Raw genomic sequence first — 64,662 nt, 5'->3', positions numbered from 1 at the left:
ATTCATGCATCGCAAAGTACCCCAAAAGCAAGAAGAAATAGTTTTAGAAAGATGTAGCAGCCGGGTTATTTCAAAAAATAAGGTTGATGTGTTCGAACAAATGGAAATATAATTAATTCTAATTTCATATGTGGATGTACAACTGTGCTTGCGTGTTTGTTACCAGTTTATGCGGTTTCACCGTTTCACTCACGTGCGACTCGCATTTACACGTTTCACAAAGAGACGAAAATATCCTACTGCACATTCTAAGAGTGAAGCGCGAATCGTTTAATCGTGTGACCAATCAAACACTACCTAATATTAAAACGTGCATCGTGCAGCCAATCAAAAGTTCAGGGGGCGTTTTCCAAATCTTACCTGACAATAAGAAAAACTGCAACTGGAAGACATTGTTCATTCATAAAATTAGACTGTTCTACGGATACTTTCAACTGAAAATAATTCGAATAATTTCATAGACATAAGTTTCAATCACCACATACGACAATTTTGTTTTCCTTTCTACAGATCATCTCTGTGAAAATGTTTAATATTCGATACTTTTTAGTCATCATCTCCAGTAATCGCCATTACTCTTGAAGGGTAGATATTCGCGACTTAATTTGTGAAATATTTAGATCATGTTACGCTTGATTTTGTTAAACAATATGCACAGTATGATAAACAAAAATATAAAATATGTATCTCTCATAATTAATTATTTGCTCATTCATACCTATTTTAAATAGAAGCGCGCAGCAGATCTAATTACAATCAAATTGGGTGGTGACTTTTCTTTAATATGTTTACACCATTTTTTTTGTAAATGAAAGTGCTATCTTCAGTTCTTGAAAATATAAAATTTTCATGTTGGTTTTACTAGTTCCGCGGTAGGTACTGTACTTCCTTTTACTTTTTCACTGTATATATTCCATTTTTCGTCATGCCAAGCCTCCTAATTGTTAAACCACTGCTATCAGGGGCGTAGATGTTAGGGAAACTGTTTTACAGAACTTCAGAAGTGACAAACTTCAATCAAATTTGAAGGGTAAGAGGGTAGAGGTGTATGATTAAAACATAATTCGACAGAAATGATAAAGACTTAATGAAAGGTCTATAAATAGTTCCATTTATTTACTTAGATATATTTCTTTCTTAATATGGGCAATATCCCGACACGCGTCAAACACACAAGACCAAAATAGTTGAAGCAACTTCCTATGAAATTTTCATCGTTGCCAACGCTTTACATGATATACGTTTAAACGCCGAGTATGTCACGAATTGGCAATAAATTCAAATAGAACTTACATGTATCGAAAGGGGATTCCTCATTGATTTATGTACAAATTAGCAAATAATATCCAAAAGTACGGATTTTCTGGTACTTTTAACCTATGTATGTACTGTAAACGATTAACGTTTACCGTGGACAGTACGCCAATATGCGCAAGCAATAAAACCAATAACATTACACGACCGTGTACAATGATTTATCCTCCATTATTTTGGTCCTTAAAATTTTTAACGTTTAGATTGCCCCGTCACAAATGTAAAAAAGTCTGAACGTCAAATTATTTTGACTAACTGGAATATGTAATTTTTACCACGCGATCTCCGGTCGTCACTGTTGTTTATTTACTCAAGCAGTAAAACAAATTCAACAATTCTTGACCAAGAGTACTGGAGAAATTCTCCTGGTTCTGCATCCAAATACACTAAACATTTTGTAGCAATTTAGATAGAAAAGCAAGAGGTCGAACCTGACCGTACTATTACCACTTGATACCGCGTCAGTTCCATACTGATACTTTATAACTTTCTACGGCACCATAACGATCATTACTTTAATTACAGTGCATTGCAATCAAATATTCACCCGAAATCCTTCCCATTTTCTTTTTCTATCAAATGAATTATACATGCATCTGTATCAGAAATAGGTCTACAACTGTTTGAAAATTTTAGAAAATATTTAAGCCTGGTGTGTAATACGATTACAATTTTACAATCAAGTGAAGTGTTGTGTCTGACACCCCCACCCTACCATGCGTTTAACTAATGTCTGAACGCTGTAATTATGGTAATTTGGTAAGAATTTTACTGAATTGATATTATAACTTTTAAACTTGATAAATTGGTTAAACGCACTAAAACAAACATTCTTGTTGAAGTTTCCCTTTAAACACTTATTGAATGACTTTGTCGGACCTCGGGCAGTATTGTTCACTATTTAACGGCAAGCGATCCACAAAATGTCTAATCGCATGAGGTCGGAAACAAATTTTCACTAAAATGTTTCCTTAAATTACGACTTCATTACAGGAAATATACTATTTGACTTAGAATAATCAATAGCTGGCTTACGGAAGGTCAGTGGTTCTTACCCAGGCAATAATGTACTAATTGTGAGACTCTCATTCTGATTAGGTAGATCACAAACAACGCGTAACGTTGCGCTTTGCCATTTCAAATCCACACGATGCCCATGCGTAAAATGCTACAATCTAGCCATATTGTTACATACTGATGCACTTGCGGCTCGCCCTGCACCAGGTTCGTGCCTAAAAGGACATAATACTTATAGCAGTGCTGCTACAAGTGCAGTTGAGTGCTCTTTGGCTGGAGCGGAGGCGTACGTGTTCGGTAAAGCCATGGCTGAAGTGGCGCAAGGGCTAGGCTGGTACTTTAACCTCATGTTAAAACTAATGCGAGAGTTCCGATGGGACTTAAAGGGGCTAAACTGATTTATTCTTTTCGCACGGACACCGTACGAGTGCCATGCGAGTATCATACGACAAACGAGCATCGTACGAGGTACGGTCAGGCTCTTTGCGAGCTCCGCACGACTTGTGATGTCCGTACGGATATCTTACAATTGCATCCGCTCAGTATCTTACGGGGCCCGTAGGTACTGTGTTTAGACGCTACGAATGTATAGAGATCGCAAGGATTCTAAAATTGGTAGACTCGTGCGATTTTTTAAAACCGTAAGGAAATCGTAAGGTTTTTTGACCGAGACATAAATTGCATATTACTATCTACTTTCTTAGTTCAAACTCAACATGGCATAGCTATTTGGACCTTTCATTTGCTTTTAAGCAAACTGCCATTTTTTCAAATATGATATTTTAACATTAATAGTTGAAGCAAATTAATTTTCTTGAATATATACACTCTTGTTTAAATAAATCTTTAAAAAATAGAAATAAAACCACCTTTAATTTAATTGTTTGTTAAAACATCGGACAGCCTGGTTCGCACAATTCATCTTTTAAAAGTTAGCCTATTACCAAAATGTCACCAATATGTTTAATTTAAATGCATGAATTTATCTTCTTGTGACCTAGAGTTAATTCGTTGTAGCGATCTAAGGTGAACAGTTTCATAGAATATGAAATTCATTGCACTGCCAAATGATTTCATATAAATAAATTCATAATATACACGCACATCGTGTGACAAAGAGGAAGTTTTTTTTCCCAGCATGCCTCGGGTGTGTACTAATAAACCTATGATTCTGATTGGCTGAAACATGGAATATTATAAGATTATGAAGACCGTTATTTAAGGAGGCGAGTAAATTCAACTGGCCAGCACAAGTATGTACTAGCAGTAAGCGGTGACTTCTCTTTGAATGAAGATATGTTGCATTCAATTGTCAATAACAAGTGTGTTCTCCTCGAGCTAAAACCACCTCCTGGCATCTGTTCGTAAAGCTGTTAATTAGCTTCCTGATGTCTGCCCGTGGAAGAATTTGTCGGTCGGCATGACTGCAAGCTCCTCGGGCGCTTGTTGCTCAGCAGCATGTCCAAGGCATGTTCCATTTGGTTGAGGTCTGGTAACCCCAACGGCTTGTCCATGTGCTCAGTGGTTGATCTTCTTCTAAAGTAAGTCATATTCCTGGCTCGATGCGTCCATGTATTATCATCCACCAGGAAGAAGCCAGGAGAGATGGTTCCGGCACGGGCGCACAATGGGCTCTAGTATCTCGTCTCTATAACGTAGGCCGTTCAGTGCTCTATTCGTGATGGTGTAGAGGTCCGTAAGCATGTCCGTACAGGCCAGAACTGATTCCCTCTATACCTATCGTATTCTACCACATAAAATACAAGGATTATAATTTGTTTATCAATGGAATTTCTGCATGAGTAACAGCAATATATAGACCACCACCAACAAAACAAAATGGTTTAAAGACTGGTGTGGTTCTAGACGATGAATGGTCTATCTGGGTGGATATGGTACAGTTGATAAAGACATCATCATTGTGGGAGACATGCATTTCAATCTCGGAATTCCATTAAACCGAGATACTGTCAGATATACCATTATACTTCGGTCATGTGGTATGCATCAACATGTGTATGAACCTATCAATGCCCGTGGTCATACATTAGATGTTGATTTAACCATGGACAACAGCAGAATAATATGAAATGTCGAAGTCATCCATCCAGGTCTTTTGACTTGTCACAAGACAATTATGCAGTATACTTCAGCGCCTGTGCCACAAAACAAGCTCCGGTGCAGAAGACGGTATCTTCTCGGAAATAACGCTCAATTGACGTTATTTTGTTCAAATAAGACATCTCAGCGTCGCTTGCACTACATACCTTTCCAGAAGCCTCAGATGTAGATCAGTTAGGGAGAGCGCATTCAAATTGATTATCCTCAGCAATGGACAATGCTCCCCTTCACATGTTACAAAACTATTGTTCTTTGACCTAGCTGTCCATGGTTTACAGACGAATTTCATGAGGCTGAACACTTAAAATGTAAGCTTGAGCGGAAACAGCGTAAATCTTAACTAACAATCGAACATCAACATCAAAGGGATCAAATAAACTCTCAATGCAGACCCGAACCGACTACTTCTCTGATAAGGTAAAGGTTTGACCAAGATAACCAAAAATCTACTGGGACAAGTCAGAATGCTGCCCGTCCCTTCATGTTATCCAAAAAGGAACGTGCGTAGAAAGTTAGTGACTTTTTCATCGAGAAAAAATTAAAACATGTGGTATGATTTCGCATAGCCAAACTGATTGTGATTCAGCAGATTTGAATTGCTCATCGGGACATCAGAAAATCAGGAAGTAGTAAACTGTCTTGCTGATTTGGATCTGAAACTACACAAGAGGTAAAACAAATCACACAAAAATCTCCAAACAAATGCTGTGTCTTTGATGGCTTTTGAGGAGATGTTTTGATGAGCTCTCGTCGTTGATAACAAACATCATAAATACATCAATGGAATTGGGTTATGTACCAAACGTGTTTAAAAGCGGGAGGATAAGACTTCTGCTTAAGAAACCAGATCTTGAACCAACTATTCTAAAAACACTATAGGCCTGAATCTAATCCCCTTTTCATTTAAAAAATCTTAGAAAAGGTAGTAGATGCGCCTCTGGAGCGGCACTTGAGTGAAAATCAGCTACATGGGGGACTTCTGCCGCGTACTGAAAGTTTTATTCAAATAAATCGTCTTTGATAAAGGTACAGAATGACAACCTACATCTCTCGACAAATTTCTATAACAGTCCTCGTGCTACTTGATCTGTATGCAGCTTTCGACACGATTGACCACCAAACACTGTTACACGCGCTTAATTATCATTTTGGAGTCACATACAAAGCACTTGCATGGATATCATTATATCTTAGTGACCCCTATCAATCTGTGCGTTGATGCTGAGAGTGTTGCGAATCAAATGTGTTGGGAATCTTGATGCAGTATATGCCAACATTGTGGATATAGTATCAAGTTAACTCTGTGTGCCGGGCTGGATATGAACATTTCTCATTAGACCTATCTTACCAGTGATGCCACAAGAGCCTTATCAACAATCGTAATACCGCATGGTTAGACTACTGTAATGCCTTGTTAAATGGTATTGCAAACAGCACACTTAACAAGTTGCAAGATTTCCAGAACACTGCAGCTAGCGTTATCGCTAAAACGTCCCGTCGCAGTCATATAAAACCGGTTCAGAAGGAGCTCCTTTGGTTGCCAGCGAAATACAGGGTGCAGAACATGGTTCTGACCCACACCTTTAAGGCTTTACAAAATCAGTCACCTGTCTTTACAAGGGATATGATAGAAGCGTACAGACCTGTCAACAGCTTAAGATCACACATTTAAGGCTTTCGATGAGAGGTGTTGCACATTCTTTTCTTCCAAAGGATCTTTTTTACAGATGTTATTTACAAAATAAGTCTCCTTCGTTTATAAGGGATATGACAGAAGTGTATAAACCGGTCAGCAACGTAAGATCACAATAAAAACTGTGAAAAGATCCTTTGGAAGAAGAGAATGCAACAAAGAATAATAATAGCAGACTCGGTTTGATTGAGTCTGTTTATGAAAGGTAATTAAATGTGCAACACCTCTCACGCCCCCTAGCACCGGCTTAAGCGGAACTCTATTACACGTAATGTTGAATGGAAGTCACGCTGTCACTGTAACACCGTAGCAATCGTAGCTTTTCGCTCACTGCTTCCACATTTTATTGACCATGAACGCTGCTTTGACAAATTTGACAGCAATTTGCTGTGTCAAAAATTGCTCACAGAACATATACATAGAAGATGGTTAAGGCTCTAAAAGCCATGTAAACACAGTTGAGGTCCCATGCTTGTTTTAATAAAGTATACTATACCCCTTTTGAAACACAGGATGGATTGAAATAGGGAAATCCGTCATATCCTCTGCTATTCATGTTACTCATTAATGATTTTATCTGTGGCACAAATGCTGACTTGTTTGAAGGTTTTACTTTAAACGATTTAAAGCTGTTTCTTTTGTTTTATGCTAACGATCAAGTTCCATTTGCGAACTCCCCTCACACGTTGCAATTGGTATTGAATCGTATTGAAAGTTTTTGCAATGTTTGGGGCTTGAGAATTAATCATTATAAAATCGATTCAAAAACCAAACGTTATGATATGTAAAAAAAGGATAGACATACAAATCATGTTTGTCATTTGTATAGCTCAGCTATTAAATTGTAAATAATTTTAAATTCTTAGGTATAAACATTTCCAAGAAATGGAAATTGGTATCACAGCCAGAAAAAAATATTGCTCAGCATGCATGTAATTTGCACAGACTGACGTTAGAATGGCTTTAATGCAGAAACAGGCAATATATTTTAAATATTATCATTTGCATTTATGCATTTTGTAATATTATGGAAGTGGGAGACAGTTAAAAAGGAATTGTTCAAAGAGTATGTTCATATATTCCAAAAGGTGTACAAAGCTATTAATAAACTTGCATCATGTTTATTTTGTTATCGTGTAAAGTGCGGCGTCATTTAAATATGACTATTAATTACACGATCATGATTTTATAACGTCATTTATTTCCAGACATCTATCAGCGCATTTGTTAAAGGAGAATAAAAAAGTCGAAATAAAAAACTTAAGCTTTAACTTCTTGGGAGGTTGAAAACCAGCTCGTTCTCACTGCTTTGACCAAGCCTTTAATCAAAGTTCAGCGTAATATGAGCACACATTTCACCCTCAATGAAAATACAATTTAAAAAGTTATTTTCATCTTGGTAAAACACCCCAATGCGCTTTTGCTATAGTCACCTCGGTTGCCTATTGGTCTTCTGTCAGCTGTCAGCACTTACCTTGCTCATGCCTAAGTTTGGACTTTACAAATCCTTTAATGATAAGCAACTGTAGGTTTGTTCCTCAAATTTGTTCTGCCCTCTCCAATCTTTGAAATTGTCCTTTCAAAGACTGAACGGGATATGCTTTAAAAATGTTCTGCAGCCTTTTTTTATCCTCTAAATGTAGAATATTTATTATAGATCTCTATTCTTCAAGCTTAGAGTTAGTAGCAGAACTAAGACCTACCTTGTTTTAATGGTCAAAACCACTGGCGCCAGACCAGAAAGAAAATGCCTCTGTACATGTTATACCCTACCCCTAGGTATTCTATAAGAACCATGGTCATGAAGGGGAAAATATACTAACCCGTTTCAATCGTACATTTCTCAACTTAAACGCGCAGTTCGGTGAATGGGTATCTAGTATATTGAACAAGCGATAACTTATCTTCCATCGTGCACCAGTCACATTGTCTCAATATTTCATAATGCTGAGATTATCAACATATTTCATGCTTTCGTCAACGTTACAGAAAAAACTTGCGTGACCTTCCCTAATGAACATCCGGTCTACAGGTCACGGCAGTGTGCACATGTTTGGCGAAATGTAAACAAACAAAAGCAGAATGAAAAAAATTACAATTTAACACTAAAACTCGAAATGATGAATGAAATTCATATTGTATATGATCTTTAATTTGAAATCGTACATTGGTCTGCATCTGTTCTGTTTATTTTATTCATTTTGCACATTTATGCTGCATTTTCACATTTTAGCGAACACGTGTAGTAAAATGACGATTGACATACATTTTCACAACAGCCAATCAGAATGGTTTTGTAATGTGGAACGGAACTTCACCAGGGAAGTTCAAGCAAGTTTTTTGTGTAACTTTGAAATAACTATAAACTACGCGTTGTTTTTATAAGATAAGATGTATCGAAGAAATATGACCGGTACACAATGGAAGATAAATTACCACTTGTTTGATATCCATAGTACACATTTACCGAACAGTGTGTTTTAGGTATGAAATGCGCGATTGAAACGGGTTAGTATATTTTCCCGTTCATGACCATGGTTCTTATAGAATACCTAGGGGTAGGGTATAACATGTACAGAGGCATTTTTTTTCTGTTTTGGTGCCAGTGGACAAAACGTCATGTATAAGCACTTCTCTTTAAAAATAAAGTAACTGATTCAAAGTCGATAAAATGTAGCTTTTGTACATGTGCAGCTGCACTTGCTGAAGGTCCGGATATATTCCAACCAACCCTCGTGATTTTATTTACATAAAGCTATGTGTTATTTTATTTGTTATTTCAGTAGGTTAGAAGTTTCCATGAATACCGCCTTATGAATACACCCGAGGTTGTCTCTAAATTTTATTTCGATACTTGTAACATGTGTAAATGTTGTGTACTGCTCAACCCGGTGCTAGAAGGCGTGGATGAAGCCAGCACTTTCCCTATCGTCCATGAACAAACATTTATGTCGTGTTGGGGTTGTTTGTGCCGTATGGCGGCCGTAAAGAAAGATAAACGGTCATGATAGATTTTCCCGAAGCACAAAACACCAAAAAGACACCAATAGAGACATGCATGGCAAAGTAAGCCCACAACAAAAAGAAGCTGTAATGATGAAAAACGTTGTAGACGGGTTGCTTCAAATATCCATCAAAAAGTACATTTTAATTATATGCAAAATACAGAAAAGGCAGTAGGGTGGGGTGGGGTGTAGGGGTAGATTAAAGAGTCGGGTGTTCGGGGAGTAGAGCAGGGATGAATATTCTACAGGAAAGCCACGTTCTTTAAACGAAGTAAACCACAGCAGCGCAAACACGAAGGTACAAACGACAAACACAACAAATAGACAAGTAAGAAAATAACAACAATGTGGGTACCGCCCAAGACACACACGCACGCACAAACGCAGACACACACACCACACTCATACGCAGGAAAATCAATAGTCGGGAACCGTCTTAGGATGCCGGCGGCCAAAATTATGATAGACACAATAACTGGCTCATAGTAAAAGAAGGAGAGGGGTGCAAATGCAAGTGGAAGGCTTAGGAGGGGACGATAGGGGAAGTGAACAGAAAGAAGAAAGAAACGCTTGCAACAAACAGGACAGCATACACATACAAAATACGAGACGGAAAGACAACTAGTTGAAAATAGGGGCACCGTCGTGGAATGTTCAGTTACCTAAATAAAGGAAAGTGGGGGTTTAATCGCGTTTAGGGCATGCAAACCTATTTTCAACAAGAAAGACGAGACAGTGTAATTAAAACACTCCCCACAGAAAGGTTCTAACATTAGTGACAACATACCAGATCATCTTAAGTTAAACATAAAAAGGGTCTATAAAAGATATAATTACACCAATGTACTCCATGACTTGTTTGAACTCAGAGCACCAAGAGCCCAAATTTTAAGGGCATGACTAAGCTGTAAGACAAATTCTTCTCCATTCGTCTGTTTTTTTTTCTTTTTGCAGGATTTATTAAAAAACATCAACAGATCTTACACATTGTTAGTCATCCACCATAAAATAGGAAAAATAGGAAAGCATAGCGACTAACTGTCAACTAAAGGGTCAATCACCAAACATGCACTGTGCTTAACGATTGTATTCTCTTTTATTAATTATTTAACACAGTTTACAAATATTTGAAAAAGATAAACATTATGCTTAATTAATATACAATAATGTATTCACTTAGAGCCATACTTGGGTCCCGTGCGATTGGAAAAAAAAAAACGATTAATGGCGACATATACCAATCTGTTTCGTAATGTTTGAAGTTCATTCTAAGCCATGCCGCCAGTGTGAATTCTGCCACTGCACCGTGTTATTACATCATCAAAATGCCGGCTGCCTGCCATTTTATGAAAATTAAATATATCATAATCTTCGAATGATTAAAAGAGTTTTTTTTTGCTGTAAGCGAAGTTTGCTGTAGTTTACAACAGACAGATACATAATTATTTTGCATAATTCTATTTTGAATTAAAGGAACGTAATTTATACATATATGGACAATTATCGCATATTACAGGTATTTATGGAATTATAAAATTACCATGTTTGTGCGTATAAAAGGTAGTATGTAAGGTTTAAATACTACATACTAATTAATGTCTAAGTAAACACAGTATGAATATATTACCTACTAAAACTCTGGATGTTTGTTTGAAACAGATGGTTGTTACTTTACAGAGATTTAATTGTAACTGCAGTATACACAGTTTGTTAATCTATTAAGCCAAGGTTAATATGTTTAATACGGACTTTTTAGATTTATGTCAATATGCAATGATAAAATGTTATTGTAAAAGGTGAGCACAGTACATTTTTAAAGTGAGGTGAAATAAAGGAAAAGCTTTGTTGAAGTAATTTCTATGCTGCATTGTAATTATATGTAGATCAAAAATAGAAACCTGTTGATAATTACCTAATAGTATTAATCTTACCTAATTGAAAACAGTAATAATAGATTAGACAATCTTATAGCCAAAAGCACAATTACACCGCAGGGACTTGTACTCACGACACAAAAACATATTTATTGATGTACTGTAATATAATTCTACATGAATCTTTCTGAATGAGTGAACTCTTTTCTTTCTAGTGATCTCTTGTCTTGCTATTTAACACAGCTGGACATGACTATAGAATAAAAGAGTATAACTATATCTAATTTATCTTTCACATTCATAAGTTACCTTCTACTTTTCGTTGCTGTTGTTGTGGCATTCATATATCTTCGCTATTGACCCATTCAAATTGATAAATGGTTGCCAAACCCTTTAACAATGATATATCACTCTTCCGCAAAATATACACAACATTAAGTAAAGACTGCCATGATGTCTGTGGAGCATTTACAATAATTTCAGAAAAGTTTAAGCCACTGTATGAAACACATTTGCTTTTAACCTTTTCCCGACAATGTTAAACATGTGTGTTTTTGGTGCGTGGCATTCCCTGTTTGATATTTGTCTTTGTTTTTGAGTCGGCTAAAGGCTGAAAGCCTTTTGACGAGTCCTTGCTATCCAACGATTCTCTAAATGGACCAAATAACACAGTGAAGGGATGTAGTTCCATTAGATTTCTCAAACTTCAAACAGTTCACTGCATGAACGAAGTTAAGTTGTGTCAATTCCCTTTGCTATGACCAATATACGATGTAATCTGTCATATTTATGACTTGTAATTGTGCAATTCTCGAATGTAACTCATTAAGCATAAATGTGCATTTTAAGAATTGCGCAGGCTTACAAAGCTTGGGTAACATCCAGCGAAAGACAAAAAATAGTTCCAGCAGGGCTCCAGATAAGATGCGTATTAGCGTAAATTACGTATAGAAATAATGCAAATACGCATGTCTAATAATTTCTAAGCGTATAAAAACGTATCTAAAATTACAGAAACGCACACAATGCTTTTTTAAAAACAAAATCTGAATCGTCTGGATGCGTTAGGTAACATAGCCGATCAGCCTTAATTCCCCCACATTGAACGTAAACACGCATCGTATGATTTCTATAAACTGTGTGTGGGTTGAATTTTGCAGTCAGTAAACGGATAAATTATCGGAAGAAGAAGCTCTTACTGGTTTGTTTAGTTACTACTGATATTAAAAATGATTTTAATTCTTATTTTTCGAGAAATAAACAAATCGGCGAAACATTAAATTGTATTTTCTTGTAGTTTTTGAGATCGAAAGTAGATCGTCTATGTTTGGCGAAACGAAACAATTTTTTTTATGAAAAGATTTAAATAAGAGGTAATTTAACCGTAAACTTCAATGTCAGATACTGCCAATTGCTGCTAAATGTCTTCGTATCATCACAATTTGTAAAATATATTGTTCAAACTGGAGAAAAGTGTAATCGTATCCGGATATAATATTTTGGGTAAATATCGAGCTGTGTTATGAAATTTTAAGAAAAAAACTAAAAACAAACTGAAACTGGTAGACTATACTGTCAGTACATCAATCATTAGCCGACGCAGGCCATTCAGGCCTTTGATTTTCGTTAGTATCTTCTCTGTATTGTTTTAAATATTATTGTTTTATACCTGTAAATATGTATTAAAATATCTGATCACAACAGGACTAAGCTCCAGTAGCACAACTTTGCACGATATGGAAACTATATACGGGTATGATATATTAAACATACGGTGGTAAAATGTGCCCTGGCAGTTGTGCAACAGTTTTCTACCATTCGGGAATGCATTTCATATGATGATCGGGATTTCTCTGACATAGACTGACTTTGCATCTTGGAATAGGGATTGTGACAGAGCCGCGTCAGTAGGGACATAATCGCGTTAAAATCAGATACGAAACGATTATTGTTGTTACAGCAATAGAGTCAAATATGGCTGAAAAATGAACAAATGCCCTTAGTACTAACTAGAAGTGCTAAAATGATTCTTTAAGAAAACAAGAGAACCGCATTGCGGAACAATATTTTCCCTTAGGTATGATACGTGACCCCTAAGTATGACCTTGACCTTGAAGCCAGCCATCTGAAACCTGCGCTCTGCATGTCGTCTCGATGTGGTGATGTCTTTAAAATCCTTCAAGCAGTTCAAGAGTTACAGAGCGGACACGAAACAAGAGTCATATTTTTGAACATTTCTCTCGAAATCCTTCAAGGGTTTCAAGTGTTACAAAGCAGACACGGAATTACTTACGAACGGACGGACAGACAGACACCGGGGTCATATTATACGGGCGCAGATGAAGCTTGTTTGTTTTCTGTCAAGACAGGCAGTCGTAATATTGTTAGTTGTTGAAAGAGGCCGATGCCTTTTGGTGATAACTTAAAACGGCAATCAAAAAGACTTACACTATTTTAAATACGTTTAAATTCCGCATTTAACACAAAATATGCCATGCTATTGTCAATGAAACAAGTACATTTCAATTCAGTTTTGGAATGGTAAGGTTAACATAAAAGATTTATCTTCCACAGCTAAATTTCTAAAGGAAGGAAAAAAAGCTATTCATCCTTAGTACTTACAGGACCAGGAACAGTTACTGCTGATAATCAGGATCTTATTTGGCTGTCCATACCTACTTCATTGCATGTTATTAACGTTGGTTGAGTCTGGGTCCTTCTGTGGAAAGCAAGAATGAGAATTTGAACATGTCAACGACCGTCAAGTTCCTAACTCGTCAGAGAATCTTATGTGCTCGACACTTACATGTACGCATACTGCAACATTTTGTGGTTATAAGTAATAACATTTCGTCACCTAAACGCAAGAAGTGAATAACTGCATTGAATTTAAGAAGACCTTATTCACTTTTTGCGCTAAAGTGACGATTTAGAGGTTGGAGCCGACGTATGATACATTTAGCATAATGAAGTATAAAACTTAAATACTTCTTACACGCGCTATATTTTAATGTTGACTGCTCATAGCCTATTAGAATCAGATAGCTTATAATGATAATATGGGACAACCGTTCTCTAATTAGGTTGTCTATATTCCTAGAAACTGGTCGCCATATGTTCTTTGCTGTTGTGATTTCAAGAAAGACACTTTTGATAGCAAGATTTTTGTCGTAAAAGTTATCACAATGCCAGACGATGGCAAATGCTTCGTCACTTATTCGTGATACCCATCATGAAAAGTTCCCTGTTCAAACACTAGGATAACATGACTGACATATTCCAAAATGAAGGTAATAATCCAGACTACTGAGTATGGAACGTTTATTGTTTAAAGACTCCATTATTGTTCAATAAAGTTTTGAGATCCTATGGAAACTATTAATCCTTACTTTTGAAAAGATTCTATCAAAATAAAACATATCTATCAGGAAATAAATGTTAGAAGAAAGGTGGGACCTCTAATAACTGCATTTGATTTAGTGCGAATGTTTAAAGTCACTGTGGAGTTCAACGCCATACGAATGGTGGGTCAACAAATTGATACAGTTTCATGTGTAGCAGAGAAATAAAGCACACATGTGCAGCTGCCGCACTATTGGGATATGATGATACTCATACATTTTGATAGTATAGCATATACCAAACGAATATATTCAACAAGAAAATAATCTGTTGAAACAATGTGGGTGGGGTAAGATATAATTTTATAATTTCACATTATTTAATTGTTTATGTACTTCAATATTGTTATTACATTGAAAACAAATATTTAACGATGGAAGACCAGATATAATTAGATGAAGTTTTGGAGTATAATATAAATAAATGAATGAATTACGCAAAGTTTCATTTTCAAATTTGGCCGCCATTTTGATGACGTCATATCGGTCCAGTCGCGGAAATCGGCATTCAGACATGGTCTAACAGTTTGGTATATGTTGCCACTAATCATTTTATCCAAACGCACGAGATCCCCGTTTCAAATACACAATAAACTACTTATCCATAGCATACCGGGTATGTAAGACCAGGTTATAAAGGTGTTTTAAGGTTTTTGTTATAATTCTTTAAAAGTACGGATGATCTGCATTGTAATTAGATGTAGACCCTGTTGTAAACATAACAATCCTCTAATATTGAGCAAGCTCTTGCAAAACGAATAAGTTGCGAAATATTGACAACGAATGTTGTCGTTCGAAGGACATCTCCGTCAAGGTGGAGGAAGCTGACAATTTAAAAATTGAACTCCTCTCTTTTATCCTTCATTTTTGTTTATAGATTATTGTTCATATTTGCTAAATTAAAGTTTATTACGTTTCTGTATTTACGTTAGTAGGTGTTGCACTTTTATTACCTCTCATGAACAGACTCAATCAAACCGAGTCTGCTATTACTCTTCTTGGTTGCATTCTTTGCTTCCAAAGGATCTTTTTACAGATTTTATTGTTATACTGTAAATCTTTTGGATAAATCATTTCTGAAAAATATAGGTTGTCCATATCTACTTATCATCAAGGTACTTCGAGGTTCCATTTAAATCATATTTTCAAATTATGTCTCAGTTGATATACTGAGCATAAAATCTCGTTCATAACAGTATAAGAAAAAGTCAGAAATGGACGGGGCGCAGTAAGTCCCTATCGGAATGCCAATTACTTGTCTATAAAGTTTATGCCAAATTTGACAAACCCTGAAAGCTTTGCAAATCTCATCACAACTATGTAGGGTGTATCTTTTAAATCTGATGTAAGAACAATGTTCTAGTTTAATAACATGTGCACTAACTGTTTTACTTTGTATTGGGAGCAAAATGTTTATTGCTGCTTTGTTTGGAGCAAATGTTATATATTTTTATTTCCTTATTATGCTCCCATATTTCTGCATTGTTGTAATATTGTTCCCGCCATAACTACGTGATTTCGATAAAAATCTTCATGTGGGCCACATAATAGATTGTGATTATCATGTAATTTATGCTATTCATGGTATTTTATCATATGAAAATACTCCAACTATTGCCAAGGTTTTTCCGCCTTTGACGTTTACGTATTATAATAGCAAAACGCTTTTCCATTGAAGCCGGTTATTTTTGGATATTCTGTTGATGTAATTCATCTGGATTATCTAATAATTAGTTATTACAAATTAAATGTAGAAAAAGGTTCAATCATATTGGGTTTTGATTATAAAGCTAGAACTCTAAATATATTCAAATGCGGCAGATTTATAGGGAAAATTAAATTTCAAAAATATAAATTTCTCTGCAAACAACATGTCAGATAATTTACGTTTTTCTTTGAAATGTTTTCTCAATTAAAGCTTCCAGTTTTCCGTTTATGCGATTATGAGGTAAATTAATGAAAAGAGTAGAAAAATCGTAAGTATTTATAATCGAAAATTTGAAGTGATACTTTTTTGATGACATCTCTAGAATTATTGATGAACCAAAAGATAATAGGTAAGGGTAGATTTCTCAGAAGCACAGAGCACCAGAAACACAGCCCCAGAGCCACGCATTTACATAGTAGGCCCACAACAAAAAGAAGCTGTAATGGAAAAATATTTCAGACGGGTTACTTCAAACATCCAACAAGTACATATTAATTTAAGCTAAATATTGATAGAGGGGAAAAAGTGGTAAGGGGCGAAATAGGGTGGGGGTGGGGGGAGGAATCCGAAGGGGAAAGTTGAACAAGGACGAATATACAAGGGAATGCCATGTTTTATTTAAAAACAATCGCACTACAACGTAAACCACAATAGCGCAGACACATGTACCAAAGGTAAACACACAACTACGATCAACTGAATAACATAGAAAAACGAACAAGCAACACATAAGAAAACAGTAGGGCACCGTTATAGACTCACACGCATACAAACGCACCCACACAAGTAGGATAAAACAATCAGGTACCGTCTTGGGATAAAACATAACATATTTAAGGGAATTCCTATAGTTTTTTATGCGCATCTTTCAGCGCAGCCGACACTTTCTATGGAAAACTGAAATGAAGTCAACATTTGTTGAAACATGTGACAGACAACCTTAAATATGACGAATTTTGAATAAAATAACATTTTTGGTAAGTTTTATCAGTAATCAAATGTTGATACTGGTTTATGTTGTATTAACAAGTATCATGCCTGCCAGGTATCTTTCAATGTTTGTGGTTGTGTTTTCACATCGCATTTTAGTACAAAGACAGTGTTGTTTATATAATGTAAGACAATTGACTTAGTACTGATAAGACAATATCACCTTTCAGATTATTTAGTACTCAATTATAGAAAGAATTTAGAATACTTAAAACATTTTTTCACTTCTAGCAGATATACATGTAATCAATTTGGTCAGGTTTGTGCCATTTTTTGTCCGAACAGGTGTTGTATTCAAGCGGTCTTAACATAAAATTTAGCCTAGTGACCCATACATTTTTATCCATTTTTTGCTCAAAATACAATTATTCATACACAAGAAAAACAGGAAAAAATTCTATGAAACAGTTTTTTCAAAATTAAAAAAAAAAAATCTTCACTATGGGTATTCTTCATAGAAAAAAGTTCACAAAAATGAATAGGAAACAAGACTTTTTTTTCATTTGTACCCATTATTGTAAGAATATAGTATTACAAAAATGTCTATGATATCTAATAAGTATATGATAAAATCTGTAAAAAGAATCAACCTTATTGTACTGTCTTGATGTAAATTCTGGTTAGTATTTATAAAAAAGCAGAAAATTATGAAAATGTTAATAAATCGCTGGCAGTTTCAGCAACAGTGGGTGTGTTCAAAACAACTTTTCACAAAAACAAGCCTTGTGACCCATTGTTTTTATTTGTTCATTGTTTTCAGCACAAATTTTCATATCATATATGTGCATTTGAAAAAATTCTATGAAAAGAAAAAACTGTAGGAATTCTCTTTAACCCCCGAGTTCTCATATACATTGGAGCAACACTCTGACACGTGGTCTTAAAATTATTGAATTTTGACGAGAAGTTAAAAGAAGAGAAACATTATCGACATTAAAATATATACATTGACAATATTAATCTCTTCTTGTGGCGATAAATGATAAATATTTTCGTATGTTTCAATTCATGTTGTAATCTTTCGGTGTAATAAAAGCGTCATATGATAAAACTACTTTTTGAAGCTTTGTCTGCAGAATTAAAACAAAAGCATTGTGTATCCTAGATATAGCTTTCTTTAAATTTTGAAATGTTCGGATCTGTATTTTTTCTCTCCGAAACGATTGTTAGTCATTTCAGAAAGACATGTTTCAAAGTTTATAGACGAAGGAATTCCATATTTTAGTCCTTCAGAGAAAATGTTTTTGATTTTTTATCATCAAAAATCTTGAAGGTACCCGTTATGATGTGACCGGCCGGTTGGTAACAGTATTTAGATTCTTTACATTTACAACAGTCTGGAACATTAAGCTCTATGTATAAATCCGAGACAATTTTATTGTAATTACATGTTACTTTTCTAACTGGTTTATTATATTTGTAACAGATTATAGAACTTTCAAAATTCTTATAAGATTTCGGAATAGAGTTAAAAATTGATTGGTCTCTAAAATACTAGGTAAATCAATCAACTAGATTCCTTTAATAAGGAAAGATAATTTTAGAAAGTTGCCTTGATGATCGGATTTAAACTCAATATGAGGCCTAAGAAAATGTTGCGTATTACTTTCATTAAGAGACTCAGCTTTATAAAATGGTCGTGTACGAATAACAATATCTTTAGCTTTTTTATCAATTTTCCCGAACGCAGAAACAGGTATTGAGGTTAAACATGATACCATAGCATGTCTACTAGAATGTTATAGTGTCATATTGAAATCAGCGATAGTCAATCTTTTGTAAAGTTTACGTTTGATATTTCTATTTTCCTGAACACCATGAGAACGAATTTTGCGTCTTGTTAGGGAATTAAATAGAGAGAATAGAGAAAGAATATATCAATTCTGAAATCTTTAAAAATTGTCTAAATTTTATTTCGGTAGTTGCAACATGTGTAAATATTGAGTTCTGCTCAATTCTGGGCTAATGGATGTAGACAGAATCTTGCTTTGCCACTACCGTCAATGAAAAGGATCAATCAAACCTCGCCTGCAACATTTTCATTTATGTCGTGTTGTGCGATAGTTAGCTGCACGCTACATTTAAACTAATTTTTATAATCTAAAAAGGGAATCATTTGTAGGAAATTCATCCAAATATTTGTGTTATCGTACTTGGTAATGTCACTAGTTTTGATTAGTAAGAAGCTTTTTGGGAACTTCAAGTTTGAATTCAATAGCTTCAGCGATTTGGCTTTGCACATAAAACATTAACCAATGTGTGACGCCAGCAACACACCGACTGACTCGTGTTTGATATCTTAATAAACTCATTACTCTATACAATCAATTGTCTTTTGAGTAGGAAGTAACGCTTAAACTTTAGACAGAAAGAGTAGTGCAAAAGTAGTACTGTTTACTTGTTTACTTTTCAGTCTCGTTTTCTATAACTGACACCTTTAACCAATCCATTCTGTTTTAGAGAAAAACGCAGAAAGTATCTAAGTTCAATAGTTACTCCGTTTGCTAGAAAATCACTCATCTTTCATACAATTCATATGTGCACTAACACATTTCGGTTAACGGTTCATATTTAATTTTGTTAAAATTACAATGATTTAAGCAATTTCAGTACAGTTTTTAGATGGAAATAGGTAAAACATAAATAACAATGTAGAAATAAACATGTCCAACTGAACTGTTTATGCATAAACTAGCATTTTCTCAGCAAAATGAATTATTTATTTTCCCGTATGGCTCAATAGGTAGAGCGCAGATCTACGGATGGATTGGTTTTGAGCTTGATCCAAGGGCGATGCAAATTTTTGCCGTAGCGATTTTATAAATGTCATTTTTTCAGAATTAGCTGTGTCCTTCACCTCAGGCTCATGTGGAGGTGTTGGTAGTCACTGGTGGAAAACTTGTTAGTGATACAGATCCAAGGAACATGTTAGGTTAAATGCGCAACGTGTTTTCCCTGATATACTGTTGAAAAACGGAATTAAACCTAGAACAAACACGCAACTAAACAAATAAAACATTTTTAGGGAAAATAACAGTTATCGTGTAGACAGTACGTAAAAAAGTCACATCTTGTGTACCCGACTTATTTAAGACTGTCCATACTTTATCAATTGATAAAGTTATTGGAACATATTTATTATTTCGATTTTAGCAACGCAAATAATTTGCAATTTATAGTACTACATTTTTAGCGTAATACGCCATTCGGCTCATATTCTGTAACATGGTTACAAAGTGTTGCATAGCCAACGTTGAGATATATTTTTGTCAGAATTTTGAGAAGTCTTTATAACCTAATTATCTTACAGCTTGCAAACTATTTATGAACAGAATCATCAAATTTTGTTATTTAACCCACTGCTATGAGCTTAACGTTTGTGTGATTTCACTTCATTATAACGTCTTACTATATGTAATACATTTATTTAACGAGGGCTTAGTAATTATACCTTAGATTTACCTTAATTTTATGTTTTGCTTTATTTATCTGTTATTTTTGCACTAATGTTAGAGCCTTTCTCAGCGGAGATTTTATTTACATTGTGTTGTCTAACTTGTTGAAGATAGGGTAAGTGCGAGGTTGGCATGCCCTAAACGCGTTTAAACCCCCAGTTTCCTTTATATAGGTTACTGACCGTTCTAAGGCGGTGCCCCTATTTTCAACTGATTGTTTTGTCTGTCTTGTATTGTCTGTTGCGTGTATTTTCTTGTTTGTTGTAAGCGTTTTTTCCTCCTCCTCATTCCCCCAATTGCCCCTCCTTTTCCTTGCATTTACGCTACTTTTGCATCCCCTCCCCCTTTACTTTGAGTAAGTTTTCGTGGCTCCCCTTTGTTTTGGCAGCCGGAATCCTAAGACGGTACACGATTGTTTTTTTTTCTACTTGTGTGGGTGCGTTTGTGGGCTTGTGAATCTATGGCGATGCCATACCGTTTCCTTATGTGTTGCTTGTTCGTTTTTCTATGTTATTCAGTTAGTCGTGATTGTGTGTTTATCTTTAGTACACGAGTGTCTGCGCTATCGAGGTGTACGTTGAAGTGTGACTATTATTAAGGAACGTGGCATTCCCTTTGTATATTCGTTCTTGTTCAACTTTCCCCTTCGGGTTTCCCCCCGCGGCCCAATTTTGCCCCTTACCATTTACTTCTCCTCCATCTATTTTTAGCATAAATTAATATGTACTTGTTGGATGTTTGAAGCAACCCGTCTGAAATAGTTTTCCATTACAGCTTCTTTTTGTTGTGGGCCTACTATGCAAATGCATGGCTCTGTGGCTGTGTTTTTGGTGCTCTGTGCTTCCGAGATATCTACCCTTACCTCTTTTCTTTTTTAGTGCAAAACTATTGTAATTGTATATAAATAAAAAACAAGATACAAAGGTTTTGCACTAAGCCCCCGTTATGTCGTCAGCGCTGCATCATAACTGAGCCAATTTGCCGCACATAAGTCAGCACGACTTTTTATTATATATTATCATAATTATGTTATTGAAATGTTGTTTACAACCGTATTGCCCCGGAAAAAATTGTATGCAATTGAACAGAAGAAGAATCGTTTACGTTATAATCGTAAAGATTAAAATGTATCCGCCAATCATATGGTATCGAAGATTCATATATAGGTAATCTGACCAAAGTACTTGATCTTCTAAACGAAGATCTGAGAATGACCAATTCACATGCGTCTTCTGCATATTTTGGATTTCCAATATTGCTATTTTTCTTTTCGCAAATCTATTTTTATTTGAACCAGTCAGAACTGGGCTCGAACCCGGGACCCCCTCCCCCCCACCTTCCCGCTTACAGAGTAAGTGCCCTACCGATTGAGCTGACAGGCCGTCTGACATTTTCGTAATAAGAATTGTAATTATCAAAAATCCAGGCTAAATACAGTTTTGCGAGATGTTGGAAGGTAAGCTCTGATTGGCTAGCGAAAGGGTTGTCAGAACGAGGCTATCAATAGCTCGTCTTCAGTTCCTAAGCGTACGTAGGAGATGTACTTTAGTCAGATTGCATATATAGGTTGTTAGCTATCTTTGGGCGCGTTTGGCATACATACTCGAGCTAACCCGAGTCACCCTGTGTATTACTCGAGTATAACTCGTGTAACCCGGGCGATGGTAGTTGTGTCACTCGAATTCTACCCACCTCCTGAAGCTGGGAAAGCCGGGTGATCGTATCCGAATGCATTAACACTTTAAACATGGCGTCGTTGGTAACTGGTAAAGTTTTGGGTACAATTACTAACAAGGCTTTATTCCAATAACCGTAGATGATATTGAACTGAAACTTCAAACAAGTCTTTCAACTCATCAGACCTACCAAAATAACCAAGTTAGATATCTCTTGATCGAATCTAATGTAAATTATGGGTCTCATTTATAGACAGATTGCTTTGAAACCTAATTTTACTCTAACTAACCGCAGATTTTCAAGTCCCATTACTCTGATATGTATTTTGACAAAAGTATGTCCCTTTTGGAATTAGAAAATGCAGTTTAAAGTTTTAAATACAAGTTAGTATATCCAAACTAATGCAGATATTTGGTTAAAACTTCACACATTTCTTCGGGTTTGTAAAATAAGGTCATATCAACATTTCAACATATCACAAGCCTCATAACTGTTACTTGAGTCAGACCCCTTTTTGGGGTTAAAGTATTGCATGCAAGTTATATTTTACGAAACAAATGCAGATTGAAATTTCACACATGTTGGAAAGGACATAGCACCAATTTTCATAACTCTTACTTGAACTTCGGCCAGGTTATGCTCCACTGTTTAAACTAAGAAACAGCTGGTTAAAGTTTTGCATGCATGTTACTATCTCAGAAACTATTGCAGATATTGGATTGAAACTTCCATACATGTGTTGTAAAGGAAGGCCAAAGCATCAATTCACATAACCTAAATTTTGGACAAGATATAATGTTGAAATGTAAAATCTTTTACAAAGAATTAAGAACTATCACCTGCTGTTTTCGCATAATAAACAGTTATCAAAAATTTAAAACAATGTCGCGAAATCTCTGAAATACAGTGTCTTAAGACATTTTTTTGAATGTATCAAGTGATTTGCTTTTGCGTAGTTCTAACGGCAGTTCATTCTAAAGTTTTGGACCAATAGTACAGAAAACTTCTATCATTGAATGTTTTGCACTTGTTGTATGAAACAACGTAACGACATTCAGAATTTTCAGATTCAAACCTTTTCTAATAGGAGTATACTCTGTAAGCAATTCTGTTAAATGCAGAGGTGTTCTACCAGTGTGACAGCTATACATTAAAGAAAGTATCTTGAACCAAATTCTTGCTTTCACCGGCAACCAATGTAAGTGGTACAATGCTTGTTTAGAACTGTCAAATTTCCTCCTGTTAAGGACAAGTTTGATGCACTGTACTGCCAGTCCAAAGGTCACGGGTTTGATCCGTTTAGCGAAGAAATTCCTTCCATGGCCATTTGCAGTCTTCCTAAGTTCATGTGAATGTAGATTTGTCAGTTCCTTAAGAAAGTGTACATTAAGATTGCTAAGCTTGCCATGGAGTGTGAACATTTGGTACCATTAGTGACTGTCAGTTATATATGCCAATAAGATTGTTGGAAATGGTGCTGAACCCAAGTGAACAGCTTCAAAAACTGGTACTTGATCTTTTAAAGTCTGACTAGCATTATGCACATTCATGGCTGTACTACGCACGAAGCATGGTAAATTCAGTTATGTCACTTTAAAAAAAGACATTTTCTTAAAAAAAAATCATTAGCAAGGGGGAATAGAGACGGCAGAGTTGAGCTTATTCATTTTTCTAACATGTTTCTTCGATGGACATGGCTAAATGATAGATCAACGTCCCTGGTTAAAGGCTGCGGATTCGATTACCTATTAGGATGTACAAAAGTAGTTGAAAATGGTAAATATGTATCAGCAATTGTCTTGCTTCAGAAATGAATTACAGCATAAATTAACCTAAAAAATAGAATTTCTAGTCTTTTAAACATTATGGGCTTAACATTTTTTCCAAGTGTTACTTGATCCCAGAATCTTAAAAGTCGATTGATAATAATCCAGGTTGATTTTTCACTCTGACAGAAGTCAGTACCAGTTAATCTCTAACAACGATACCAGACTGTCTATACTCATCATGGTCATCAAACATATCTATATTAGGTTCTTCTCAAATATATTTTATTTCAATGTCATGGAAAATGCAAACATTATTTAAGATACACGCAGCAACAATGCAATCAACTAACAGCACTATACCGCATACATAAAACATATACACGTAAACCACTAATTCGACACAATTTCTGATACGAAGGATACGAGTGATACTGTCTCGTCTGATTAGCTGTTTATTTTAGAAAATGAAGTCATTATGTGTAAAATGTAGCAACCATTCTTTATTATTGCTACAGCTCAGAAGCTTTTGAACTACTGTTAGCATATAGGTAACGTTCTCCATCATTTTCCGTTACTCGATAAAGCGTTCGGACTACAATTGTTAGTCGTGTCACTCAGGTGAACTCGGGTGATCTAGTCAGAGGTACACGGATTTGTATGCCGAATGCGCCCTTTATAAAGCCATTAATGCGAGTCGTGTTAGAATATCCGATCACAGACATCTAAAACCTCACACTGGCATATTGTTATTAAGTTATAATCACTGTTCTCGACTTTAATAAGACATACATTCCATTTTGGCCAAGTTTCATGTGGAACCTATACAAAGTATAGCTTTTATAGTGTTTTACATGTTTATCTATGATTTGAACTTTTTAGTAGCAAAATTTTCTTTTATGTTGTAGCCACTTGTCATAAAGATCGAGTCAAATTTGCGAGCCTTTTGTTTTATTTGAAAAGTGTTACCGCGACATATTTAGAGTCTGTCAGTCAAGATAAATTAATTGATCTTTGCGTGCGTGAGAAAGTAAACATGGCTTAACATTTTTCTTTGTTTGACTAGCAAGAAAATCGAGTCCATTTTTATAATAAAGTTTTGTATTTATTTATATTTCAATATGTATATTTGAAAGACCACATTAACAAATACATTTGTCAAGAATTGAGAGGTCTTTATTTTCACACGATTAACGTAAACGGATTACTTTTGCACCCAATAGTTTTAACGCCTTCTATAATTGATTGCTTTTGTCATTTATTTCTCATTATATGAAGTTACAACACAAAGAAAAATAAAGGCGATTACCGTTTACTTCATAGGTACTCGCATACTTGCCTTTCCAAATAAATTTGATGCAATGAAATACCTTTGTATACTGTTATTTGTGTAATTTTGATGACAATGTATTCTGTGATATGTTTGGAAATACATTGTCAGATTTCTCTGTAATTTGAATGTTATTCTCTTTCTTCAACATTTACTTAATTATAATACTATAAAACAAGATACATGAAATAGTATCGGAACTTGTAAAAGAAGTATGTTACATTTTGATTCCTACTTTATTTAAGTGTTCACTCTATATTTTGATACAAATATTTATAGTCATTTTACCATTTAATTATGTTTTTCATTTTGGCAAGACTTCCATTCCTTTATAAACAAACCTGACTAAGATATAATTGTCATTTCCTGAAATGAAATGTTGCTATGGAAGCAGCGAAATCATTTGTTTTCATTTCAATAGCTTAGTTCTCACACAGTTTGTCATATAAAATTAATATGTTAGGACTAAAGCGACAGTTCTCAGTATATATATATATTGCAAAAGAAAAAAGGAAAATCTATAATAACTAGTTAATAATGGCTACATCTCTCTCTCTCTCTCTCTCTGACTCTCTCTCTCTCTCTCTCTATATATATATATATATATAAACTGTTTGTCTATAATAATCATATGATACGAGTAACATGATAATTATGATTATGCATGAATTTATTAATTTTACAGAACCATTTTAGATGGAAATGAATCCAATTTTCGTTGCGACATGAAGAAAATCGGGATCGATCCCTCTACGCTAGAATGCGAGATACAAATAAAAAATGTGTCCTTCTGGCACGTGCACTGAGCTTCGAATATTTTGGAAGAAGACGTCTTTCCCTAGTCTACATAACTTGTCGTCCCAAACAAAAACAAACATGTCGCAAATTATGACGAAAGTGGGTTGGGATATGGTGCCTGCTTTTTAATTTTGTCTTTTGGAAGTGTTCGTGAAATGCAGGCTCCATAACCACAGATCCCCTCTTTAAATTCCAGTTTTTGTAGCCATTACTTTATCTGAAGATCATAAGCCACATTTCATGGCATTGCACTCTGTGCATCATTGAAGGTTCCATGTGCACCGCCGTATGAATAAATCTGTGGATGTCTCTAAATAACATTCTGGAACTTGTAACATGTGTAAATGTTGAGTTCAGCTCAACCCGGGACTGGAGGGCGTGGACGGTAACTTCCACTTCCATTGCCGTCCTTGAACAGGCTCAATGAAACCGACCCTGCAACTTGTTTGTTTATGTCGTTTACGACCAGTGGTGTTCCTCTTTTTTGCTTTTATTCCATATCAAAAAGAGGGTATTCTAGTTTCTTTTTTTCAGTTTGCATCTGTTATATTTTATGATTTCATACTGGCTTTGTAATTTGGCCGAGGACTGTATTTTTGAGTTAGGTCGCTAGGTAAAACAAATATGAAACCATCTTATTAATGGCAATTTTATTTATTAACTTTATGATATTCATTTTAAACATGTTTTCAATTATGTAATTGCGATGCGAACTTCAAAAGAGAACCAACATAAATTTTCAGTTTTGTGATTGTCTGTCTGAATTTTGATATCGTCTTAATTCATTGTCGTGATTACTTAAAAAGACAAATCTGTCTGGAAAGTATTATGATGAATAACATTATTGCCAAATAAGTAAAAGTTCCAAAATATGAAACAAAATTCAAGTATTAATTCGGAATTATACAAAAGTCCAGCCGATGTCACTGATCTGATGTAAACCGCCGTCTTCCGATATTTTATCATTTTGAGATGATCGTAAATTTACGTGTGTTAGAGGGAATTCAATCACTTATCTCTTGTATCAGTAATGAAATGATATCAGTAAGGTAGTTCGACTGTCAACTTAACTAAAGAAAGTCAATTCAAAATTGGAACATGATTGGCTCAACCAAAGTTGTAACGGTTTTGGCCAAGTTTATTAAACAACCAAATAAAAAACTGTATGATATTTTACACACATCCTATATTTGCTAGTATGAAGCAAAGTATTCCCGAATTATCCCTCGTGTGGCGAAGCCAATTACCCTGGTATTGCGGGAAATATTATCTAATCAATCAATTGTAGTTAATATTTTGAGCTGAACAGGCGACAACGTTTGTTGGTGGAATATATCATTAGATTTTCAGTTTGTATATGTTCTTGGCGTATTTTCATCTATTTGTTAAAATGACATCGCGCCCTATCATTGGTGTATTAGATTTTCCAAGTTTGAAAAAGAAAATACATATAACCAAATACCACGACTATGATAGTAGAAACATCTTTTTTGCAGCCATGGTTCATCTACTTATCTTTTCAAGCTGTGCACTCACCTTTACAAGTCCCAGAGGCATATGTTCAGCTGAACCACCACATAATTGACGCAAGAAGACGGCTATATGCAGGTAAATAGCTGCCAGAGACCAATATTATATATTCATGTATTTTTCGAACTTGCTGAAAACGATGGTAAATATAGTTATGTGAAAACCAAGCACTAGGACATTATTGCAAGTACATCAACTCGAAGATATCACAGTTTTGTTTTTTTAATATGGTGAGTTTTAAATGCGTTGAGCTGCCCAAATGAGTAGCCTTTTCTTGCGATCTTTTTCCGGAATTCAAGGCATATAGCAGTCAGTTGACCATCGTTTCGTATACTAATATACTCGCCTATGTTTTATATGCTGCCATTTTTTTCATTAGCTACTAAACAGGATGGTACTATGCTGACTATAACAAAGCATATACGGATAAAAGCATGTCCTGTTATTATGTATTCTTAACATTGCTCCAAGAGCTTAAATGAAATTGCCAAATATATATTAAATGTGATGTTATTGTTTTATCAAATATGTACGATAGTGATTCAAAGGAGAATAAAAAACGTTTAGATTTGTGTCAAAAGCCATGTATTGTTTATAACTCCAAAGCTGAATTTTCAATTTGTAGTCTCTCATGTAATTTGGTCATGTATCACTAAAATTCTTGTCACCTATGTGTAAAACGCTTAAAACGTTTTAATTACAGCGTATTAACGGCGCAGTTGTTTTCAGAGATAACACATGTCATGTAGAAATTAATCGAAAGACATCAAGGGTCAAGAGAGAAAACGAACATTCAATGATTCGATTTCCATCCGATACGCGGTCTGTCTTAGACTTTTGGCACAAGTACTTATATTAAAAAATTACCATTTATCAATTCTACTAAATTTTGAAAGATAGCTTTATGACTCCGAATGCCTCCATGAATTCATATTTAGACATTTAATGTTTTGATGAACATCCAGATAGCTTACAAATAAAAAACAAGGCACCAAGTTAAATACAATTTTTTTTAAAATACATAGAATCATTACCAGCTTAAAGTTTAGTAGTTACGCTTGTCATGTATATACAAAATATATTTGTTCAAGTGAAATAGTCATATTAGGTTTTTTGATAAAAGATGAAAGGTAAGGTAGATTTCCCGAAAGCATAGAGCTCTGTAAACACAGCTATAGAATCATGCATTGAATAGTAGGCCTACCTCAAAACGAAACTGTAATGGAAAAGAAATGTAGACGGTTTGCTTCAAAATCCAGCGACAAGTACCTTTTTTTTGCAACGCCCAAGACACACACGCGTACAAAAACAATGCAATCAAGCAGGAAAAACAACACACGGTTGGCACGACCAAATGAGATCATTGGCCGAAAATATAGTGTGGACGATAACTCACCTAAAGGAAAAGGTGAGGAGGCGCAATTGCAATGGGGCAAATAGGATATGGGGAGGGAAGAGGAAAGAAACGTCGAAAACAAATAAGACAGCATAAGCAAAAGAATAAAAAGAGACAAAAAAAGTTGAAAATAGGGCTACAGCATTAGAACGGTCAATAGCGTATATAAAAGAAACTAAGGGGTTAAACGCGTTTAGGGTTTAGACAAGATTCAAGATAAATTACACTCCCGTTTCTTGTAGAACTTAGATGAAAAGCATGGAGTCTTACAATATACATATGTTAGTTATCGTACCATCAAAAAGGAAAGCGTAGCGACAAACTATAGAGGGGTCAATTACCAAGCATTCACTTTGCTTCTTGATTTTCACATTGTATCCTCTTTTGATAAACCTTTTACACATTTTACAAATATATTATAAAAAAGCATTATGTTTAATTTTCCGAATTCTAAACTGCGTCCCCATAGAATGCATAATATAAGAGTTCGTTTGAAACTTAGATATAGCTTTTTTCAATGTCGATGTGAGACCTTGGGTTAATGAGATTATAAACAAGAATTCGATTCATACAATTTCACGCAAGTTTTCATGAATTTTAAAATACTATATTTTCCATTCAGTATGAGCGTTTTGGTCTGAATGAATTTTCTTTTCAACACCATTCTCTAGGCTGATTTTTTTTTTTCAGAGAGACAAATTAGGTTTCGTTATTTAGTTAGGATTTGCTACGTTTTATCAGAAGAATTTTCATTACAATTTTCCAAAGTATAAAAAACAGACTTAACAACCTCGCCCTTGTGAGAGGAGGCGTGCATTAAATCGACTCCTGGCCATCATTTGCTTGAACGTTTCTTATGGTAAAACTTGCTTCACTTTGTTCAGTACAGAGTTCTTGTAGAATCGTCCAGTGACTCTGTGACCAGATGGAAAAGGCACTTGAATTACTAGCCCACTAGAATTGAAGAAAATTGTGTACAACATCGTTTTCAAACTTATGGTTTCCTTGGCAATACAGGGGCGTTCTTGAACTTTTTGCTTCCATTGCTTATTACCAGCCCTTCTCTGTGACTCAAACATGTGCACCAAGGTTTCTTGTTAGCAACATAGAAAACACCGACTATTATAGCATTTGTATTTTTTCAAAAGTTCCCTGGCACATTTAAGGCGCTGTTTCTTTCGCTCCTCAGTGAGCAACTGAGATACCCACCTAGCGCAAACCTTTCTTAGGCCCAAACGCTTTCTCAGAATTGTTTGCACGCTGTCTTCAGATATTCAAGTACAAGTGGCTATATCTTTCATCCGACAATCGCGCATCCTGTTCGAAAGCACCTTTTTACAGCAGCGATGTTGCCTCGGTAACAGAGGTTTTAGGCTTACCAGAACGGGTATCATCTTCGACAGATAAATATCCAGCTTTTAAAGCTTTATCTCACCTAAACACTGTGCCGATTGAAATTGCCTGAGGCCCACCTCTAAATATACCACACAATTCATAAAATTTCTGCTTTGAATCTATATCAAGCCTAATACGGCATTTGATATAGCTACGAATTTCAGTATTTTCGTCCATTTTAAAATGTGACAAGTAAATTGTTCAGTGTATATGATCGCATGTATTTCAATTTAAAATAACTCATTTGAAAAGCAATTTGCACGAAATTGTTAGCTATTGGACACACCATTCAAGTACAAAGAAGAGTTTTATAGATACCTGGAATATAACTAAAGAAGCCCATTAGTGACATATCTTTTTGTAGGACCGTTACAATAACGTCAGTTTCATGACTAATTTTGCTCAACTAAGAAACAGGTAACGAGGTTAACGTAGCATGTCTATCAGAATGTTTCAGTATCATATTGCAATCAGCGACAGTCATTCCTTTGCGACGTTTACGTTTGATATTTCCTGTCTACCGAACACCACCGGAACGAGTTTTGCGTCTTCTTGGGGAACAGAGAGAAAATATCAATTCTAGAATTTTTAAACTACATATGTATTACCTTTTTGATAAATGTGTTCATTTAAACCTTACTGAAAGGATATTTGTAAAAGTTTAATTCATTTAAGTTCTGAGAAGGTCTAAGTTAAACCTTGAAACCAGAAGTCAAGTTAACTTCATATTTTAATTGCTCAACAGATTGAACAGAACTTCCGGTTTTACAAAAATGATCATCCTATAGGAGGAATTTCAAGAAATGTTTGAGTTTTTTTACCCTACTTGGTTGCATTCTATGCTTAAAGCGTATTTTGAAGTTTTTCATAATTTACTCACAGGTACTTATGCAGAATTTTGATTTCTTATTGTGAAGTATAACCCTATTTTCATTCCACATATAACCGAGTTTTATTCCCTGCACACAAAAACGTACATTTAGTTACATTAATCGCTTTTGTTCAAAATTTCCTCTTATTATTTAGGTTTAAGAACTTCATTTAATCAACATAATGCCTTTAGTGGATCTCCACAGAAGAAAAGGTTAAGGTCGCAGGATGATTTGTCGTTCACCTCAGTCTTAATTTAGTAAACTAAATTATTGTTGATATGCCTACGTAACCTAAAAGTTTTATTACACAAGTATATTTTACTGTACCATCTATTAAAATGTCATTTAAAAAACACATTGATCTATCACCGGATACATTGAATACAAAAATATCATAACCACATATTTGCTAAGAATTTAAACCATCGCTTATCATATCTAAGCTTAAAGGTCCATAACTAAAACCCGAACGAGTATTATATGAAAACCAGAGTTTGTAGCTGAGACTTCCTATTTACTGAAAATATGGCCCACTGCATCGTTTCTGACCAAATAGTCATGAATATGTTCAAGAATAACTAACAAATAAACAAAAAATGTTGCCTATGTCAAACCGAAAGTATGCTTTCCGACTGCTTACGAACCCGTCGAGCATCTTCGGACTTTTTCGGAAGAATCCTCCGAAACGAGGCTATAATTTATAAATAGATGCAAAATATATCATATGCCCAAACGATAACGTGATTTTTACAAACTTAGCACATGGAATTCAACAATTTTGTAACTCACAAAAACTTCATGAAAATCATTCTTATAATACAGGTAATATACAGCTATACTACAAGTTTTCATAAGGACAATTCAGTAAAAGTTTTTACAACTTCGTCTGTAAACTTTTTCAGTTAATCTGTTTTCAGTATAATTTTAAGAATATAAATGAGTAACTGTCTTACACTGCAGAAACAAAGTATGATTGAAATTTACCTAAATACACTTATTTATGTACACATGGCTACATTAATTTAATAAGATTTTAGACATTAAACACATTGTCTTGGCCTAATATATGTCACTGTCAATTTTAAATTTAAATTTTGTACATCTCATATTTTTCGTGCAAGTCGTGCATAATTACCATCATGGAAATACAGTTATTTTGTTGCGCGTCTTAAATGGATATTCGTTTGAAACAATTTTAAAATCACGTGATCCTGAAGAATTTCCGACCGATTACGGAAAAGCGATAAACACGAAAGTAGGACAAAATGACCCCCCATGTCAGTCTAAGAAAATACAGAAACAATCATTTGTTTCTCTGTACATGTGTTGATTTCAATGGAATATTGCACGGCTATCGTAATGTTTAGTACTATATTTCAAAATGTGTAGTCTTTTTTTAAGATTTATGTCTATTCATTTGTCTTTATTTTGCACCTTTAATAATATTCGATATTGTTTGGAAGAAATAGCGTACTCTAAAAATTATGAAACATAACTTTATTATGTGAAAATTAAACACGCATGAAGTGTAATATCTAAAAGATCTCCGTCCAATTGAACTAGTTTCATCTAATAGAAATTGTTTTTAATTTGTAAGTAGCAACGGCACGATTTAATTTATCATATGTTTACTTGAAATTGCAGAATTATCACAGATTGTTTTTTTGGCTAATGATAGTATATGTGTTGCTTCACGATATGCACTTCCTGCTATTTCACATTGTGTAATAGAACCGTCTAAATAAACCGTCTAATACTAAAGGATCTTGATCAAATGTCAAAAGCAGGCTAACTTTATCTATTAAAGGTCTTCATTGAAGATATTGAATTTCAACTAAATCGTAGGTCAGTCAAGTAAATTATATTTCATTAGTAGACGTTTAACAGCAAGACAATATCCAAGGGATGATCAATCAGCCCAATCGTCACATAAACGGTTTTCATACAACTACTATTTTCAAAGATGTGTTCTTGATACGTTTATAAGAATAAATTCCGGACATAACGAACCAAGTATATTAGTGACGATAAGTTAGTTGGGACAGGAGTTCTAGATTTCAAAAAGGATGTATAGTCAAATATACAACTTTTTTGGTTTTTGTTGATTTAACGTCGCACCGTTACAGTTATAGTTAATATAGCGACTGTCAAGCTTTGATTTGCATTATATCATGGAAGAACTATCGACCTTCCGTAAACAAGCTTGGCGGCTTCCTCATAACAAGAAACAAATTAACATGCACTACCTATATTTCAAGGTGATGCGTTCAATAATACGAGCGATAGTATAGCAAAAATCAGATGTGCTGAGGTCGGCTTACGCCTCGCAACGTTATTAACGTCACTTACCGCAAATATCAAATGCCATTTAAACTCTTTTTCGAAGTAATTCCAGTTGTGGGCAATACACTTCTGGTACTGTTTTACTCATTTAGGAAATATTTTAACAAACCATTCTTACTTTAAAGATCTACAAAATATCTGTATTAAATGCATTCAATGTGCGACTGATGTCACTGTCACTTCCAAATATAAGATTTCACCTGTGGAAAATAAGAAGGATTCAGCGGCGCCAAATCTTGAGAATTTGCTGGGTTTTCAACTCGTTGATATATCAAAACCGCGTATTCAAGTCCTGTATCCGATGCGTAATGAGAAGGAACATTATCATTGTGATAAACCACATTTCTGGATGCTTCTTCTTTATTGCATGTATCAGGACACGCCTCACTACCTACATTAAAAATAACCAATATTATTAATTTCTAACAATTACATGCACATTCAATATATTCTCTGACTGTGATTGGGGATTAATTTTATTTTTATAGCACAAATCATTATTATTATCATCATCATTGATTATTACTTTTATGATTTTCATAATTATTACTAATAGATTACCTTCGAATAATACACGGAAACGATTGTTTTCCCATTCGGCACACCTCAAAACAACACCAATTCTATCTATGAACACCATGTACATCACTTTACCATTCTCGCTTTGCTTCTGGCTCCTAATAGTGCAAAAACGTTAAATTCATGCTAACGATTTTGTCAAAAGGTATTAATCTCTGCGATACTGCAACAATAACTTGCGTGATGCATTTGCACGGTTAATCATTTCTTCAGTTGACACACGTTTCATTTGGCCGACAGAATTCTTGGAGCCGCGATTTTACGATCCCTACTTTCGATTTCGATGCCACTTCGTGAACCGTCTGATGTCTGTCTTGGTCAGTTACCATTTTAACAGTATGTATGACAGCCGTGTTATTTTTATTACACTGTGCATATCCATATCGGCGGACTCTTTGCAAAATCTGCTATATCGGCGGATTCTTGGCTATTCTTTGCCATGAACAATGTCTTTACTATGTATTGTAGTGTTAACTTTTTAATTATCTGCGATTTTATTAGCCAACTTGATGCAATTAGTTGATTGTATACTGACATGAAACACTAGCCGCCCGACCTTTCCAAGTCTTTAACGGACCATAGTACTGGAACTCATGACGAAATCTGAATAGTTTTCGAAAGCTTCGATGCCAATACAAGTTGTGTCTGTTTCGTGTTCACAAGCCAAAAGTAGCAAATTTTGGTCCTTTAAGGGGTCATAACTCTAAAATCTATTATGGAATCTATCTTATGTTCAAAAGAAACCCCGGTCTTTGCCAATAGACGCTGTGTGCAAGTTTAATTAATGTCGGTTACAAAATGTTGTCTATAACGCGTTCACAAGCCAAAATAGCAAATATTGGCCATTTAAGGGGCCATAATTCTGGAACCAATGATGGAATTTGGCCAGTTTTCGAATTGAACCGAGATTCTATGCGAATACAAGTTGTGTGCAAGCAAGTTTTATTAAAGTAAAATGTAAATTCTATCGTGTTCTCAAACCAAAAATAGCAAATTTTGGTCCTTTGAGGGTCCATAATTCTGGAACCCATAATGGAATCTTGCCAGTTTTTTAAAGAAACTAAGATATAATATCAATACAAATTGTGAGCAAGTTTGATTCAAGGTGATTGCAAAATGTGGTCTGTATCGTGTTCACAAGCAATTGTGGACGGACGACGGATGACGTACGAGGGACGAAGGGCGATCATAAATGCACTATGTTCTAATTGACTTACGCACTTACTCACTAACCCAACTGCCTAACCACTCATTCATTCATTCATTCAAGTTCGTTTTCTTGAGCTCACGTGAGCAGAACGTTCATGTTGTACTTTTTCGGCTGACGGATGTCCTTCGTCCGTCCTCTAAAATTTTCATCCCTAGTGACTTCAACCAGGTGTCGTTTTCCTGCAATTTAAGCAAAGCCCTAGACAGAAGAAAACATTTTGTGTAAAGGATTGGTTTTTACGTGTCCACCTTAAGGACAATGGCGATCTTTACAGTTTCTATTGATATAGGGATACTACTTATGACTCAGTCACAGTTCCAGGAAGAGTCCTGCGCGGTTACCAAACTGTTTGGCACTTTCGGACGCTGGCCCTGCTGATTCCCTACCGGAACCGAACGAGGCCGCTCGGTCCAGAGAGTACATTTAATGCAATATTAGATGAATCCTTTTGAAGCAATGAATACATCCAAGCAAAATAAAAAAGAACTCGGTTTGAGTGAGTCTGTTCATGAGTTTACCTTAAAATCAGGTCGGTTTCCGGCCATATTTAGAGGAACCGATCGCTGCCCAACATTTGACTTGTGTCCGCGTAAGCTCTCTGGGCTAATCGGGACCCTGTTGAATGCCAGGGGCTATCCTTCCGGATACCGTCAGAACAAATCCGAACACTATATGTTACACGCGGGGCTCGACTCTCCTGACTGAAAATTTACTTTATCATTTACATTTTTGAACTGCAAATCATCTTACTTGTGTTCTATATCCTTCATTTGAATCGTTCCCCTGCATTTAAACAATTTAATGTATAGAATAATTTTGGATTTTGGCATTCCCATGCGATGCGACGTTGCCGTACGAAATGAGTTCAAATCCTGGTTCTGCTATATAAAATGTGTATTATATATACATTTACTACTCCTATTACACACAACAGTCTGTTTTATTGAACGAAATGTAGATATGGTGAACCGTTTAGATTATCATTATGAAATTGCGAAGTTCGTACAAGTAAGGAAATATTGATATCGGCCATATTAACATCAAAACAACTTACCATTTTCAAAAACCTGCACAGTCTATGTTTTCTAAAAACAACAAGAAAGATAAAAATAACTAAACTAAAAAGCAGCTGTAATTTTACGTTCGTAGAAAAATTGAAACAGACGCTGGTGAAAGAAACTTAAGAGGATAACCAACTTTCAAAGATAGATTTTCTTTGTGTTTCTCGGCTCTTATAGCACCACACAAACATATATTTATAATAGATTTTGTGAAACGAATCGTACGTGTAAAGGTTTGAACATCCAAAATTTAAATCTGCTCTTTGACTTTACAGACGTATTCAGGATTCCTGGTTATATAAAGATTGGAATGAATCGGTGTAATAAATGGTGAACAAATCGGGTGATGTGTTCACGATTTGATCACGATTCAAATGGTATGCAAATAAGCTAATGAATCGGTAGTTTTGCTAAATAATGAATCGGTAACAAATCATGTATGCTGAAGTTGAAATGAAAGGAATTTGGAAATCAGTGGCACTAATAAATCGGTAATAAATCGTGCTAATGAATCGGTAATGAATCAATCGTACTAGCATTATTTTAAAGGTTGAAAGCATGGGTATAAAAAGCTCGAGGACGAATTGTAATTCTCTAGAAAGGGTAGCATACACTATAAAAATGGCAAAATAAATGTTCTAGTAAGTTAAGAACAACATGAAATATGTAGATTCTATTTACAATACTGTGAAATCATTAATATTCGTGGGGGACTAATTTTCGTGGATTTCGTGGTTGAGTTAATCCACGAAATTTAATTCCAACGAACAAGTAAAACTCCTATTCATTTTATGTTCAAAAGTTGAAATCCAAGAATTCATATCCCCACGAAATAGCCGTTTTGACCTAAACCACGAAATTTCATGCCCACGAAATTAAATGATTTCACAGTATATCAATTGCAAAATTCAAGAATATGATACATATTAGAATATATGCATCAGATCTAATTTTTAAAATTTCTTTAAAGTTGTCATGAAAACATATGACAATCTTGTAATTATTTCCTAAAGACTTAACAGCTTCAAATATAGTGTAAAGAGTTAATGTACGTATTTAAACATGTCCTTTTACAGCTTTTTAGACAATCAAATATTTGCACTTACTCCATAACAGTTAAAATTCAAGTATTTTAGAGGATGTAGTGTCTCTGTGTATTTCAGTTATCCCGCCAAAATGCATCAAAGATTGCTGACAATACTCATGTTTCCCGCCCTTAAAGTTACAACTTTACTTTTTAATGAATCGGTAATATATGGTACTGCACAAAATATCTGTTTCTAATGAATGGTAAACATATCTGTTATTTGCAATGAATAGGGGAGGGACTTTCTCTGCAAAACACGATTTGCTTCCCATTCATTTAATGAATCATAAACAAATGGTGTTAATAAATCGGCAAATCCCGATTTGTTCACCATTCATTCACGATTTTGATACCATTTGTTACTGGATTTTTTGTTTGGATCAATGTATATCTTTTAAGTTTTTTTATTATAATTGTAAAATATTATGTATAAATTCGGACCAATCGGAAACAAGTTCTATAAGTAGCACGTCTTCTAAGGTATAAATAGATAGATGGATGACAGAGAGTTCATTTTGTATCCAGCGATCGAAGAAGACACATCGAGGATTCAACTAATAATTTATCCAAGTACCTTGATAAGGAAGTTATTGCAAGTACACTGTCAGGGCGGATAAAGTATTAGAAAGAAGACGTTTGAAGTTAAAATACTAAAGTTGCAGAATTGCAACAAGGTTTAGAGCTATAGGGCCAGCGGATAGGAGTTTTACCTTAAGGGAAGTTGAATGCTATAGACGATAGCAAATATAGGCTGATCATCGGAAAGGTGAGACAGAGACCCATATTTGTTTGTAATCTACTGAGAAAGTTGGATAGTTCCAGCTTATAAACGGTTCAGCGTTATTGGCGGAGAATAGCCAAGACATCAAGGATATACCTGTGTGGTAGTTAAATGCTACATATGATAGCATACACGCGCGGAGCATCCAGAAGTCAGGGCAATCATATGGTGTCGCAACTTCAATTTAGAGGACAGAGGCTGAGCATCTATGCGATAGGACTCGTATGTTGTTGAAACAAAGCATAGAGTCTCCAGCCTATAGGAGTTTGAGATTATTTTTATTAACTAAAGATTGTTAGTTTGAAAATTTTAGTGATTTGCCTGATCCGTGAAATTATTTAGCTCCTAAAGGAAATCATTTAAAAATCATTGGTGCACGAATTATTTAGGCAAGGTAAATTTTTTTATACGAAATGTTTTTAATTGGTCTCACAAGCTATAGGTTTTAACAAAGGACATTCTATTTCGTTTGTCAGCTAGTCAAAGACATAGTTACCTTAGCAGTTGGACACATTTCATTGTTCAAGATACAAAAGGCGTGGGCTTTTCATTGGGTCATATAATACGTAACCTGACAACAACAAAAAAAGTTCGCGATTTTTTCCTGGCGACCCTCGTATTTATACATAGAGGGAAAGTTTTGAAAATAACCGTTTGAAATGCTTTATTATATTTGTATATTATTTAGCATATTTCTTATACAACGAACTGAGGTCTTTTCATCTAAATGATTCGATGCACGTATTTCTTTTTTTACCTGAACCATCCATTTAATTGAAACTTGTATTCCTGTTTATAAATCCAAACACTATAGATTGTCACCTTGTCTTTTTATGACTTAAAGAAGACAAAAGTTGAATATTATACGTGCAATGATACTATTTTTTGTTCATTTGTAAGATAATACGATAAGTTTTTTTAACATAAACCCAGGCATGGTATCATGTATGGATGAGGCGATAGGTGGCATAGTAGAAACATTGAAACAACAGAGCGAATGGGAAAACACGTTGCTTATATTCACATCAGGTACGTACTGAGCTCGTCCGTTTAGTATTTCTATGGAGGATTTTCAAATTTAGTTCTAAAAAAGCAAAAAAAAAAGATCTTTTTGTAATAATTCCTATCTATCTGATAACGCCATCAATAACAGCTTAGGCATTGCAACAAACAAGTATATACTGTAGGGAAAATCTTCGTATCATAGAGAAATGGCATTATATTGTTAACGTTTATTTAGATTCGAATATAATTGTTGTTGTAGAAACTCATCACTATAATTTAAGATCAATATCAAGTAAGACATCAACAATGTTCCATTACCTTATAAAAGGACTTTGTACTACCTAGCGAAAACGTAAGGCTCAAGCACTCAAAAGTTTTCAATATAAAAGACATTTTGAAAAGTAGTGAAAAAAAGAAACAAAAGGAAAAGCAAGTTAGTCTCCTGAATTGTTAGACTATTTTAATGTTTGTATCGTTGTGTAGCATGTACAAAATACAAAGAGAGTGTGCAACATATAGACAGACAAGGACGAAATATTAATACATCAGTAATGTGCTTTTTTGATAACGAAGCATAAACCTCCAGACTGAAAAGGATTACACATTAAACAAGAACATCATTTTCAATGCAAAATTGCTATTCGATTGTCTGAAAGAGTATTGAAAAACAGAATAATCTTTTGGGCCCTAGAGCGCCTAACAAGTTATGAATTATGTCTAATTCTTTCCATATTCATATTTATTCTGTTTAACACAAACCAAAATTAATAGTTCCACATTATCACATTATCACTAAACTAGCAATCCCATTTACTATAAGCTTAATTGAATACATACCCGGTTCTTTTAACCGTCTTATCTATCATCATTATCACATCACATGAGGGGCCTCCGTGGCCGAGTGGTTAAGGTCGCTGACTTCAAATCACTTGCCCCTCATCGATGTGGGCTCGAGTCTGAAATTTTTATGTGAATAAGCCATCCAGCTGGCTTATGGGAGTTCGATGGCTCTACCCAGTTGCTCGCTCGTGACGAAATAATGCACGAGGGCACCTTGGGTTTTCCTCCACCAGTAAAGCTGGAAAGTCGCCATATGACCTATAATTGCGTCAGTATCACAGATCTGAAACAAGAGCTCGTCGAACACGAAATGCCCCCCTTGATGCATTCAGTAATTGCACAAGAAACAGAAATTATTTGCTCATTGTAAACAAAAGTTCTACTGTTCTGGTTCAATGTGACATTGACCTTTGACCTATTAACCTCAAAATCAGCAGGGGTCATCTCCTGGTCATGATCAACCTCCCTATCAAGTTTAGTGGTCCTAGGCCCAAGCGTTCTCAAGGTATCATCTGGAAAGGGTTTAACTGTTCTGGGTCAATGTGACCTTGACCTTTAGCCTACAGATCTCAAAATCTATAGGGGTCATCTACAGGTCATGACCAACCTCCCTATCAAGAATCATGATCCTAGGCCCAAGCATTCTTAAGTTATTGTCTGGAAACGGTTTAAATGTTCCGGGTCACTATAACCTTGACCTTTGACCTACTGACCTCAAAATCAATAGGGGTCATCTGCTGGTCATGATGAATCTCACTATCATCTTTCATGACCCTTGGCCCAAGCATTCTCAAGTTATCGTCCAGAAACCGTTTTAACTTTCCTGGCCAATCTGACCTTGAACTTTGACCAAATGACCTCAAAATCAATAGGATCATCTGCTGGTCATGATCAATATCCCTATCAATTATCCTGAATCTAGGCCCAAGCGTTCTTGAGTTATTGCTCGGAAACCGTTTTACTGTTCCTTGTCACTGTGACCTTGAACTTTGACCTACTGACCTCAAAATCAAAAGGGATCATCTGCTGGTCATGACAAACTTCCCTATCAACTTTCATGATCCTAAGCCCAAGCAATCTTGAGTTATCATCCGGAAACCGTTAAACTGTTCCGGGTCACTGTGACCTTGAACTTTGACATACTAACCTCAAAATCAATAGAGGGCATCTGCCGGTCATGATCAATCTTCCTAGCAATTTTCCTGATCTTAGGCCCAAGCGTTCTTGAGTTATCGCCCGGAAACCGTTTTACTGTTCCTGATCACTGTGACCTTGAACTTTGACCTACTGACTTCAAAATCAATAAGGGTTATCTGCTGGTCATGACCAACCACCCTTTCAACTTTCACAATCCTAGGCCCGAGCAATCTTTAGTTATCATCCGGAAACTGTTTAACTGTTCCGGGTCACTGTGACCTTGAACTTTGACATACTGACCTCAAAATCAATAGAGGGCATCTGCTGGGCAGGATCAATCTTCCTGTCAATTTTTCTGATCCTAGGCCCAAGCATTCTTGAGTTATCGCTCGGAAACCGTTTTACTGTTCCTGGTCAATGTGACCTTGAACTTTGACCTACTGACCTCAAAATCAATAAAAGTTATCTGCTGGTCATAACCAACCTCGCTATCAACTTCATGATCCTAGGCTCAAGCAATCTTGAGTTATCATCCGGAAACTGTTTAACTGTTCCGGGTCACTGTGACCTTGAACTTTGACATACTGATCTTAAAATCAATAGGAGTCATCTGCTGGTCATGACCAACCTCCCTATCAATTTACATGATCCTAGGCCCAAGCGTTCTTAAGTTATCATCCGGAAATCGTTTAACTGTTCAGGGTCAATGTGACCTTGACCTTTGACATACATATCTCAAAATCAATAGGGGTCATCTGCAGGTGATGACCAACCTTCTTATCAATTTTCATGATCCTAGGCCCAAGCGTTCTTGAGTTATCATCCGGAAATGGATTGGTCTACATACAGACCGACCGACCGACAGACCGACCGACCGACATCTGCAAAACAATATACCCCTCCTTCTTCGAAGGGGGGCATAATAATAACAAATATTTGGCATTTAAAATACTTAAATAACACTTACTTATTATTTATCATAAAATTGTTACTATATTTAATCACGTATATAACATTTATGTATCTTACACCACTCATATAGGATTGTCAATATAGATGTTTAAATCAAGGGTCTAAAGTTGTACTTCTCACTTTAAAAATTAACTGGTAAAAACACTTTATAAATAAATGACATATTCATGAAAAACATATGTGCCAAACATAAATAAATGCCTTGCTTGTAAAGCAAAACCAAACAAATCTATCTCTTGTCTATCTTCAATTATCTGTTAAACTCATACACTGTTAGATATTACCTGTAAAACCAAAACCATAATGTGAAATATAGTTATAACAGAATAAATGGTAGATGTGATAAACATCGAGAAAACGTATTACAATTACGAAACAACTAGGATTTAAGCGAAAAGTAACCGTTGCAAACCATAAAAAAAAAAAATCAATAGACGCCAAAAAAAAAAAAAAAAAAACAAAAACAAAAAACACTACTAACCTTATTCCAAATCAAATACTTTATTCTAGGAACAGCAAACTTCTAAGAATCCTTTTCTGGCAGCTTTTTACGTCATGTACACAAATAAACCTGCATGCTTTATCATCGAAAGAAAGAGTACTGATAACTAGGAGAATAGCATGAAAATAACAAAATACTCATCTATAGATATACAATGAGGTGCCTAAAGAAGACCGTACGTACGTACCCAAGAAATGAAACAAGAGAAATATCCTTAAGGACCGGACGAAGCAGACAATAAGAGAAAAATCAAGGAAGCTCGGTAGGCGTCTAGAACCGGATGTAATGGAGTCTTCCGCGTGAACCATCAGACTAAGTTAAATCGACGAAAAGACGTATCGCTAAACTGTAAAAGAGCTGAACACTAAATATGTGGTTTGCCTCATTACAGTTTGGACGAAGCGTCTTCTATGAAAGCTTTTAATGATCTTATCAAAAACACTTAAATGGTTCAATGAAGAAAGTAAAGGAAATACAGATAAGGCTCAGGTTTAGATAAACGTAGTCGCAGAAATGTCTTTTGATCGCTTAGAAGAATTGAAATTTAAGCAGAATTCTTTTAATAAAATGTAGTGAAATATTTTCCAATTTTATTACCAAGGTAGCCCTGTTGAACGCGTTGTTTTGATGATATACTGACTGTATTCATTTCAATCTTCAACGTGGCTACGCGCTCTGGTAAATCCGATTTAGTTCGTGATATATAGATGATTGAAATAAACTAAACTAAAATTAACTTAATCTATCTTATTATCAATTATGCATGACATATGCATAGAGAGCGGGAACAAGAAGGAAAAATGTACGAATTGTTATTCAAATTGAGATCAATTGGTAGTATCCGCCGATGGACAAACAAATGGACCATCCACATTAAGATTATAATAGATGATTTTAACAATTTAAACTTCTAAGTAGAAATTAAAAAGCTTCAGGTAGCGATCAAATACGATGTGTGCTTACTTATGTGATCGAGGCGTGATACACGTTGGAAGGTTTATATACCTTATACTATCTTCTTTTCATTGTTTTTTTAAGTTTGACACTTGTGCGTGATCTAAACATTTTCAATAAACGCTATTTCAAAATACGTAAGTGTTCAAAAATGAAGATTCAAATGCTTTCCGGTACAAATTTAATTTCGGAAGCAACTTCAGCTGAACCATATCCATGTGTCTTTAGAAGAAAAGCCTTTGAAAGAATTGTAGCTAAGGAATAATCTGAACAAATAGTTTGACGGAAAGATGTATATGACATGTTCCTAATCCAAACATGGTAACTGTAAGGGACAGAGAGAACGAATAATAATATTACCGCTTTTTACAATTGCACGTTTGCTTCAGACATGCTGAGGTCCGTAAGAGCAATTGAAATGAATCAACCGAAAAGCATACTCGTACAGAATTTGGAAAAAAAAACACCCTCATAGCAGAAGGTTTTCCAGTTCAATGTGTACTATGTAGTTTTGGTCAATATCTTAATCACCTTTGACTAATCAGATTTGGACTTAAATTAGGCAGCTGGTATATATGAAACATAAGCTTTAATTTTGAGTTATTATGTATTACACGAAGTGTACCGGAACCTATCAATATAATATATGTTTATATCAAATGAAATTGGTCGTAAGTAATAATGTCCTTTAAATGTTGGTTGAATGAAATGCGATGGTGTTATATTTTAGCAGAATAGTTTAGTTCTTATTAAGTTACATGTTTTCACTGCCACAGACAATGGCGCTAATCCAAAAGCCGGAGGCAGTAATTGGCCCTTACGTGGAAATAAAGGATCCGTATGGGAAGGAGGCATACGTGCAGTAGGATTTGTGAACAGCTTTTTCTTTGACAAAAACAGAAGAGGGTCTGTAACAAATGAACTAATACATGTCACAGACTGGTTCCCTACATTAATAAATGTTGCTGATGGTAATCTGAAAGGTACGCAGTATTTAGACGGACATGATCAGTGGACAACTATAAGGTATGTTATTGCATGTATCTTCGACCGCTTTCATAAATTTTGGGATTGTTTAATCAACCTTCGGATATGGTGCCTGCATTTTTATAATGTCTTTTTTTCAATTTCTGTTATATGCAGACACTATAAACTCGGACACATTATCTTAAATCCTTGTTTCGTTCTTCAAATTGTTTTCTGGTTTAGAGCTAGTCCATTATTCTAACTAACCATCATCATCCGCTTTTCATTGAATAGCTCCAAAGTGTTTCGTTGAAGGATGCATTTGCATCGCCATATGAACACATCTACGGATGCCAGTTAATTGCTTTCTGGTACTTTTAACATATGTAAGTGTTAAGATCTGCTCAACCGGGACGAGGAGGCTTAGACGGTAGCATATATTTTCCTACCGCTCATTAGGCATTGTTTATTCAACCCTTGAAAACTGTGCCTGTTTGTTTTTATTTTGTCCTTTGTCAGTTTCTATGATATATCATAGATCCATAACCTTGGATTCCCCAACTCCATCCCTAAATTCAAATTTGTTTAGCTTTACCTGTCATTTTTCCGTTTAGGGACAGTTTGTTCATTTAATCGGGTACCATACGCCACTAACATGAAATGGCACTAAGGTTCACCGAAGGTTCCTTGTTCATTGCCATATTAATACATCTATAGGTGTTACAGAACTGTATTTATGTACTAGTAAAATTTGTAAATGTTGATATATTTTCTCAACTCGGGGCTAGAGGTATTTAGACCATGGCATGCATTTTCATTACTGATACTGAACAGGTTCATTTAATGTTGTCGTTATTTAATGGGTTTGTTCTTCGCCTTTTATTCTGTTTCTGTTTGGTTTGTATATATAAGCCTACAAACATACTCGCTGTCGGTAATGAAAACGGTATGATAATTATTCTAAAATTTTAAAGGTATGGTATTCCAAGCACAAGGACAGAGATACTCCATGGTATTGAAACAGTTGACAAATCTTCAAATAGAGCAGTGTTTGAATCAATATTCAATACATCTAGAACAGCTTCTCTTAGAGTGGGTATTTGGAAAATTCTAACAGGTTTGCAGGGTAAATAGCATATTCTAATACTTTGTACGTCATAATTTTATTGTCATAGCAATTGCATTTATAAAAATAAGCATCAAGTATGACATTACTTATTGTGCTAGGAAATAATATATTTATATTGTTAACTATATATATGATAAGTTATTTAAACATGCACCAAATAAACTATAAACAGGACAAGCATAATGACTGAAATGATGCAACTCTAAAATAGAAAAAGTGAACCTTCCACAGTCGCTGAGTCAGACTATGGCCTCAGAGCTATTAATCTGGGCCTTGCAAGCGAAAACTCATCTTGTTACTTTAGATGAGTAATACAAATTATTTAAATATCAATCTTAGGTAAAAATGTCATTGCAATGAAAAGGACATTGACAATAAAGATAAGAATCTTCGTCTTGCAAGCTATTAGATGTCAGTTTAGAATGATTGATTCTGCAGACAAAAATGAATTTCTATCCATGCAGCAAGAGTTACTGACCGGACAAAAGTTTTCTTACATTATTTAACAACCAAAGTGATCATTGCGTTAAAATATGGGTCTGGTTACTCGGGCGACGCATTGTCTTGCAATATATTTATATATCACATTATTTGACAGGTCAGGACAGGTTTTCCAAAAATACACCCGTGCCCAAACACACGCGCACTCGCAAACACATACGCACAATGACAGGGGTTACACTATATTTCCCATTAAGAATGACTGCGGAAAAATATCATAAATGGTAATTACACATGACTGTCTTATCTGAAACTATAAACGCGTAACATCATTGTAATGTTTCTTCACTCATGTACTCAATCAAAATAAAACTTCTTATTGGATATTGCAGACACACAAAAAAGCAACACAAATCAAACTTCTTGTTAAGCCAAATTCAAAGAAACCCAACAATTGTCAACATTAACTCTACTATGACTCATGAATTAGAACAATTTTCAAGATGATCGACTTTGATTTAACGTTTTTTTTAAAGGTAATATCATTTTTACAACAAAGTATTCGTTACTGTACGTCTTCTTTTTTAAGAGTGGATGCGCAATCAGATCATGAAATTGCCTGTAAGTGTATTTACATTAGTTTATTTTATGCAAATTAAATGGTGCGGATAGATTTCCAGGAAGCTAAAGACATACACTGCAATGTTGTAGAAAGAAGTAGCAGACGTGTAACAATGTAACAATAACTACATCTTAATTAAAAGAAAGAAACAGAAGATATAGATAGACCAGAGAGCGGGATATTTTGGTTAAGTAGAATTCAGCAGAGAAATCTACGCTCAAACAATCGCAGCCTACCCAGATCACAAACCACAGAAGGGTAATAAACGACGTGCAGATGACTATCTCTCTACACATCCACTTCTACACAAACATGCCTGTGAGCTCGAACACAAGGCACACAAACAGACACAAAAGGACAAAAAAAAACAACAAAGAAATACAGTGGGGCACCATTCAAGAACGGTCGGTGGCTAAAAATCACCAGCTGGGAGCTCTAGTCAGTATATGATGGGTACCTAACCTCGCTCATTGCAAAGAAAAGACGGAGGAGCATACAAAAAGAGGGCATGGGATACAGAACAAACACCATTTATATACAATAAAGTATACATAACATTAATCAGGAAATTGACGGTAAGCAAGTTGAACATAGGGTTCCATCATGGACGTTTAGTTGCCAGTATAAACAAAGCGTTTAAACGGAAATGATAACATCGAACTTATCTTATTTCTAACCAGTTGGATAAGACAGTAGAAATAAAGCTATCCCGCTGAGACAGGCTTTGATATAAGTGACAAATTAAAAACCGGATCCATCTAAAGTATAAGTAAATCAATGTACGCAATCACTTGGATGAATCCAAGCATCAACAGTGTAGCATTTAAGGGCACGACTAAGCATATTGCAAAATGAGAGAAAGAGAAAAAAACAAACATCTTGAAGTCATACTTTTCAGTCACTACACCATCAGATAGGAGGATCAATCATCAAACATTCACTTTGCTTTGTATCATATTTTGATTAACTTTCTATCATATTTTACAAACATTGGATTAAAACAAGCATTTTGCTTAGTTATCCGTAATTTATAATGTTTATAAAGTACATCTTCCTATTCCAAGGATGACCCAGAATTAACCGGTTATGCCCATATATTTGTTCTAATATTCATTATATTTGTATTATATTTCCGCTCTTCTTTAAACTTATTTCCAACCGTATCATGCTTTTATGTACTATACTAAGGAAATCTTTCGACTTGAAAGCTAAGCCACATCATATTTTTTACAATAATTTGTATGTTCAAATTGAATAGTGCAAATAACATCGTTACTTTTGCGCCGAACAGCATACTAGCAAAGTGATGTCACTTCATTCAACAATATTTAAACGTTATTCACAAGTCTGTGACTTGATTACAAGCGTCAAAAGACATCCGGTAGGTTTATCTTCATGGCGTCATCGGATCAGCAGAAAACGCGTGCGATTATTAAGTTGTGTTGTCACAAACAAAAAAGTTTGAACTGCTCAAACAGACATGTACAGACAAGAAAATATTAAGAACTAAGTTGTGGAGTGGCAGAAGTCGACAATTTACCCTGGAAACGATGTTAGTGGCGTCAATAAAATACAAAGAGACTATGTCGTTGAGAAAGATTTCAATTCGAGATAGGGATTCATGTTGGTAGAAAATATTTGTAAAATATTTCTTGGCTTAAATGACAAGTATAGATGTGAGTCATCGGCATAAAAGTGATGATTCAGTCCATGGCTTCTGCAGACTGAGCCAACGAGTTTTGTGTACATGATTTAGATTTCGGTTCTAGGACAGATCCTTGTTGTACACTGTATTTTATGTGGATTGGAGTAGACAGTTCGCCATTTACTGAGACTTCCTGGTAGCGGTCATACAGATAATAAGTCATCCACTGTAGTGGTTTGCCAATGATTTCGAAGTCATTTTCTTAGTGTTTTAGCAACAGTTCATGGTCGATATAATCAAATGCAGCTGATAAGTCCATCATTACATAATTTTTGATTTCGCTTTGATCCAGGGATTGAAGAATATCATTTTGAACTTTGAGAAGTGCAGTTTCTGACGAGTGATACTTCCTGTATGCAGAATGGGGCTGTTCATGTAGGTTCTTTGAAGTCAGGTGGTCATGTTTATCTACTACTTTTTCCAATACTTTTGAGACAAAAGGTAGGTTTAAAAGGCCTGTAGTTCTTTAGTTCATTTGAATCAAGGTCTTTTTTAAAAGTGGTCTAACGTGATACTTTTCTGAGAATTCTGTTGAAACATACGTGGTTTCCAATGATGTGTTGATAATTTTTGTCAAAGCTGAAAGCAGCTCGCCAGGCATGTCTTTAAAAGCCGAGTTGGTATTGGGTCTAATTCACATGCTGTCTCTTTCTATGTGCACCCAAAGTTAGTACAAGGTTGGCTGTGTTTCTGTCAGTCGGAATGTCAAAATGAAAGTTTAAATCTCCTACAATGATGATTTGTTTGTCAGTTGTTGCAAATCTAGATAGGAAATTGGGCCATTCATTCTCAAGAAAATCTCCTATTTTAAGTCCATTTCCCCGCGATGGTGGTGGTCTATAAACGACAGCTAGACGCAAAATGAAATGAAAGATTATCGAAAGTACTTATAATTCTATATTGGCAGTATTTATTTGAAAGCTTTCAGATAACATATACGCAACATTTGATGGACCGAAAAAGATTAAAACGAGTTATCATGTACTTTTGAATATTACTTCTGCACGTCATCTTTAATAGCAGTTATAAAAATCAACAAAGAGGAGAATATCTCTAGTGGTACATACATTTTAGTTTGCAAGACACCAAGCTTTATATGGGGTTTGGTGTCATTCAGGGATCCAGTAAAGATAATGGAGCTTCAAACAATTGACTTCAAGTCTGATTTTAACATTGAAACATTAGTCTACATGATCTTTCACAATTATATCTTATCCCTTTGCAATCACTGATACGTGAACGGATGTCTAAATTTTTTTTAAAGTACCTTTGTAGTAAATTGATCATGCTATGATAAACTGCTAGAAGCTTTGTTTGCAGGAGTTAAAACAGACTGTGTTATAAACATAGATATACCTTTCCAGTCAAAACTTGGGTTAGGGAGGTAAAACGGAAGGATTCATAGAATTTTAATTGAGACAGTATAATTTAAAAAAGTCTCCCTTCAACATAAACTTCAGGCTTGTATTTTCTTTCGACACCAATTTTAGCATAAATATCAATTAATTCAGTGGTATAGTTTTCACAATTTGCACTTAAAGGAAATCTATATTTTAAACCATTAGGAAAATGTTTCAAAAATTAAACAAAACCAAATCATAGGAAGTGTTGTTTTACTTGAAAATTGAAAATATATAAAAAGTATAAATTACTCTACAAAACAATAGTCAATTTAGCTATATAAACATTCAATTCCGGAAACAGTCTGCATAAGGTGGCCATATTTTCGGACAGTTCAACGCATTGAAAAACTCATCATTTTCAAAAAACTATTTTTGTTTCAATCCATTTGCAAAAAAAAAAAAAAAAAAAAAATGTACTGCCACATAACCATGTGAAACGTAGCATTCCGCAATTTTTATTATTATTTCTTTACAAATGACATTCATTTTTAGAGGGGACAACTTATTTGGAACATTATAAGCATCAAGACGGACGGGACAGCACGGAAGGTTTTGTAAGGGACAGGCAGGTTGCTGGTCAAAATGTTGTGCGTTTATAAAATATTTCTGTGTTTCGCTGATTATACTCCTAGACTTTAACCGATGTGATAACTTTTTTTTTGCAATTACAAGTAACATGAACGTTAAGCTCTAGGTCTAAATCCGAGACAATTGCATTGCCATTAAATGTTTAAACTGGTTTGTATAGTTGAAACAGATAAAAGGAGCTTTCTAGTTCTTAAAATATTAAGGAATGAAAATAATACCAATTTGTCTCTAAATTTACTAGCTAAATTATAACCTCTATTCTTTTATTTTTGAATAATTTCAAAACATTGCATTCATGATCAGATTAAAAATAAAAAACTACCCTTAGAAAATGTTATGTGACTAATTTTTTTCCTACTTTTGCAAGGTTCCAGTTCAAGACGGAATAAGTCCTCACTTCTGGCGAACGTCCGATTGTTTGATATCAAAAATGATCCACAGGAACGTACTGATATAGCTCCAAAGTTCCCATATATAGTTACAAACATGCTTCAAAGGCTTGAACGTTATCAGAGGCGTATGGTTTCATGCCATAATCCGGAAATCGATCCATTGGCAAACCCTAAATACCATAATGGGTTCTGGCAACCATGGCAATAATTAAGGAGTCAGTACGTTTGCACCCGCTCTTAAAACAAGAAAGTAGACATTTCAGAAAGCATAAATGTCGAACATGTTTATAACGCATTAATACTCTACTAAAGTCAAATATATATACGTTAAAACAAAAAACTGCTGCGTTATAATGAAATGTTACAGGCACATTAATATGCTTGCAAAAACAAAATCATTTGCTTAAGTTTCGGTTAAAACGTATTGGACGCCTTGCTATAACAACTATGCACATCGTTTTACAAATATTTGATTATGCTTTTGCTTTAAAATCCGTTGGCATATATTAAAGAGTATAACCGTGTTCTAGTAATACACAAGTTTTATTAAGAATTTTGACATAACTCATAATACCGGCTTAAGTTGAACTCTCCTATACAAGAATTGAACGGAGTCCATGATCTCACAAGATCCAGAAAATGTAGCTATAAATCTAAGTACGAGGTGCATTTGCAATTTTTATTTGAAAAGAATATAAAGTACACAAGACAACGATTCTGTCTATTAATTTTTAATTATATTTGATTTGTCTCTTCAATATTTTGACACTCGTTTATCAGAGATTTTTATGCGTGGAAATGGCGGAATAGTCGAATAATGTGAGTGCGAAAATCCAGAAGTCATTTATTTCAGCTAAATGTTTGTGCGGGAAACAGAAGAAGCTAATAAGTGAAAAAATGTACGCGTAGCTTTATCATTTGGCGCTCAGCATTAAGACGATAAATTTTGGACTAGTAATTCCAGTGTCAGTATCCAACTCCACTGAGGTAACTCGCTGGTCATTATGCTTGCTGTTACAAAAAATAATAAAACAAAAAAAAACGTCGTTTATATAACGGAAAAAGAAGCTGAAGTCGAACAAACACAAACTCACGCACTCAAGCAAGTGACTACAGCTAATACGGCACATCACCTGAAACTGACTACACTGGCTTCACAAGGTCGTAGTTGAAAAGTACATGCGTCTGCAGTTCGATTTCCAAACGTTACAGTGAGTTGGGGCCAATATGATAAAAATTTTAACTTTGAAATTTCATCTGAAAAAAGTCGTAACATCGTCACGTGATCAATACGACACAAGACGGCTACCGACTAACGCTTAAACACACATGAATATCACTTATATTGTTGCTGATTCTACCTAGGTTCCCATTCGTGCTAAAATAATGCACAGACATCTGGGGTCTTCCTTTACCATCAAATATGGAACAAAACCAAAAGATAGAAAGTACTGCTGCTGCACACGTGAAAACACTTCATTTGTTATATATACCCGTTATTAAGCACAGTACCTGCCGATATGGTTTACAATTATTTGTAGGTTCAAACACTCAAGCGACAAATAATTCCACAAACGCTTACAAATAAAATGACATGCACAGTTCAACTAAAGCATATGCAGTTTCCAATAAAGAAGGTAAATGAAAGTAAGTAAGCCTGTATGTCGCTTAATTCCCCAATGAACTAAGATTTTTTTCTCAATGTGGTAGACGAAGAAAGTCATTTTCTATTGTTTAGAGACATACCTTAAGCCCTCTTTACACAAAGAGAACAATATTTTTATAGAGTGAAATTCTTGAGTGAATACCGTTGAAATTCGTAATCCTGTACATGTTATATCAGTGTAGTAGAAAAGTAAGCTATTTATGTTACTTGCTATTTAAGATAACACTGACATGCGTCGAACAGTCCTAAACTTGCTTTCTTTGATGTTCATATAATTCTAGATATTTTCCCATTCTTTTACGCATATATACGGGTAGAAAAGATCATTCGTGTTCCAGAAAAAGTTTTCTCAACAAAAAATACCTTGTGAAATTCTGTGGGTTTTACCATTTAAAAAATCGTCTGTTTATTGACGAATTTCACAATAAAAATATACGTTCCCCAGAGCAGTAAATGATTTGATCTTTACATATGTTTTTTCTATTTAAAGAGCTCGTCATAAAAGAAATTGCTACTTATAAGCAATAGTTTTTCATGCCTAGAGGTAAATTGTGCATGCTGTGCATCGAATACTATGAACATAGCCGTCTAAGCATAAAATAAAGTTTAAGCAGAGCTGTCGCCATTTTTTTCAAGATATTATACCATTATTATATAAAATTAGGATTGGAATAAAATATTTTATCAAAACTACCTGTCTATGACCGAGTGGCTAGCTCAAACTGGCACATCAGTTGCCAACCGAGGACAAGAACCTAAATGTGACAAAAAGTATCTACTTAGCTTCTGGCTTGTCCAAAGTTCCATAAGGAATTAATTATCAAGTAGGGTGGATGTAAGAAATGTGGTAAGACCCATATATGCTTCGCACCATTTTAAATCCGAACAAATCGAATAAAAGTCGTTATGCAGACCAAAGGAGAGATAGGAACAAAACACAAATTGGTGTATTCACAAAATATTTTTGAGTACTCAGTTCATAGGAACTGGATGTTGCAACTTTGGCACCTTTCAGCATTTTGAAACATTCAAGATGGTCGCCATGATGGTCGCTAGAACAACAGGAGGTTAGGACAGGAATAATAATGTATGTATTATTCCTATGGTAAGAGGTAATATGAGAAACATTAAATGTATATTTCCAAAAAAATCTTATTCATATGAAAAATCCAAAATGGCTGTCAAAAATAGCCACTAAAACGGAAAATGCATATATATTTCATTAAACATTTTGAATGTAAGGTAGTTTTTTCATCATATCGGGGTACTTTGAACTATTGAAAATCTCTGTAACATTTTTAGTATCAATTTTATAACAAAGAGGTAGATAAAACGATAAAACTGACGTTCTCGTTCAAAAGGATTACAATTGGAACACCAAATTTAATTAAGAAGATGGTATAATTTGCGATCAATTTGCTAAAAATACCAGTAATAATATCAAATTGTCAATACAACGTTATTATATTAAACTAATTTATTCTTGTGCTATATTCTTTTTATTTATGTTTGGAGGGTACTCTGTAATTTATGTGTGATACATTAAGTTTGACTTTCCAAAGAGTGATTGTCATGCGTCTATTTTCTCAGGTTAGTTGTCTCCAACTGAATCACTGGAATAATCTTCTGAACCACTGCGTTTTATTTGGCATCTATGTTAACAGTTACAGTTTGAAGGACTGTTACAGAATATAGTGCGGACGAGTAGGGTCACAGAACTACCATACTGTGATGTTGCACATGGCTGTTCTGGTGCACGACGGTAAAGTATGAACATGTTGATTTATTTCATTACCCTTAAATGAGGCTATAGCTTCGATCATAACCGAGACACTTAATGGTGTTCGTGCAAAGAAATGTGAGCATGCACCATTTCTGTCTGATCACTGTGTTGTTATGGTTCTCCTAAATGTTGAACAAGTATCAGGTACAAGTAGGAGCGTATCATTAGGAATTTCAAACGAACCAAGATTTTTATTTCAGCGGCCTAACAGCAATAAAAGTTGATTCAGAGAATATCAAGAAAGTTTGTGAATGAATTGTATTCATAAATACAGAATTTCCTAAATAAAACACACCTCGAAAAGGGGAAACTATAATTCAGAAAGCACCCAAACCATGGTTAATGGTACATTTGGAAACTCTGAAAATAGAAGTTCGAAAGTCTGAGCGTGCATGGAGGCGTTCTGGTGAAAAAGGGTCAGTTCGAGTCGTTTAAAGCAATAAGGAACGAATACAAGTTTGAAATAAAACGTCAAAAGTGGAATACATTTAGTCAATGCTAACGGTGATTCCAAAAGATAAAATGTAAGGGTAGAATTCTCGGAAGCACAGAGCACTAAGCAAACAGCCCAAGAGCCACGCACCCGCAAAGCAGGCCCACAACAAAAATAAGCTGTAAGGGAAAAATATTTCAGACGGATTGCTTCAAACATCCAACAAGTATATATTTATTTATGCTAAATGCTAAATATAGAAGGAGGGGAAGGGAATGGTAAGGGGCAAAATGGGGTCGGGGGAGTGGGGGGGGGGGGGGTGGTGTGGTGGAGAAAGTTGAACAAGGACGCATAAGTAAAGGGAAAACCACGCTCTTTAATAACAATCATTCTACAACGTAAACCACAATAGCGCAAACACTCATGTACCAAGACTTTGCATAGACTAATGTCTGAACTAACTGGTACCAAACTAAAAACCCATGGCCTCAACGAGAGCTTATGATTGAATTATTGTACACGTTTTCACGACAGAAAACTCACAAATACGACATTTCCAAAGTGACCACCAAAACTTTACACCTCTAGTAAGAGCTTTATATTTTGCCAAACATATTCTGAAAACAGTATTTTTTTTCCTCTTTTGTAAAATACAGTGTATTCAATCGTAAGTTGATATATGATTGTCAAATCATTACAATATTGTTTGCACTTATACGAAATAAAACAAGAGCACCGCCTTGCGGGTGCTGACGCTCATCTGATTTTTTTTGTGTAATGGAAATATTGTCCTACCCATGATTTTCTAAGTCTAAAAAGGGCCATCATTCTTGCAAAAAGCAGGATAGAGTTTTGTTTCTTGATGTACAGTGTCCACTTATGATGGTGAAAAACTGTTGCAAGTTTTAAAGCAATAGCTTTGATAGTTTATGAGAAAAGTTGACTTAAACATAATACTCAACCAAGAAAATGATTTTCTAAGTCCAAAGGGGCAATAATTATTGCAAAAATCAGGATGGAGTTACGCTGCTTGCTGTACAGGGTCAGCTTATGATGGTGAACAAGTGTTGCAAGTTTCAAAGCAATAGCTTTGATAGTTTAAGAGAAAAAGTTGACCTAAACATAAAACTTAACCAAGAAATCTGATATTTTCTAAGTCCAAAAGGGGCCATAAATCTTGCAAAAAGCAGGATGGAGTTATGTTTCTTGCTGTACAGGGTCAACTTATGATGGTGAACAAGTGTTGCAAGTTTTAAAGCAATAGCTTTGATAGCTTAGGATAAAAGCTGACCTAAACATAAAACTTAACCAAGAAAACTGATTTTCTAAGTCCAAAAGGGGCAATAAATCTTGCAAAAAGCAAGATGGAGTTATGTTTCTTGCTGTACAGGGTCAGCTTATGATGGTAAACAAGTATTCCAAGTTTCAAAGCAATAGCTTTGACAGTTTGGGAGAAAAGTTGACCTAAACATAAAACTTAACCAAGAAATCTGATATTTTCCAAATACAAAAGGGGCCATAAATCTTGCAAAAAGCAAGATGGAGTTATGTTTCTTGCTATACAGGGTCAGCTTATGATGGTGAACAAGTATTCCAAGTTTCAAAGCAATAGCTTTGATAGTTCAGGAGAAAAGCTGACCTAAACATAAAACTTAACCAGGCAACGCCGACGCAGACGCCGACGCCGACGCCGACACCGACGCCGACGCCGACAACCGCTCAAGTGATGACAATAACTCATCATTTTTTTTCAAAAAATCAGATGAGCTAAAAAGAAGAAGAACAATTTAGATATAACAAAATCTGAACAGTCATGAAAGGAAATATGGGACCCATATATGACCCTTATTGGAAACGTATCTTTTTAGATCAAAGACATGTATCAAAATTCGTATTTAAAGACGTATCCGGGAGTTGCCAATGGACATCTTTTAGCGCATTTGCTTTTATGTTGCAAAGAAGGAAAATTTTAACTAGCGGGGAGTCTTTTGGTAAACTCTGCATGATCATAGAGCATCATATTAGAAACAAATTTATGAAATAAATGGGGTTCCCGATGTCATCTGTTGCCTATATAACAACTCACGGATACGTTTTTACATAAAAAAATAATTGTTTATACTAGTGTCAATACTTATTGATGAATTGCTACACCCTTGTTATCCGGATAATACGAAATGATGTCATAATTCCAAAATGCTACAAACTGGAGGAAATGTCAAACTTGGCATGGACATTGTACACAGGTACCATACGGGTCCGATGTGGGAAAATATGTTGGTGAGGTACATTTGCTCAGATATAGACCATACGGGCCCCATAAAGGCTTGCGTGCTGGAACATGTGGACGAATATTTTTCTAGTATCACTAAATTGATGAATCTCTCTTGCAACAAGGTGTTTCCTGTAAAATATAAACAAGCTGTTATTAGACCTCTGCTAAAAAAGGAGGACTTTATCAAGAGCTATCCAGCTATCGCCCTGTGAGTTACTTGTCGTTTCTGTCATTACTTATTACAGACTAGAGAACATGTAAAACAGTTTCTCGCCTAAGAATCAGTCTGCACAAAGGAAGTATCACTGCTATGAAACTGCGCTACTTCGGAGTTTTAAAAATGTTCTCAGTGGCATAGGGTGTCAGGAAGTCACCGCCCTTATTACAATGGACTTTCGACCTCCTAAATGCACATCATGGTGTCTGTGAAACAGCTTTTAAATGGGAATATTTGTGATGCTTCGTACTTGTAATGTTAATGTGAACCAGACATATCAATCAGACCTGAATGCAGTGTGTTCCAAGGCAGTTGCCTTGGACCTTGGTTCTATCTCACCTACGCTGGAACTCTTTTTGATGTCATTCCTAAATCCATATCAGTCTGTCGAAGCACAAGCGATCTGAGACCTCGAAAGGTGCGCAGTTACAGCCAATGACTTGATAATCAAAACATAAGTGGGCAATTATATTAAAACACTGTACTTTAGACATTTCAAGGCATTGTTTTAAACTTTTTAGTTCCCTACTTGTTGAAAACCAACCTGTTTCGGGGACTATAGGAATGCGCTTTTTCGTGCGTCCATCATTCCATCAGTCTGCCATTCCGTCCGGCCGTCTGCAATTTCGTGTCCGGTCTATACCTTTGTCATTCATTTACGGATGTTAATATTACTTAGCACTGTTTCCTATGATGAGACGTATCAAGCGCAAAACCCGGACCCCTGGCTCAAAGGTCAAGGTCACAATTGGAGGTCAAATGTCAACCGGGCTTTTGTACTGTCCGGTCCATAAGTCTGCCATCCATGAAGTGATTTTAATATTACTTGGCAAAATTTACTTTATAATAAGGCGATATGAGTAGCATATATTATGGGGGTTCTGGTGCACTTTTATCCTCATTTGACCCCTAACCCTTGACCTAAACTGACCCCTGTGACTAATTCAAAAACCACATGTTTTGACTCAGTACTGTAAAAACCTCTGGTTTGACTAACTCCTATGAAAACCTTTGGTTTAACCAACACGGTAAAAAAATAACAATAAAAAAAAAATAAATAGGTATAATATAAATAAGTCAAAAACAAATATATTGTGTAAGAGAAAAGAAATTTACTGAAGGTGCAATTGACATTCATAAAGCAATGTTGCCTTTATTGAAACTTCCAGGAATCAACTATTGCGGACCGGAAACTCCTTTGGATAATGCGCCTCCTGTTAATGAACATGACGCTGCATGTATGGACCATGACTTTTGCTACGACAGTGGTGTAAAAAAAGTATATGTGACAAGCAAATATTTTCCATCTTAAATAACACTGAATCAAAAACATTTGGAGACAAAATTGCAAAACATTTAGTCGTAAAACAAGCAATTTAAACGAAATACATGCTTTGGCTCAGGCAGGAACGCAAGTTTCGTATGAGCTACAAGCTCAGACAGAAGTCAAAAACGGCAAAAGGGGTTAGAGCATTTGCTCAGGAAGTCCCCTGAAAACTGGAGTGATGAATTAGCAGAATAATTACATAAACCAATTAAACGAAAATTTCCGAAGAGTGATAGCAAGTGATATTGATGATACTTGGTCTGCCGATTTAGTCGATATGCAAGCTTTTTCAAAATATATTAAAAGTGTGAAGTACTTATTAACCGTTATTGACATGTTTAGCAAATATGCTTGGATTATTCCATAAATGAGGAGATGTAAAGAACAACAACGCTCTGCCCATGTTCTAGATTTAATCGTTGTAACATCTCTTAGAATCAATCAAGTAAACAACAACGGATATCACGTAGACGTCACTAGCGCGACGTTTTATGTTAAAGCGTGGCAAATAACGTTATAACATTTTCTACATTCTGGGGCCGCGAAAAGTATTATCAAGAACACAAAGTACTTAAAAAGATAAAACATGAATACTTAAATATCTGAATCACACTTGTCAGAAAAAGATTCTTCTCAAAACGCAGAAGGCGTACTCTAAGTATTCACTTAATAGTCTCTGATTTTCTGATCAATCATTACTATTTCTGTTTGAACAACTAATCGTTTATAGTTATGTATTGTATCCGCAGGAAAATTATAATCTGAACAGTCTCTGTATCAAACGATTTAATAGTGTTATGAATAAAAGTCTCTCATACAGCACAATTTTCACAGTCTCTATTACATCAGGTATCACGTGTAATCACTTGTTAAAAGTCAGAACTTCAAACAAACTAATTTTTAAAGGTACTGAAATTCACTTTTTACTGGTAACTGTCTCTAATGGATACAGTTTCATTACTGGTCTCGTAGTAAGCCCATTTACAGTCTTTATTTTCGCGGCACGAACTAAACCATCATTTCCAGTAATCAGTTCCTGGACTACTGCAAGTTCCCAGTGCAACCTTGGTCCTTCGTCGTGAACTTGTACCACATCTCCGGCCCGTATAGATCGTTCGTTTGATCCTGATAGTTTTGTGATATTCTCGTAAAGAGGTTAAATACTCAGTCATCCAGCGTTTCCAAAAATGGCTGATGATATTTGCAAGGGTCTTCGCTCTTCGGGTAAGTATAGACTGGTCACTCCGAATTGACGCCATGCCGGTTTGCGTATTAATGCCGTGATACGGATGTGACGTCTGTAAAGAAGATGTGCCGGAGTTAATGGTTCCGTATCTTCTATGTTCGAAGAAGTGTATGTAATACATCTATCATTCAAAATTGCCTCGATTTCAGTCACAATGGTACGTAAAGTTTCCGTGGTTATAAAAGCTCTTCCGAGAATCTTCTTCAAAGTCGTCTTGGTAACAGCTATTAACCGTTTCCAAAATCCGCCATACCACGGGACCCGCTTGGATATAAATTTCCACTCTGTTCCCTTCGTGCTGAGAGCTTCTTGTAGAGAAATGTCGACTGGAAAAGTTTCTTTAGTTGACTGGCTGCTGACAGGTAAGTTGTGGCGTTATCTGATATCATGAGTTTTGCAAGGATTTTCTGCTGCTCAACCTCCAGAATGCTTGTAAGAATGAGTCCATCGACAAATCTGGAACTACTTCAAAGTGAACGGCCCTTTCAGTTGCGCATGTGAATAAGCAGATGTAACATTTTGACTCTATTCCGGTTTCCTTTCTGACGTAAAGCACACCAGTAAAATCCACATCTGTAACACTGAACGTCGGGGCTTCTTCTACTGGGATCTTCGGGAGTGGCGGTGGGTCTGGTGCTCGATACGGCTTGACAACAACTCTTGTACAAATTTGACATGTCCTTAGTACTGATCGGACGCACTGGCGAATGACAGGAATCCAGTACATTTTTCTAAGGTGAGTAATGGTAGCATTTACTCCAGAATGAAGTTCTTTTCCGTGCGCATCTTGGATGACTAATCTGGTAAGTTTATGTTTCTTAGGTAACTGGAAAGGAAACTTTGCTGCGTATTCCAGCGGCGCATTATGAATTCTACCTCCGCAACGAATAAATCCGTCTGTATCTATGTATAAACGCAGTTGTCTGACGAGCGCTAACCGGTTTTATTTGCCTTTAGATTTTCGATTTCTTCTTGAAGCGAGGTCGCTTGACAGGATCTCAACTATGTAACTATGTAATTTTAGCATCATGAAGTTTGCTTGCCGACAAACTTCCGGTTTGTCTGTTTGTATTTTGTCTGCAATTGTGGGTGAATCTCATAACGTAAACTGTGACGCAAAGTAGCTTGGTGTAAGAACTGTAATGTGTAATATCTATCACACTTTGGCTTCCGATTGTTTCTGAGCACTGTAAACTTGCGACGTCGACAGTCTCTTTTGAGTTACCAGCGTCTGTTGTCGTCTGCGATGTGGCGTGTTCGTATTCCCAGGTAGGCCACTGTTCTCTGTTTGTCAACCATGATGGACCGGTGTTTCATAACTGGTTATCGAGGAAAATGTCTGCAGAAATACCACGTGTAAGTAAGTCTTTTGGATTATCGTTTGTAGGGCGATATCTCCATAGTATTTTTCCTGTAAGTTGGTTAATTTCATCCACACGATTTCTCACAAAGCGTTTGAGAGGTTTTGATGTTGTCAGCTAATGTAACACTAGCTGACTATCTGACCAAAACGTTACATTTGGTAAATATAAACTTTTCCGTATGTGAGGCTAAACGAGCACCAATCAAAGCAGCCATGAGTTCCAACTGAGGTAAGGTCTAAGTCTTAAGTGGAGCGACTCTGCTCTTAGCCATAAGCATTCTTGTTTGTTCTTCGTTACTGAAATATGCCACTGCTCCGTATGACTTAATACTAGCGTCGACAAATATATGAAGGCACGTGGTACTATTCGGGTTCTGTGTAGGTAATAGCTTTCTTGAAAACTTGACGTCTGAAACTCTATTCAGGTCTTCTGCAAGCTTGTTTCATGTGTCTCTTATAACTTCCGGTAGAAATATGTCCCAGTAGTATTTACTTTTCCAGAGCTCTTAAAGTAAGATCTTAGCTCAAACCGTAACTGGGCTAAGTAAACCGAGAGGGTCGTATATCTATGACGAGAATTTGAGAATTGTCCTCTTGGTTATTACATCTAAACTTGGGATATTTCTATTGGTAAATGACAGTTCATCTGTATTTGGGTTCCATTGCATTCCAAGTACCTTGATGATGACGTCATTGTCAAGTACTCCGTCGGCTGCTGCTAAGGGTCGCAATTCTTCACTGTTCGGCGTCCATGACCTTAGATTCATACCGGCTTTACTCATCAGACATCTAGCTTCTTTGAAGTAGGTACACGCAGACGACTGAGATTCAAAGCTTGTCAGGCCGTTGTCGACGTATAATTAGAGAGTTTGATAATTCAACCTTCACCTCCCCCTTCAACGTCTCTCATATATATTTGGGGTAACACGTCACCGATATGCGTGTATTTTCCATGTAATATAAAGTAAGCCTAAGACTTTTCTTTATTACTAAGTGAAACAAAAAGCTTTGTTTCAGGATTTCTGCTTATTAAATTATTCGATTACCTATATGTATAATTTGACTAAACACTGAATAAGTATTAGAGTAATGAAGTTTTGCTTGACTAGTAATTCTAAGTACATTGAATTGAACATGGAAGCATGAAGGTTTCAACTAATTTTGAGAAGCATTAAGAATTTTCAACCTTTAACTTCTACGGCATAATTGTAGCAGTATCGATTATACTAGATGGGCCTTTTTGCCGTACGAAGTGAGGTTTTGAACGTCCGAAGATGTGATATTACGAAAGTCAAAACTTCAGTCTTTTTCCAGCCCCTTGCCGGCGGGGGGTAGAAAATGCCGGCTGTATCTCCATGCAGAGGGGTACGACTCCTCCTAAAATGGAGCCACCTGTTTGCCGTGGGTGGCGGCCCGTAAGCTGGAGAGGAGGGTCCTGGATGTTGAGGTGCCCTATAGCTCCCTGGGGAGGTGATGCTTGCTTGTTTACAGGTGTGCATCCTCTCTTTTGGGTGTGGGTGCCAATACATATCTTTGGCCTCTAATTCGGTGTAGACGTTTTGGCGGTCGTATTGGCCCGATAAGATCAATCGGCCAGACATGCCAAGCCCTAGGGGACCTTTCATTTACCTTTGCATATTCTATTTATTTCATTTCAAACTTCATCTTACTGTTTCCATTTTTATTTGCACACACATCATCATAAAACAAAATACGTTACACAAAATCTAATTTTACCTTGTTTAACTGTCACATTTTACAGCGTTAAGCAAACTCCATACTACGTTTACACAAATTTATTTAACAAAATATTTTCATATGTTCTTCAATCTATGTTTCCTAGAAGGCGGTGGCTTAGGGTCAGTCGGGTAGGTAGAGTAACAGTCCCTTGAATCCCCTGATTGCTTTTCTGCAATACAGCTGGTGATATAAACAAAATTGTAAAATACTTATCCGAGTATATCACTACAGTATACCTAACATGTATGAGCTGGATATCCGCTCTGTTAACGCGTTCCCTTGTTGGACTCCGCGGCGGGTGGGGGCTGCGAGTGATGAAATTAAATTGTCTAAATATGGCAAACCAAAATAACAAACGACTGCATACGGAAACAGACTGGGACGCGGAAGATGAGAGAAATTCTCACCGACCTTTCACAACTAATTCGGCATTTCCACGATTCCTCCTTATTCAATCTGTTGAGGACAACTTTAAAATGACAAGCATCTCTCCATTCGATACAGAAAAAACACCCGAGAGTATAGCCGGAACGCCAAAATCTGTGAAGAAATTACGGCCAGGAGATCTTTTGGTTGAAATTGAAAAGGCTGCACATGCACAGAATTTGCTCAAAATGACAAACTTTTTCGGCCATCCATGCAAGTGCATTGCAAGACGTACTCTGAACTCCTCAAGAGGGGTTATTCGTTGCCCTGATCTTGCTGGGGTATCGGAGACGGAAATTGTGCAAGGCCTTGCTGAACAACATGTTACAGCTGCTAGACGCGTCAGAATAAAACAAGATGGAAAAGAAATTATAACTAACACTATCATACTTACATTTGGCATCCCATTCCTTCCTACTTCTGTAAAAGTAGGTGACCTCCAAACAAAGGTCACAAATACATACCGAATCCGCTCCAATGCTATAACTGTTTCAAATTTGGACATAACGAGTCAAACTGCAAAGGAGATCACATTTGTCATAAATGCAAACAAGATGGTTACTCTCATGAGCCTGACAGATATAACAGACCATTGTGCTGTATGAATTGCGGCGAGGAACATTCAGCCAGGTCTCGCGACTGCAAGACGTGGAGGATCGAAAAGGAGGTCCTCCACGTCAAGTTCACACAGGGCATTGGATTTCCTGAAGCCAGACGAATCGCGAATGCTAAATTCATGTCTCCATCTCTTACAATAACATATTCTTCAATCACAAAATCAAATACAAACAAATCAACAACGCTTTTTGAGGCGTCTACGCAAACTCATTCTATACCTGCCTCAGACATACCAAACGAAAAGCCAAAAGTATCAGCAAAACCTTTGCAGACATCGCAAATTCAAAAGGCAACTGCTAAATCAACATTGCCACCAGTTGAAAAAATATTCCTAAATATTCATGTACGCCGTCCTCACGACAAAACGTTTCTACATGGGGTGAGTCAAACACCCAGACAAAAATATTGACTTAAAAACTAATGGGTTTGGAGAGGGATCAAATGATCCAATACAACCCCATAACCGGTTCCCTCTTGATATGAACCGGTTGACGGGGGAGGATGATGAC

General features: G+C 35.6%; 1 protein-coding gene across 1 annotated transcript; it reads left to right on the top strand.

The window, feature by feature from the left end:
* The first annotated feature begins 27,603 nt into the window (after nt 1-27,603).
* LOC128554243 (arylsulfatase B-like) lies at nt 27,604-51,963 on the top strand. The gene is made up of 5 exons (XM_053535491.1): nt 27,604-27,757; nt 39,337-39,432; nt 44,590-44,839; nt 45,754-45,905; nt 51,035-51,963. Exons 1-5 carry the CDS (start codon nt 27,619-27,621, stop codon nt 51,265-51,267), a joined length of 870 nt encoding a protein of 289 aa, XP_053391466.1. The 5' UTR covers nt 27,604-27,618; the 3' UTR covers nt 51,268-51,963.
* Nucleotides 51,964-64,662: the final 12,699 nt, after the last annotated feature.

The sequence above is a fragment of the Mercenaria mercenaria genome, unplaced genomic scaffold, assembly GCF_021730395.1.
Source record: "Mercenaria mercenaria strain notata unplaced genomic scaffold, MADL_Memer_1 contig_4868, whole genome shotgun sequence".
NCBI lineage: Eukaryota > Metazoa > Mollusca > Bivalvia > Venerida > Veneridae > Mercenaria > Mercenaria mercenaria.
Note: the sequence above shows the minus strand (reverse complement) of the source record. Positions and strands in the feature narration are given on the sequence as shown.

What these genes read in the sequence shown, in the direction of transcription:
- LOC128554243 (XM_053535491.1), top strand. Translation starts at nt 27,619, where the DNA reads ATGATAGTAGAAACATCTTTTTTGCAGCCATGGTTCATCTACTTATCT. An exon ending in AAGAAGACGGCTATATGCAG is followed by an intron (nt 27,758 to 39,336) that starts GTAAATAGCTGC and finishes ACATAAACCCAG; the next exon opens with GCATGGTATCATGTATGGAT. An exon ending in AATTCTAACAGGTTTGCAGG is followed by an intron (nt 45,906 to 51,034) that starts GTAAATAGCATA and finishes TACTTTTGCAAG; the next exon opens with GTTCCAGTTCAAGACGGAAT.